Source organism: Heteronotia binoei, chromosome 2 (genome assembly GCF_032191835.1).
Source record: "Heteronotia binoei isolate CCM8104 ecotype False Entrance Well chromosome 2, APGP_CSIRO_Hbin_v1, whole genome shotgun sequence".
In the NCBI taxonomy this organism is placed as follows: Eukaryota; Metazoa; Chordata; class Lepidosauria; order Squamata; family Gekkonidae; genus Heteronotia; species Heteronotia binoei.
The window spans coordinates 187,525,260-187,579,061 of NC_083224.1; the positions used below are offsets into that span (position 1 = coordinate 187,525,260).

At 48.6% G+C, this 53,802-nt stretch overlaps 1 protein-coding gene across 1 annotated transcript; it reads right to left on the reverse strand.

Moving 5' to 3' along the window:
- Nucleotides 1-18,983: 18,983 nt before the first annotated feature.
- On the reverse strand, nucleotides 18,984-32,597 carry USHBP1 (USH1 protein network component harmonin binding protein 1). The gene is made up of 5 exons (XM_060233086.1): nucleotides 32,512-32,597; nucleotides 30,717-30,981; nucleotides 29,991-30,200; nucleotides 26,807-26,928; nucleotides 18,984-19,248 (listed from the first exon to the last, which is right to left on the reverse strand). Exons 1-5 carry the CDS (start codon nucleotides 32,595-32,597, stop codon nucleotides 18,984-18,986), a joined length of 948 nt encoding a protein of 315 aa, XP_060089069.1.
- Between the last annotated feature and the right edge of the window lie 21,205 nt (nucleotides 32,598-53,802).

Sequence of the window (53,802 nt, forward strand, 5' to 3'; positions counted from 1 at the left end):
GAGAGAGCGGCCTGCATCTGCAACCCAGCCGGGGTTGAGGCTGTGGGGCCCGCAGGCCCTCCTCCCATGGCCCCCTTCTCACTCACTCCCAGATGGGATGAATCGTGGAACAGGCCAGGAATTGTACGGTGCAAGAGACAAGAATTGCCTTGCCGGGTTTCTTTCTTTCTTTCTTTCTTTCTTTCTTTCTTTCTTTCTTTCTTTCTTTCTTTCTTTCTTTCTTTCTTTCTTTCTTTCTTTCTTTCTTTCTTTCTTTCCCCCAATTCTGCACTTTATTGGGTTTTTAAAAATACTTCTTCACCAGCTCTGGAAGTCTTATGGCCGTGGAACAATACAATAACCCCTTAAATCATTCAGAAAGAAATATTTTCTGACCAAATCATTATCAAACTGCTTCTTATTATTCAAATGAGAATGGAGACAGGCTTAAGTGTGGCATAGTGATTAAGAGCAGCACACTCTAATCTGGAGAGGCGGGCTTGATCCCCCACTCCTCCTTGCCATGAAGCCTGCTGGGCCACTTTGGGTCAGTCACAGCTCTCTCAGAACTCTCTCAGCCACACCAATCTCACAAGGTGCCCCTTTAGGGGGGAGAAAGGGAAAGGTGATTGTAAGCCACTCTGAGAATCCATTAAAAAAAACCTACTCTTCTTCATGCGTTATAGTGCCAGGGCTTTTTTTTAAATAGAAAAAGCCCAGCAGGAACTCATTTGCATATCAGGCCACACCCCTGACATCACCATTGTTTTGTGCAGGGTTTTTTGTCGAAAAAGTCCAGCAGGAGCTCATTTGTATATTAGACCACACCTCTGACGTCACCATTGTTTTGCGCAGGGCTTTTTTGGTAGAAAAAAGTCCAACAGGAGCTCGTTTGCATATTAGGCCACACCCCTGATGCCAAGTCAACCCGAACTGCGTTCCTGTGCATTCTTGCTCAAAATCAGCCCTGCCCTGCACTTCACCAAGATCACAGGAACAGAGAAGAGGGTAAAGGGAATTCGCTGGCTGATCCGAGTTCTTTTAGGAACAGCTGGCCTGAAGGAGGATTCCCCACTGCTGGGCTCTTTTTTTTCAAAACTGTGCAACCTGACACGCCATGTGCAGTTCCAAAAGAATATGTGTCTAGTTCAAACATTCCAGTGCATGCGGCCATTCAGAGGAAAGTTGTGTTGGAGTTTATAAGGCCTTGAACATGAATGGCACATTCTTCCACAAGAGTGCTGTCAAATGCCTTATTCAGAGACCCTTCTCCGGCTCTTCTAAATGTCAGGGGGTTGCATCCCACGTCTCCGTGCCACCAGCAGCCATGCTTTCCTCTAGAGCAAGGAAGCCAACCTCTGATCCAGAGGCTGTTGCACTTGGGGCAGGGTTGCCAACTCTGGGGCGGGAAGTTCCTGGAGATCAGAGAGGGAGCCCAGAAGGGTTATAATGCCATAGAATCTGTCCTCCAAACAGGCCTCATTTTGGGCAGGAGCTCACAGGGGCAGAGTTCTGGAACCTCTATGTTTGATTGTGCTCTTTCTTTCTTACCACCCTCCCCCCAACACCAAATACTTGCTTCTGGGCTCCCTTGTTCAAATCCACTGTGAGAATTTTGCTGAACTCTAAGATTTGACAAACTTTCTAATATTTTTCCCCACAAAAAAAGGGGAAAGCAGGCAGATGGAAATCTTCCTCATGCCACTGTGGCCACATTAAAAAAAAGGTAAAGGTAGTCCCCTGTGCAAGCATCAGTCATTTTCGACTCTGGGGTGACGTCGCTTCACAACGTTTTCACGGCAGACTTTTTTTGGGGTGGTTTGCCATTGCCTTCCCCGGTCATCTACACTTTCCCCCCAGCAAGCTGGGTACTCATTTTACCAACCTCAGAAGGATGGAAGGCTGAGTCAACCTTGAGCCGGCTACCTGAACCAGCTTCCACTGGGATCAAACTCAGGTCGTGAGCAGAGAGCTTGGACTGCAGTACTGCAGCTTTACCACTCTGCGCCACAGGGCTGCTCCTATGGCCACAAAGGAGAAAATAATTGAAAAAGCATGATGGGAGTAAGGTTTTATGATGACAATTCTAATTCGAATAGCATTTTAAGGTAGATGCTGAGCTGATATAACTTAGTCCACCTTCCAGTGATGTCAGGGGTGCATGGCGTATCCAAACGAGTTGTGCGAATGAGCTCTGGCACCTCTTTGCTACAACATGACCTCTGCCAGCCTTTTTCTCCAGGGAAATCGATCTGGAGCTCTGTCAAAATTCCGAAGATCTTCAGGCTCCATCTCAAGGTTGGCAGGCTAACTGGAGAAAAGCACTGCCTCAGACCAAACAGATCTGTGGGATCCAACCTACTGAATGGGATTCTTAGAACACAGCATGCACGCACACAAAAAAGAAAATGCATAGCTCTGTGCCAGCGGCATGTTCTATGCATGCAAATAGCAAGCACCCGCGGTTCTAAGTTGTCCTTCCAAAATGTTCAGCAACATGAGGGTGGTGTGAGACATACCTTCACCAATCCACCAGGGCTGGCTTTGCCACTAGGCAAACTAGGCGATTGCCTAGGGCGCCATCCTTCTGGGGGCACCAAATTGGGCAATCTGTGTAACTCGGTGACATTATTAGTGCAGGGTGAGGGGCACCCGAAGTTAGCCTTCCCTAGGGTGCCGGACAATCTAGCGTCAGCCCTGCAATCCACGCATCTACTTGGCCAGTCCTGGGGTTACGTCCTTTGGAACTGCAAGAAGTTCCCCCTTGGCTATTTAGATTGTCTTTATTTACAAGGCTCCTTCTGTGTTTCTGGGGGGAACAGTTCCAACCAGGAAGTAGTAAGTAAGAACTGGAAACCGGAACCACATTTGAGGAGTCTTTGATTGGACAGTGAACCAAAACACTTGGGAGCCCCCAGAGGGGTTTGTGGTTGCACTTTCTGGAAATCGTAAAGACAAGGCTGAAAACATTATGGGCAGCTGGCGGGGTAGGGTTGCCAAGTCCAATTCAAGAAATATCTGGGGACTGTGGGGGCGGAACCAGGAGACATTGGGGGTGGAGCCAAGATCAAGGCTGTGACAAGCATCATTGAACTCCAAAGGGATTTCTGGCCATCACATTTAAAGGGACGGCACACCTTTTCAATTCCTTCCTTCCATAGGAAATAATGAAGGATAGGGGCACCTTCTTTTGGGGCTCATAGAATTGGACCCCCTGGTCCAATATTTTTGAAACTTGGGGGGTATTTTGGGGAGAGGCACTAGATGCTATACTGAAAATTTGGTGCCTCTACCCCCAAAAACAGCCCCCCCAGAGCCTCAGATACCCGCAGATCAATTCTCCATGATTTTCTATGGGAAAAAATCTCCATAGGGAATAACAGAGTTCCCAGCAGACATTTCCCTCCCCTCCCCCCGCTTTCTGATGACCCTGAAGCGGGGGGAGGGCCTCCAAACCGGGGGATCCCCTGCCCCCACCTGGGGATTGGCAACCCTGTGACGGGGCTCTGTGGGAAATGGGATGGATCTTTAGTCTGACCTGGTGTTATTGTTACCAACCTTCTGGAGAGATCTCCTACTATTGCAATTGATATTCAGATGGCCAAGAGCAGTTCCCCTGGAGAAAATGGCTGCATTGGAGGGTGGATTGTATAGCATTATACCCTGCTGAGGCCCCTCGCCTACCCAAATCCTTCCACTGCCCCCTCCCCAAATCTCCAGGTATTTCCCCACTCAGAACTGGCAACACTAGCTTAAATTTCCATAAAGCTCTACGAATAATCGAAAGGCCAGTTGATGGGTAGTGTGACAACTAAGTGGAAACCTCCTCAGGGCTTTTTTTTGTAGCAGGAACTCCTTTGCATATTAGGCCACACAACCCTGAGGTAGCCAATCCTCCAAAAGGATTCAGGGCCTACTGTAAGAAGTTAGTTCAGGACCTACTTTAAGCTCCAGGAGGATTGGCTACATCAGGGGGTATGTGGCCTAATATGCAAAGGAGTTCCTGCCATAAAAAAGCCCTGAACCTCCTTGTTCAGAGGCAGTCTACATCTATTCTAGGGACCAACAGAAGAAGAAGGAGAGCTGGATTTATATCCTGTCCTTAATTTATACCCTGTGAGGCAGGTAGAGCTGAGAGAGTTCTGAGAGAACTGTTCTTGGGAGGACGGCTCTGTGAGAACTGTGACGAACCCTAAGTCACCCAGCTGGCTACATGTGAAGGAGTGGGGGAATCAAACCCGGTTTTCCAGATTAGAGTCCCCCGCTCTTAACCACTACAGCTCTCAGGAACGTGAAACAAGAGAGGAACATGAAACAGGAGAGGGCTGACCACCCTTGGAAGCAGGATGCTGAGTGAATTGGGCCTGATCCCACAGGACTGCCTGTTCCTATTTCCTCACAGCGCTAGGCAATGTGGGCCAGTCAAGAAAAATCTGGCGCTTCAGAGGGCAGAAATCGACAAGACGGATGGCTGCTTTGGGAGCCTGAAAAGGGAGAGCTTTTGTCTCTTCTCCGGCGGATGCTCCATCCCAGGCTTGCAAACAGAGCGGAGGAGAGGCTGATAAAAGTGTCCTCCTGCCCCCCAACCTTTTTCTCATTCCGCTCTCGATCAAGCTTGACCTGCCCACACAAAGCCCTTTGGCCCCAATTTGAATCTGAAAAGGGCGCTGGAGGAGAGAGCGCTGACCTTCAACCTGGGGGTCAACTCTTCCATCCTGGCTGTCACCACCAGCCAGGCCACATCCCCTGGGAAACCTCCCATGGGGGGGGGGAAGGGGAGAAGAGGCTGGGGGCAGGATGCAAGCAAGGGGGTTCTGCCCCCCCCCCAAAAAACAGCCAGACGAGAAGGGTTTGGAGGACAATTTGGAAAGTGGCCCACAAGCCAGGAGGAGTGGAATGTCTGTGCAGGAGGAGTCCCAGGGGAGGGGGGTATAGAAGGAGAGATGATCAAGGGATCAATGGAGAGATGAGCAGACAGCAGACAGACAGAGAGCTGGGGGGCAGTGGTGGCGGGGAGAACCCGATCAATCCAGATTCAGGAAGGAAGGAAGATGGTGACAGACGGATAGATAGATAGATAGATAGATAGATAGATAGATAGATAGATAGATAGATAGATAGATAGATAGATAGATAGATAGATAGATAGATAGATAGATAGATAGATAGATAGATAGATAGATAGATAGATGATAAAGGACTGAGGCACAGAAGAGAGGAAGGAAGGATAGTTTGAACACCATCCTGTTATGGTTTTAGATTCTACTGTTTTAAATGTCTGATTTTATAACCAATGCTGTAACTTACCCTGAGCCCATTCCGAGGAAGGGCATAGGGGTTGCCAGCCTCCAGGTGGGGCCCTGGAGATCTTTCTCTTTTACAACTGATCTCCAGCTGGCAGCAATCAGCTCCCCTGGAGAAAATGGCTGATTGGAAGGGTGGACTTTAGGGCAGGGTACCCTGCTGAGGCCCCTCCCCAAACCTCGCCCTCTCCTGGCTCCACCCCTAAAGTCTCCAGGTATTTTCCAACACAGACCTGGCAACCCTAGAAAGGCAGGATAGAAACTGGATAAAATAGAAATTAACTGAATAAATAAATAAATCAATTTAAAAGAGAAGACACACAGAATGCTATTTTGCTGCCGCAGTTCCCGAATGTGTCCATTTTACAGGAAACAAATGCGGCACATGGCCAATGGCATGAAAAGGCAGAAGTAAGACCGAAGGCAGAGGTAGATTCCCTCCTCCCTCCCCTCTCCGCCACATCTTTTCCTAAGCTGTGGCCTGTCCCCTGGAACTCTGGCTGCCTCGTCTGCCACGTTCGCCTTCCCCTCTCAGAAACCATGCCAAGCTTTCCCTCCATTGCCCTTTGACACTTGAACCCTGGCCAGCTGCAAGGGAAAGCTTCAAAGCCTCTTTGGAGCCAGGGAAATTAATAGCGCTTTGAAGCTGGTCAGTTGCCCCTCTAAGAGGGGTTTCTTTAGCCCCCAGTGAAGTCAAGAGAGACCCAAACAAGATTCTGAGCTTCCAGACAGGTCTCTCCCCTAACCTATGGCAGCAGGACTGGGGATGGCCGGTTGTATATTTTTAACCTCGCTTGTATGTTTGTTTGTTTAGCTAACCCTCTACTTAATATCCCCTCCCCACTGCCAACTGCATTCCTTTCCCCAAAGCTGAGATTTGTCCACTTTCCAAAGGGGTCTCGGTTTGCAACTTGCTTATTGGAATTTGGAAATAAGTATCTCTCCTACCGAGTCGGTTCACATTCGGTGCCCCCAGAAGGCTGGCGCCCTAGGCAATTGCCTAGTTTGCCTAGTAGCAGGGAGGGAGGGAGGGAAGTCTGAGACTTGGCTGAGCCAAGTGGTGGGATGCAAGTGGAGTTTTTTTTAGGGGGGGGAGGTGAAAAGGGTTAAATGGAACCCATGTTCCGCGCTTGAAACTGTTGCAGAAGCAAACTCAGGATTCACTGCTGGTTTCTGCGCCGTGCTTACTTGATGTGAGAGTTTTGTTTCCAGAAATCTCAGAAGTAGGGTCAACCCTGGTTAGCACTTGGTTGAGAGACCCCCGAATTGCAGGACTGCTGTGCTGAGGCAGGCTATGGCAAATCACCTCTATTTAGGGCTGCCAGCCTCCAGGTGGGGCCTGGAATCCTCCGCTTTCACAGCTCCCCCGGAGAAAATGGCTGCTTGGAAGGGTGGACTCTATGGCACGGTACCATGCTGAGGCCCCTCCCCAAACCTCACCCTCTCCCAGTTCCACCACCAAAGTCTCCAGATATTTTCCAACACAGACCAAGCAACCCCACCTCTGTATCTTGCCTTGAAAATCTTATGGAGTCTCCGTGAGTTGGCTGATGGCACTTCGTACACACATACATGTGACGGCTGCGGTGCTGTGGTTAGAGCAATAGACTCAAACCTTAGAGCAGGTTTGGCCAAACTGTGGCTCAGGAGCCACATGTGGCTCTTTCGCAGATATTGTGTGGCTCTTGAAGCCCTCACCACCCCATGAGCTGGCTTGGAGAAGGCATTTCTTTCTTTAATAGCTTCTCCAAGTTAAGCCAGCTAGTAGCGTGGAGAATGCATTTAAAGTTAAAGTTGCTTTCTTTCCACTTCCCTCCTCCATCTATTTGCCTGCCTTCCTTCCCTTCCTTCCTTGCGGCTATCAAACATCTGATGCTCATGTCTTGTGGCTCTCAAACATCTGAATGTTTATTCTGTGTGGCTCTTTACATTAAGCAAGTTTGGCCACCCCTGCCTTAGAATCTCAAGTTTGAATCTGCACTATGCCGTGGAAGTTCGCTGCTCAGCCTAACCTACCACCGAGGGTTGCTGTGGGGATAAAATGGAGGAAAAGAGCCCCTCTCTCCTGGATCCACCTCCAAAGTCTCCAGGTATTCCTCAACCCAGACCTAGCAACCCTAGTAGAAGAACGTGGGTACCAGGGCTTTTTCTGTAGCAGGAGCTCCTTTGCATATTAGGCCACACAGCTCTGATGTAGCCAATCCTCGAAGAGCTTACAGGTCTCTTCTTACAGGGCCCACCGTAAGCTCCAGGAGGATTGGCTACCTCAGGGGGCGTGGCCTAATATGCAAAGGCGTTCCTGCTACAAAAAAAGTCCTGGTACCAAAGTCATCATTTCTCTAGGGCACCGAAATACCTTGGGCCAGCTCTGGCTGAGTCACCCCACTGAAAAGGCTGAGAACCGCTGCCCAAGAACAGCGGGAAGCAGAAGAAAAGCAGCTGGAGGGCAAGCTGGCCAGCCCACGTGCTGAGTCCTTCCCGCAGACCACTTCAGGCCACATCTTTGTAATGAGCCTCCCCCATGGGACAGCTGCAGAGACCAACATATTGACTTCGTTAATGAGGAGGTGGCAGAACAAGCCAGTCCAGGGCTGGGCGGCGGGAGACAAGAAATACCAGCGGCTCCCCTGCACAAGCATTATGGAGGCCCCCGGGGCTGGAGAGAACTCAGGAGCAAACCTACCAACACTCCAGAGTGAGAGACAAAACTAAGCAATGTTTTGGAGGGTCGCCGTGTTGGTCTGCAGTGGAACTTTGAGCTCACCTTAAGATTTTGGGGCGATAAGCTTTTGAGAATAAAAGCTCCTGGAGATCAGATGTCATAGCAGGACATCCCCAGGCCCCATCTGGAATCTGGCAAGTGGCAGCCCTGATCAGGAATTGAGCCTATCAGACTTCCTAAAATTGCAGGCAATGTGACAATAGTTGCCTAGTTCTTCAGAGGGATGTCCTTTTTTGTAAACAGATTTTTTTTGAAAAAGTTTGCCAAAATTGGGAACACTTGTCCACATTTTAATGTTCAGCTTGGCTCTAAGGGATGTCATCAATGGCTGTTTCAACTTCCTTTAAGAATATAAAAAGAGCTCTGTTTCACCTCCTTAAAGAATGTAAGAAGAGCCCTGCTGGATCAGACCAGTGGTCCATCTAGTCCAGCATTCTGTCTCACACAGTGGCCAACCTGTTCTTCTGGAGGGCCAACATCAAGGCATAGAGGTTAAGGCCTTCTCTGATTAGGAACATCAGAAGAGTTCTGTTGAGTCAGACCAGTGCTCTATCTAGTCCAGCATCCTGTCTCACACAGTGGCCAACCAATTCCTCTGGAGAGCCAACGACAGGGCAAAGAGGCCGAGGCCTTCATAAAACCATCAGAAGAGCCCTGCTGGATCAGACCAGTGGTCCATCTAGTCCAGCATCATGACTCACACAGTGGCCAACTAGTTACTCTAGAGGGCCAACAGCAGGGCGTAGAGGCCTTCCCCCTGATGTTGCTCCTGGCACTGTTATTCAGGGATTGACTGCCTCTAAATATGGAGGTTCTCTTTAGTTACCATGGCTAGTACCCACCAACAGATCAGTCCTCCAGAAATCTGTCTAATCCCTTTTTAGAGCTGTCTATGCCTTTCAATGAGGCCAACGTTACCTATTCTTCCTCTCCTCTTGCATTCACTTAGCATCTCATTATGTTCAGGCACCCTCAAGCTTTCCTACTTGAACCTAGGGTTGCCAGGTTTATGTTGAAAGATTACCTGGGGCCACAGCAAGGTACAATGCCACAGAACCCACCCTTCAAAGCAGCTGTTTTCTCCAGGGCTGATAAACACAACAGCTGAAATATAGGAGCACAATGAAATATAGAAGAAGAAGATATAGGATTTATTGGATTTATATCCCGCCCTCCACTCCGAAGAGTCTCAGAGCGGCTCACAATCTCCTTTACCTTCCTCCCCCACAACAGTCACCCTGTGAGGTGGGTGGGGCTGGAGAGGGCTCTCACAGCAGCCGCCCTTTCAAGGACAACCTCTGCCAGAGCTATGGCTGACCCAAGGCCATTCCAGCAGGTGCAAGTGGAGGAGTGGGGAATCAAACCCGGTTCTCCCAGATAAGAGTCTGCCCTTTCAAGGACAACTTCTGCCAGAGCTATGGCTGACCCAAGGCCATTCCAGCAGGTGCAAGTGGAGGAGTGGGAATCAAACCCGGTTCTCCCAGATAAGAGTCTGCCCTTTCAAGGACAACTTCTGCCAGAGCTATGGCTGACCCAAGGCCATTCCAGCAGGTGCAAGTGGAGGAGTGGGGAATCAAACCCGGTTCTCCCAGATAAGAGAGCTCTGGCTGACCCAAGGCCATGCCAGCAGGTGCAAGTGGAGGAGTGGGGAATCAAACACGGTTCTCCCAGATAAGAGTCCGCACACTTAACCACTACACCAAAAATATAGGAGCGCTTATTCTTTGTGTTGGAGCTTTTAGCATCCACCCTTTCTTGCTCCCATGGTGAACTTTTTCAGGCCACCAGACAGTCGACAAGAACTTGAAAAAGCTCATCATGGGAGCGAGAAGAAGTGGGTGCTAAAAGCTCCAACTCAATAAGAGAGATGAGATTTCTTCACTCTTTTCACTTTTCTCAAAAAGAGGACGTGAGGATTTCTCCTGGGACTGTGTTCTGTTATTGCATGGATGTGAATAATGGTCAAATATTGTTACTATATATTATAGATTAAAAAAGTGTGTGAAATGTTCATGTAACGTTTAAGGACTCAGCGTGCACCTCTATTTCAGCATGGTTGTGTTTCAGCATGGAGAGCCAGTTTGGTGTAGTGGTTCAGTGTGCGGACTCTTACCTGGGAGAACCGGGTTTGATTCCCCACTCCTCCACCTGCACCTGCTGGAATGGCCTTGGGTCAGCCATAGCTCTGGCAGAGGTTGTCCTTGAAAGGGCAGCTGCTGTGAGAGCCCTCTCCAGCCCCACCCACCTCACAGGGTGACTGTTGTGGGGGAGGAAGGTAAAGGAGATTGTGAGCCGCTCTGAGACTCTTCGGAGTGGAGGGCGGGATATAAATCCAATATCTTCATCTACCTCACAGGGTATCTGTTGTGGGGGAGGAAGGTAAAGGAGATTGTGAGCCGCTCTGAGACTCTTTGGAGTGGAGGGCGGGATATAAATCCAATATCATCATCATCATCATCATCATCATCATCATCATCATCATCTTCTTCTTCTTCTTCTTCTTCTTCTTCTTCTTCTTCTTCTTCTTCTTCTTCTTCTTCTTCTTCTTCTTCTTCTTCTTCTTCTTCTTCTTCTTCTGTCCCAATTGATGCTATTGCTTTTCTCCAGGGGAGCTGATCTCTGCCAGCTGGAGATCAGTTGTCAAAATGGGAGATCTCCAGGCCCCACCTGGAGGCTGGCAACTCTACCTGAACCGTGACATTTTGTGGGGTCTTGTGACCCCTTCAAGGCTTCACCTTTTACTCCGGCCTGGCAGAAGAACCTGTGTTTCACTGTTTCAATCGCCGCAAGGCTCCCGTTCAATTTCGCTGCCGCAGACAAACCCCCACGAACCCCTCTGGAATTTATATTTTGCCCCTCCGCCAGTTTAATTAGCATAAAAGGCATCAAGCCTGAAGTGGAGAAGGCGGAGGGGGAAACCCTCCAGAGCCAGAGGTGGGCGGGGCTTCTGGATTTGGTATGCAGCTGGAGTCTGGTTTTCGAATGGCCCCTTTTTGTGGGGTCACCGGCTCTGTTGTCTGAGGGATATTTATCAAACCTCTGGCTCTCACCTTTGATCTTGCTGACAGTGATGGAAAAAAAGGGGGGCGGGAGAATCATCAGGGCTGGGAGATAAGGGGTGGGGGAGGCGAAGGCAGGTCTCTAGCTCGGAGAGGGAGGGAGAGAGGAAAATGTGGGAGGGAAAGCTTAGGTCATGGGAGCCTGCATTGGCTTGCTCCATGCAGGGCTCACAAAGGGTTAATTCTCTGCCCCCCCCTCCCCAATCTAGAATTCTCACCCTCCCCAGTTCCCACGTGGCCGGAATGACTGTCAGTCTCAACTTCTTGGTGAGATGCAAAGCTAGAAAACAGAACCGTTCAATAGCTTTGCCAACTCCAGGGTTGGAAATACCTGGAGATTTGAAGGTGGAGCCTAGCACAGCGGGGGTTAATAGAGGGGAGGGACCTTGGTGGATTTTAGGGTTGCCAATCCCCAGCTGGGGACAGGGAATCCCCTGGTTGGGTGGCCCTCCCCCCTTTTCAGGGTTATCAGAAAGCAGGGTGGGGATTGAATGTCCGCTGGGCACTCCGTTATACTCGATGGAGATTGGTTCCCATAGATCTAATGGAGAATTGATCTGTGGGTATCTGGAGCTCTGGGGGAGGGCTGTTTTTTGAGGTAGAGGAACCAAATGTTCAGCTTAGCATCTGGGGCCTCTCCTGAAAACACTCCCCAAGTTTCAAAAAGATTGGACCGGGGGTCCAATTCTATGCGCCTCCAAAGACGGCGCCCCTATCCTTCATTATTTCCAAATTGAGGGAAGGCGTTTAAAAGGAGCCGAGTCCCTTTAAATGGGATGGCCAGAACTCCGTCCGGAGTTCAATCATGCTTGTCACAACCTTGCTCCTGGCTCCACCCCCAACGTCTCCTGGCCCCACCCCCAAAGTCCTCAGATATTTCCTGAGTCGGACCTGTCAACGCTATGGGGGTATGCCGCCATGCAATCCACCTTCCAAAGCAGCTGTTTTCCTCAGGAGAAACAGAATAAACATTTTGATTAAACAATTAAAAAAGTGATTTATGTTGTCAGGGGAGCAGTTGTAATCCTGGGAGATTCTCACCTGGAAGTGAGCCTGGCACAGACATTTTGAATCTGACGAAGGGTAACCTCCGGGGCTTTTTTTGGAGCAAGAACGCACAGGAACGCAGTTCCGGCTGGCTTGGTGCCAGAGTGTGCGTTCTAATATGCAAATGAGGTCCTGCTGAGCTTTTTCTACAAAAAAAACCCTCCGACGTGAAACAATGGTGATGTCAGGGGGTGTGGCCTAATATGCAAATGAGTTCCTGCTGGGCTTTTTCATGAACATGAACATATGAAGCTGCCTTATACTGAATCAGACCCTTGGCCCATCAAAGTCAGTCTTGTCTTCTCAGACTGGCAGCGGCTCTCCAGGGTCCCAAGCTGAGGTTTTTCACACCTATTTGCCTGGACCCTTTTTTGGAGATGCCAGGGATTGAACGTGGGACCTTCTGCTTCCCAAGCAGATGCTCTACCACTGAGCCACAGCTCCATTCATGGCTCTCCAGGGTCTCAAGCTGAGGCTTTTCATACCTATTTGCCTGGACCCTTTTTTGGAGATGCCGGGGATTGAACCTGGGACCTTCTGCTTCCCAAGCAGATGCTCTACCACTGAGCCACCGTCCCTCCCCAAAGAAAGCCCTGGTAACCCCTGATGGAAGACTGTTGATCTCTGAGACTCCAACTACAACTGTCTATACAGCAATTGTGAAAGCTGGAGAGTGTCCTTAACATAGATTTGATGGATATTCAGTTATTGAATTCAAGGCTTTACCTAGCGTACTGCAAACTGAAGAAGGCGAATGAAATGAATAGTTGCCTAGGCAATCCATTGCTGCTGTCGCTGTAACATCAACCCTCTACTGCAGGTCTTGAAGTCAGCAGGAGCTCACAGGAGCACACCTCCTGAACCTTTCTGAGGGTTCCTTCTCCTCCCCCCCACCTACCTTGTCCATTGAATAGCAGGTGCAGCTGCATAACAATCCCTGGATTAGGAGAGCGGGCAGCCAGGCAGCCACCAGGGGCTTTGCCACACCCCCAGCAGCCCTCATTAACCTCTGGAGAAGCCCATGCCACCCTTTCTTCACTTCTGATGTGATTTTGGGCATCAGATGACTTGCTGGCCTTTTGACTGGGAGGGGCGGCCCAGGAGAGTCCCAGGTGAGCGAGGCCTGCTTGGGCTGGCTGGATCTGTAGCCAACCCAAGCAGGCCTCACTCGCCCAGGGCCTTGGGTTGCTTTTGGCTGGTGGGGGGGGGGCAGCATATGCTAATGAGTTATGCTAATGAGCTCCACCACCTAATTTTCTACAAAATTACCACTGCTCTATTGTAATTTTGCCAATTGCTAAAATCTGGCATCTTTGTTAATAATCTTGATACTAAATTGTTTGTTTCAAAATACAGAGTAACAAGCCAAGACTTGTATTAATAGTTACTTCTATACAGTTTTTCCTTTTGTTACAACAGCACATCTTTGCTATATAGCCATCTTTTTTTGTATAACTCACCTGGAAGTTGACAACCCAACTTTGAACTCTTGTGTTTTATCCATGCCCACATGTTGGACTTCATAGCACACTTAACCACGACACAAAACTGACTGACTTGAGAAAGTCAGGGTCCCCTGTACAGTGGAAAACTTCAGTTTACAGCTACGTAGTCTGTAACTCAGTCCTGTCCCACTGTTTGTGGGACATTCATGGCACCAAACGTGCATACAAGAACAGGGAAGGCAGACATTTGTCATGCAACTGAACATTTTGACCACTGGCAATTTTCTATGAGCATTGCAAAAGCCATCAATTTCAAGACTTTAAGACTGCAGTTCTGTGCACATCTCCTTAGGAGTAAACCCCGTTTGGCTCAGTGGGACTTCTTTCGAGCAAACATGCAGAAGATTGGATGGCATGCTTCCTGTGCAAAAAACCCTCTCCTGTCTCTGCTTGACTAGCACTGATTGGCTGTGATCACATGCTCTAAATAATGCACTTTCAATCCACTTTCCAACTGGATTTTACTGTGTGAACTGGCAAAATCCAGTTGGAAAGTGCACTGAAAGTAGGCTTCCCAACCCTCCCGCCCTGGCGGGGGACCCCAGGATTTCCAGCCTCTTCCCCCGCTCCCCCCAAAAATGAAAGCGGGGGGAGGGGAGGAAACGGCGACAAGGAGCGTGGCAAGCCGCCCCATCTCGGAGTGGGCGACGCCGCTGCGCGGCTGCTGCCTCTTCTCCGCTTCACCGTAGCTGCTCCTCCGAGATGGACTCAGGCTGAGCCCATCTTGGAGGAGCAGCTAAAATGAAGCGGAGAAGAGGCAGCAGCAGCACAGCGGCATCGCCTGCTCCGCTCCGCCTCTGAGGTAAAATCAGAGAAGGGGAGGGTGGAGGCAGGCCAGGAGCGTGGCGAGCCGCGGATCTGGGTCCTTCTAGGACCCGGACTCTGGCTCGCCACGCTCCTGGCCTGCCTCCACCCTCCCCTTCTCTGACTTCACCTCAGAGGCGGAGCGGGCGACGCCGCTGCGCTGCTGCCTTTTCTCCGCTTCACCGTAGCTGCTCCTCCGAGATGGGCTCAGGCTGAGCCCATCTCAGAGGAGCAGCTACGGTGAAGTGGAGAAGAGGCGGCAGCCGCGCAGCGGCGTCGCCTGCTCCGCCTCTGAGGTGAAGTCAGAGAAGGGGAGGGTGGAGGGAAGGAAGGCATTTAAAAAGTTGTGAGGTCCCTTTAATTGTGATGGACAGAACTCCCTTTGGAGTTCAATTGTGCTTGTCACACCCTTGCTCCTAGCTCCACCCCCAGTGTCTCCTGGCTCCACCCCCAAAGTCTCCTGGCTCCACCCCCAAAATTCCCCAAATATTTCTGGAATTGGACTTGGCAACCCTAACTGAAAGTGGACTGAAAGTGCATTATTTAGTGTGTGTGTGATCACAGCTATTGAATGACAAGATAAAGACTTAAACTACCTGTAAAATCGGGGGTTAGGCCAGGAAGAAGGGGGAGGATTATAACACAATATAACACAAGGTGGGCTACGCTGCTGTATGCATGCCCACAGCCTCCCTGCAGAGCTGGTCTATGTGGTTTAGTAACCCAGTGGAGCCAGGCAGTCTTCATTTTGTGCAGCAGCTCACAGGAGTGGAGCTCCAGAACATCTAAATTGTGTTCTTTCTTTCTCCCCCCCCCCCACCCAAACCCCTCCCCGTTGCTTCTGGGCTCCATTTGTTCAAACCCTCTGTGAGCATTTTGCTGAACTCTTAAGATTTGACAAACTTTCTAATATTTCCCCCCAACAAAAAATGGGAAGATAAGCAAAAGACCTAAAGCAGACAGATGGGAATCTTCATCATGCCACTGTGGCCACGCAGGAGAAAGCGATTTTAAAACTATAATGGGAGTAAGGTTTTAGTATGAACAGTTTTAATTCAAAAAGCATTTTAAGGTAGACACTGAGGGGTACTAATTGAGTACCCCTTCTGGTGACGTCAGGGGTGTGTGGCATATGCAAATGCGTTGTGCAAATGAGTTGTGCTAATGAGCTCCGGCACCTGCTTTTCTACAAAATGACCCCTGGAGCCAGGGCTTTTTTTGAGCAGGAATGCAGTTCTGGCTGGCTTGGGGTCAGGGGATGTGGCCTAATATGCAAATGAGTTCCTGCTGGGCTTTTTTAATTAAAAAAAAAAACCCTGAGTGGAGCAAAATTTGTTTGCTCGGGTGTGTACCTTGTTTTCCTGTTTTAAAATTCCCCTGTTTCAGATTCCATTCCTTTTTTGATTTTACTGCGGGCTGATCTTAGGTGGGGCTTCCCCATCCTCCAGCACTTTTAGTGCCAAGAACTGTTTTATATTTAGGCATTTTTACTACAAAGGTGATAATTTATAATCATTTTAATGCAAGATTGTATGATAAGGCAGCAAATGATTTATGATTCTTTTAATGAGGGGGTAATGCAAGCTACCTTGTGAACTTTTTTTTACCTGGTTGGGGCCTGCACACCTTCAAAACATTCAGTCTTTTATGTACCTTGGAGCTTTGCATACCAAACTCACAGGCTGGAACACTCTTGCATCCCCTCCTTTTGTGTGTGTAGTGTGTAGTGTGTGAGTGTGTGTGCATGTGCCATAGAAAATAACACTGTATGCATTTTGAAAAGCATCCCCAAAAGCTGATGGCACAATCCATCTTACTTAACGTAACAAAGAATAAACATCAGATTTTTGAGAGCCACAAGACATGAACATCAGATGTCTGAGGGAGGGAGGGAGGGAGGGAGGGAGGGAGGGAAGGAAGGAAGGAAGGAAGGAAGGAAGGAAGGAAGGAAGGAAGGAAGGAAGGAAGGAAGGAAGGAAGGAAGGGAGGGAGGGAGGGAGGGAGGGAGGGAGGGAGGGAGGGAGGGAGGGAGGGAGGAAGGAAGGAAGGAAGGAAGGAAGGAAGGAAGGAAGGAAGGAAGGAAGGAAGGAAGGAAGGAAGGAAGGAAGGAAGGAAGGAAGGAAGGACAGGGAGAGGTGGAAAGAAAGCAACTTTAACTTTAAATGCATTTCCAGTGTTCTATGGGAGGGCATTCCACATAATTGACACTGCCACTGAGAAGGCCGTGGCCTTTGTAGAGCTCAGTCTGGCCTCCCTTGGTCTGGGGATAGATAACAGATTTTGTGTTCCTGAATGCAGAGCTCATATGGGGAAGTTCTAACTCTTTTAGTGTTATGCACGACTAGGTGGCAAGCTAGACTTATTTCGGGAGGCTGAGAGAACTGTGACTGATCCTAGGTCATCCAGCTGGATTCAAAAGGAGGAGTACAGAATTGAACCTGGTTCTCCAGATTAGAGTCCACTGCTCTCAGCCACACCATAGGTGGCCAAACTTGCCTAATGTAAGAGCCACACAGAATAAATGTCAGAAGTTTGAGAGCCACAAGACATGAGCATCAGATGTTTGAGAGCTGCCAGGTAGGCAGGCAAATGGATGGGGGAGGGAGGAAGTGGTGGAAAGAAAGCAACTTTAAATGCGTTCTCCAAGCTGCTTGACTTGGTGGAATGATTTAAAGAGACAAATGCCTTCTCCAAGCCAGCTGACAGGGTGGTGGGGGCTTCGAGGGCCACACAATATGTGTGAAAGAGCCACGTGTGGCTCCTGAGCTGCAATTTGGCCACCCCTGCAGTACAGTACGCTGGCTTTCGCAGGTAATAAGGCTGAACAGCACAAAATGGTTTTACGAACTTGCTTGGATAAAGAATTAAAGACTGTGGTCTATGCTGCTGCATATAGCTTATTGTCAGCCAGATCCTATTTATGTAATTTTTGTATGGTCGTGTGAACACTTATGCTACGCTTCAGGGCTTTTTGGTGAGTCCGGCCTTCTAAGATCCTGATGCATTGGTTACTGAATGTCCCATTTTGTTCACTGTACTGATTCACTATGCCTAGTGAGAAAGGCAGATGATAAATAATGTAAATCAATATAAATAAATAAATGCAAAGCTGATCCAAATTTCAATCATGAGTCGTGCATAAAATGCAGAATGCCACACCATTTGTATGTAAAGCAGAAAGTCTTCCATACAGAGCTGGGTGAAGCCTTGAACAAGCCAAAAGAGTCCTATTTGTTCTCCGTGCAAGATTTTCTTCCTTTCCATTGGTAGTTTTTGTCCTCGTTACACGGTGACTCGGTTCTGCATTTTTTTTTTGAGGCAGCTGTCCCTTGGCATTTTTCTCTCTTGATAGTTTTACAAGGTACAGGTGTCTTGGCAGAAACAAACGCAGGTGACGATTGCAAAATGAACTAGGGTTGCCAATCCCCAGGTGGGGGCAGGGGATCACCCAGTTTGGAGGTCCTCCCCCTGCTTCAGGGTCATCAGAAAGCAGGGGCGGGGAATGTCTGCTGGGCACTCCATTATTCCCTATGGAGACCAATTCCCATAGGGTTTAATTGAGAATTGATCTTTGGGTATCTGGGGCCCTGGGGGGCCTGTTTTTTGAGGTAGAACCAACAAATTTTCAGCATAGCATTCGATGCCTCTTTTCAAAACACCCTCAAAGTTTCAAAGAGGTCCAATTCTGTAAGCCCCCCAAAAGGTGCCCCTATCCTTCATTATTTCCAATGGAGGGAAGGCTGTGCAGTCCCTTTAAATGTGACGGCCAGAACTCCCTTTGGAATTCAGTTATGCTTGTCACAACCTTGTTTCTGGCTCCACCCCAATGTCTCTTGGCTCCTCCCCCAAAGTCTCCTGGCTCCACCCCCAAGGTCCCCAGATATTTCTCGAATTGGACTTGGCAACCCTAAATGAACTGGGTAGCAAAAGACGGCCTGGAATTCCATTCTATGGGAGGTGGCCAGCTCTGCGTTGGGAAATACCCGGGGATGATAGGGAAGGGAGGGACCTCAGCATGCTACAATGCCGTACTGTAAAGGGGCCATTCGGTGAGATTCCCGCACATGATCTTCGATGTCTCGCACAAACAGGAGACATGGTTCTCGCACTTGCTTGGCTCAGAGGTGCCCTCTAGTGGGGGCCTGGTTTGTTGCAAGAAAGATTTGGTTTGTTCTGTACAAACGCTGGCAACCTACCTCTGGATATCCCTAAAGTTGTTGACAGGTATGGGAGGGCTGCTGTCTTTCTACCTTGCTAGTGGGTTTCTGGCTGATCACTGCTGGAGATCGGATGCTAGGCTGATTCATCCTTGATTTGATCCGTCAGGGCTCTTCTGCTGTTCTTATTCAGTAGCAATCAAAGAAATTCAGAGGATGGGTCACGCCAAATCAAGCTGCCACATTCAGAGGCAGAGTACCTCTGACTAGCGATTGCTGGGGATAAACCACTGGGGAAACTGGCTCCCAGAGGCAGCCAGATGGCCATTTTTAGAACTCGATGGACCCTTGGCCTGATCCAGCAGAGTCCTCCTTATGCCCTTTCCCAAGCGTGCTAGTCGGTGGGGTTATTTTGCATTGAGGTCAGCATCTGCCACACAACACATTCTGGTATGGTGATCCTCCCCCACAGGGCTGGGTGTCCCTCGCACAGACGCCACCCCTGCATGGGGGGCCCGTCCGTCTCCTCTGCCTTCTGACCTCCGGAAGGTGCGCATGAGCGATTGCAACTGCCCCGCCTGCCGTTGGCTCATCAAGCCAATCTGCATCTCCAGCTGGCGCACCTGGGCTTCCTGTTTCCTCCGGGCATTCTGGTAAGCTTGGACCATGGCACTGCGGAGAGAAAGGAACAGGCTGGGTTAGGATGGAAACGAAGCGGGAGGCGGGACTTCAGGGGTTCTCCCAGCAGTTTAGGAAACAGTAAGCCCGTGGCAATCTATGGGGCTTTTTTTTTTTTGTAGCAGGAACTCCTTTGTATATTAGAGCTTCCTGCTGCCGCCATCTTGTCCTCACTGCTGCAGGTAGGGTTGCCAAGTCCAACCCCAGAAATATCTGGAGACTTTGGGGGTGGAGCCAGGAGACACTGGGGTGGAGCTAGGGGGGAGGGGGGGAAACGGCGCCGGGGAGCGTGGCCAGCCGCTCCGTCTCGGAGCGGGCGACGCTGCTGCGCAGCTGCCGCCTCTTCTCCGCTCGCCGTAGCTGCTCCTCCGAGATGGGCTCAACCTGAGCCCATCTCGGAGGAGCAGCCATGGCGAGCGGAGAAGAGGCGGCAGCGGCACGGCAGCCTCGCCTGCTCCGCCTCTGGGGTGGAATCGGAGGGGGGGGTGGAGGCGGGCCAGGGACGTGGTGAGCCGCGAGTCCGGGTCCTAGAAGGGCCCGGATTCACAGCTCACCATGCTCCTGGCCTACCTTCGCCCTCCCCTGGTTTTGCCTGCGCTGCTGCCGCCTCTTGGCTGCTCCTCCGAGATGGGCTCAGCCTGGGCCCATCTCAGAGGAGCAGCTGCAGTGGGCGGGGAGGTGGCGGCGGCGGCGTGGTGGCCTCGCCCGCTTCGTGATGGGGCAGCTCGCCATGCTCCTCGGTGTCGTTTCCCCCCCTTCCCCCGCTTCCGTTTTTTGGGGGAGCGGGGGAAGAGGGTGGAAATCTTGGGGTCCCCCGCCAGGGCGGGAGGGTTGGGAAGCCTAGCCGCAGGCACAGGGATGGGGGAGAGTGGGGGCCTAGGGCATCAGAAACCCTGGCGCCAGCCCTGGCTCTCGGTCCCCATTAGACAGATTCAGTTGGTATCTACAGCAATTCTCAGTGTAGAGGAGTAGTTGAAAAATTTCCCTCGACTCAGATCCCCTTCGCTGGGATACCAGAGCTCTTAGGGGTTTGAGGAGGCCAAATTTTCCTTTCTCTCATTCTCTTCCTAAGAGTTCTAGTATCCCAGAGAAGGGGATCTGAGTCAGGGGAAATTTTCCAACAACTTCTGCACACTAGAGAGCCAGTTTGGTGTAGTGGTTAAGTGCGCGGACTCTTATCTGGGAGAATTGGGTTTGATTCCCTCTCCTCCGCTTGCACCTGCTGGAATGGCCTTGGGTTAGCCATAGCTCTCGCAAGAGTTATCCTTGAAAGGACAGCTTCTGGGAGAGCTCTCTCAGCCCCACCCACCTCACAGGGTGTCTGTTTGTGGGGGAGGAAGGGAAAGGAGATTGTTAGCCGCTCTGAAACTCTGAGTGGAGGGAGGAATATAAATCCAATGTCTTCTTCTTCTACACTGAGAGATCCTTGAAGGGTACTAACTGCCTCTTTTTAATGGGGACCCAGAGACTTGGCTGGCACAGCATTTCTGGCCCCCAAGGGCCCCCATTCATTTTGCATATGGAGCTTACCATAGGCCCTGTACTAAGAGCCCTGTAAGCTCTTAGAGGATTGGGCTACATCAAGGAGGTGTGGCCTAACATGCAAAGGAGTTCCTGCTACAAAGAAAAAGCCCTGGCAATCTCTACTGAAAAGGGGATGGCCTTTGTACAGGGCGCTAAAATGGGGATACCCACATACAAGGTGTTCTGCATACTGCGTGGGCTAGTTAAGGTCCTCCATCTATACAGAAATAAATTACGGAGGAGGGGGGGGGAGGCGGAGATTATTGGATTTATACCCTTCGAGTCTCAAAGTGGTTTACAATCGCCTTCTGTTCCTCTCCCCATATGAGGTAGGTTGGGACTGGGAGAGCTCTGAGAGAATAGATCTTGGAGAACTGTGACTGACCCAGAGGTTACCTGAGCTGCATGTGGAGGGAGGAGTGGGGATTGGGGGAATCCAATCCGATTCTCCAGATGAGAGTCTGCTACTTCTCTCTGCCGTTAAGAGCACCAAACTGGCTCTCAGATCCCACCTCCCCAATACTATGATGAGGAGAGCACGCTCATGACCCTCTTAGAAATCACAGAATGTTGAGGGCAGCTCTGTGTCTATAATAGAAAGTAAGGAGAGAAAAGAAAATTTGACCTCCTCAAGCCCCTAAGAGCTATAGTATCCCAGAGAAGGGGATCTGAGTCAGGGGGGAAAATTTCCCAACTACTTCTCCGCACTGAGAGTCCTTGTAGGTACCAACTGGCTCTTTCTAATGGGGGCCCGGAAGCCAGGGCTGGCATCAGGATTTCTGGCACCCTAGCCCTCACCATCCCAGTGCCTCCGGCAACAAGGGCAAGCATGGCAGAGTCAGGCAGCACAGCACCGCTTCCGAGCGCACCCGCCGCTGTGCTGCCCTGCCACCCCTTCTCTGTTGCCCACCTGCTGGTAGGCGGCAAAGCAGAGGAGGGCGATGGAGAGGGAGTGTGGAAAGGGCAATTGTGTGCAAGCAGCAGGGAAGGGACAGCAGGGCACATGTGGGGAGGAGCACCCATTGGCTGCCCCCTGAGGCCAAGTAGCACCCTAGCAGCAGCCTACTCTCGGCCTACTGGACATGCCAGCCCTGCCCAGAGCCAAAACCTCCTGTGGAATGTTGAGGGCCACAGAATGTTAAGGGCCACAGAATGTTGAGGGCCGCAGAATGTTGAGGGCAGCTGACCATCAGATAATGGGGAAAGAAAGGAGCCAACAGGGCAATCCTCTGAAGAGCCGCTTCAGTCTAAGCCCACTGCTTTTAATAAGATTAGACTAGAATAAATAACTTTGCAGACGACAGCACTGTAGACACGGAAGGAAAGCTGAGCTACCCAGATTCTTAAGTGGTTATAATATTCCAGAGGACAGATCTGAGCTGGCAGAAATGTATCAGTCATTTATCTCCCCTCCCCACCCCCCCCATCCCTCAAGCAATCCTCTTGAACCTCCAGCATACTAAGTTTAAATACAAACATGACCTTGAGTGCATAAAGCAGATCCATCCAGTTTCACTCTTGGGAAGCTTTTGCTTCGCTCGGAACATGGGCCTGCCGTATAAATATCCCTTTTGACCTCCGATCGGCTTACTGTTGGGTGTGTGCCATGGAAGATACATCTCGGGCAACGTGCCCAGATTCCAAGTTGATGTCTCAAAGTGGTTTCAACTCTAGGGGTGTTGCCTCTTTCAGAGGGTACGGAGGGCAATGGTTCAAGGAGCAGAGGTCCATCAAGGGTTGTTAGCTACAATGGCTACGTGGAACCCCCCATGTTCAGAGGGGGTCCACTCTAAAGGACAATTGCTGTGGGGGAACAAGAACCGAGGGAGGATTTGGCCTCTGTGCCCTGCTTGTAAATCTCTGAGGGACACATGAAGGCAAACGGGATGCAGGACAAGATGGTCTGAGCCAGAAGGGCTCTTCTGATGTTCGTAGGTGAGACCAGGGCTTTTTTTGTAGCAGGAACTTCTTTGCATATCAGGCCACACCCCTGATGTAGCCAATCCTGGAGCTTACAGTAGTGCCCTGTACTAAGAGCCCTGTAAGTTCTTGGAGGATTGCTACATCGGGGTAATGTGGCCTAATATGCAAAGGAGTTCCTTCTACAAAACAAGCCCCAGTGAGACTTCCGGCACTAACTGTGTGCTTTGAAAAAATCCCTCGTGAGTTCCGTCAGTTGTATCTCTTGGGCCCGGCAGTCTTCACGTTTTCTCCTCCAGCTCTCCAAGAAGTGACTGGATCTGACCGTTCAGTTCCCTGTTCCTGTCATCCACAAGGGAAATGAAATGGGATTGTGCTTTTTGCATTTATGGTCTCAATGTGACTCAGTGTAGAACCAATCCAAGCTCCTCCCTATGGGATTTCCCCCTTTCCTTTCCTTTCCTTTCCCTTTCCTGTTCCTTTCCTTTCCTTTCCTTTCCTTTCTTCCTTCTTCCTTTCCTTTCCTTCCTTTCCTTTCCTTTCCTTTCCTTTCCTTTTCCTTTCCTTTCCTTTCCTTCCTTCTCTCCTCTCCTCTCCTCTCCTCTCCCTCTCCTCTCCTCTCCTCTCCCTCTCCTCTCCTCTCCTCTCCCTCTCCTCTCCTCTCCTCTCCTCCTCCTTAGAACAGGGGTGGCCAAAGTGTGGCTCAGGAGTTACATGTGGCTCTTTATGTGGTTCTCGAAGTCCCTACTGCCCTGTTGGTCAGCTTGGAGAAGACAACTGTTTCTTTAAATCGCTTTGCCAAGCAGAGCTAGCTGGCAGCTTGGAGAATGCATTTAAAATTAAAGTTGCTTTCTTTCCACCTCTCTCTCCCTCATATATTTTTCCTCCTTCCTTCCTTCCTTCCTTCCTTCCTTCTCCTTCCTTCCTTCCTTCTTCCTTCCTTCCTTCCTTCCTTCCTTCCTTCCTTCCTTCCTTCGCGGCTCTCAAACATCTGACATTTATTCTATCTGGCTCTTATGTTAAGCAAGTTTGGCCACCCTACAATAATGGGAGGTAGAACTGTGGAGGCTGGGCACCAAGGAGATGCTTTAAGGAAATACTGTAAGAGTGTTCAGGTGCTTTTGTAGCAGGAGCTCCTTTGCATATTAGGCTCCACCCTCCTGATGTAGCCAATCCTCCAAGAGCTTTCAGGGCTCCCAGTAGAGGGCCTAGTGTAAGCTCCTGGAGGATTGGTTACATCAGGTGGGTGGAGCCTAATACGCCAAGAAATTCTTGCTACAAAAAAAGCCCTGAGAGTGTTAATGTTTTAAGCATGTTTGTATTTAGATAAATCGTAATTGGAGCTGTCTTATTTATAAAGCTCATCTCTCCAGATACCTGGCATTATATTTTAGGATACCCGTGACCTGATCTGACAGAGTGACATTTATGTCAGAATCCAGCCCTCGTAACGAATGAGTGTCACACCGTGAGGCCCCCTCCCCTCCCTCAGCCTCACTCTCCCAGGCTCAACCCGCAAATTTCCAGTAATTTCCAAGCCTGGAGTTGACAGTGCTGCTTTACCACAGCAGAGGATAGTTTAGAATGCGGGGGTGAGCTCGGTTTTATGGCACAGGGTCATAGAACGGGTGGAAGGGACAGATTATAACCTGTACTCCTGCAATCAAATGTTTTGAAACAACGAGAGTCTCGAAAACACAGTCTGTCAATGTGCTGTGTCACTGTCATGACGACCTTTTTTACGTGCCTGAGATTTCAAGGCGGCGCAGCCAAATACACAACCAATACCCAGGGCTTTGGCTGTAGAAAAAGCCCAGCAGGAACTCATCTGCATATCGGGCCACACCCCTGACACCAAGCCAGCCGGATCTGTGTTCCTGCGCGTTCCTGCTCAAAGAAAGCCCTGCCAGTGTCTATCCCCATGGCCGTGTACACATAATAATGTCTCTCTCTCTCTGTCTGTCTCTGCAGTGAAAACAGCCAAGCATCTTTGAGAACTACAGAAATCTCCCTGCCTTGTATTATGCTACAGTAAATCTGTTAGGTACTAAGGTGCCACATGACTGGTTAAGTGTGCGGACTCTTATCTGGGAGAACCGGGTTTGATTCCCCACTCCTCCACTTGCACCTGCTAGCATGGCCTTGGGTCAGCCATAGCTCTGGCAGAGGTTGTCCTTGACAGGGCAGCTGCTGTGAGAGCCCTCTCCAGCCCCACCCACCTCACAGGGTGTCTGTTGTGGGGGAGGAAGGTAAAGGAGATTGTGAGCCGCTCTGAGACTCTTCGGAGTGGAGGGCGGGATATAAATCCAATATCTTTATCTACCTCACAGGGTGTCTGTTGTGGGGGAGGAAGGGAAAGGAGATTGTGAGCTGCTCTGAGACTCTTCGGAGTGGAGGGCGGGATATAAATCCAATATCTTCATCTACCTCACAGGGTGTCTGTTATGGGGGAGGAAGGTAAAGGAGATTGTGAGCCGCTCTGAGACTCTTTGGAGTGGAGGGCGGGATATAAATCCAATATCTTCATCTACCTCACAGGGTTTCTGTTGTGGGGGAGGAAGGAAAAGGAGATTGTGAGCTGCTCTGAGACTCTTCGGAGTGGAGAGCAGGATATAAATCCAATATCATCATCATCATCATCATCATCATCTCCAGTTTCCTGATCCGGATGGCCCAGGCAAGCCTGATCTTGTCAGATCCTGGATGCTAAGCAGGGCCAACACTTTGGATGGGGGACCTCCAAGGAATCTCAGCGCCGGGACACAGAGGTAGGACACAGGGCTGGGAGTCTGGGACACAGAGGTAGGTGCCTGGAGCCTAGGACAGGGGTGTCAAACTCATTTGTTATGAGGGCTGGATCTGACATAAATGAGACCTTGCGGGACTGGGCTATGTGTGTCATAAGATGTAATGCCAGACATAAACTTTATAAAGGACACAGACAAACACAAAGAATTTTTTTAGAGCTTTAAATAAAACATACTTAAAAGATTAGCACTCTTGCAATATTTTAACAATCTCCGATAACTGAAGGAAGCAAGAGAGAAGGAGAAGGAAGCAGACTTGCTCATGGGCCTGATAGGAGCCTTCCAGGGGCCCGATTTGGCCCCCAGGTCGCACATTTGACAGCCCTGCCCTAGGAAATCTGTCACAATGAGTCTGGACAGTTGTCATGTCAGGGTGGTTGGACAGTGATGGGTACGAAACGGCTCACCAAGGCTTTTCTTGTGGCAAGAACCCTTTGCATATTAGGCCACACCCCCTGATGTAGCCAATCCCCCAAGAGCTTACAGGGCTCTTAGTACAGGGCCTACTGTAAACTCCAGAAGGATTGGCTACATCAGAGGGTGTGGCCTAATATGTAAAGGAGTTCCTGCTATTAAAAAAAGCCTTGTGGCTCACAAACTAAAGTTCTGTAGAAACTTTCAGCCTGTTCATGGTTCGCAAAGCGATGTTTGTGAAAGGACACCTGGCACAAACATTCCATGAATTTTGGTGCTCTTTGTGGCAGTTCGTGAAAGAATACACTTCCAGACAGTCTGCTTCTGCTCAATTAAACTCTTTACAAAACTCCAAGGCAATGGGAAATTCCCCAGCCTTGGAAACACAAATGTCACAAAGTCATCATGTCAAATTGACAGATGTGGGGGCTGGGAGTTTCATGCTCAGAACTTAATTCCCATGCACATGCAAGTCTGATTTGGATCAGGACTCCAGCATGCAGGAAGAGAGAACTTAACGCATTCTCCCCCTGTGCCATTTTCCTGAGCTGAAACTCTGGACTTTTTTTGTAGCAGAAACTCCTTTGCATATTAGGCTCCACACACACACACACACACACGACGTAGCCAATCCTCCTACAGGGCTCTTCTTACAGGGCCTACTGTAAGTTCTTGAAGGATGGGTTACATCTGGAGGGGTGAAGCCTAATATGCAAAGGAGTTCCTGATACAAAAAATACCCTTGGTTATGATACATAATTTAAAGGAATCCAAGATACTATTTGATCCAGTTTGGAAGTGGGTGGATGAATCTGGCTGGGCAGCTGGCACAGCCAATTGGGGAGGGCACAGCGCCTGCTTCAGGTCAGGGAAGGAATTGCACTTACCGAGCCGAAGTCTCACGAAGTTCAGTCATCTGAGCCTCAGGGTCTGTAGCAGGTTGCCTTCTTCCAGCATCCTGAGCTAAACGGAAATGGGTCCCTTTGGAGGTATGCATGGGAATGTAGTCCTAAGCATCATGGAAGAGGAAAATGCAAAACGAAGCTCACTAGCTAAGAAATGGCAGTAATGAATTCATTCCCTGATGGGGGAGGGGGCTTTCCTGGGCATAAATGGGAAGAGGATCCAGTGCTAAATGACCTTTGGCCTGATCAGGGATGGAATTCTAGCAGGAGCTCTTTTGCATATTAGGCCACACACCCCTTGGCTACATCACAGGCGTGCGGCCTAATATGCAAAGGAGCTCCTGCTAGAATTCCACCCCTGGGCCTGATGCAGCAGGGCTCTCCTTAGTTTTTTAAAAGCTATGTTTGAAATAGCAAGGAAGCTTCAGTTCTCTGGACTGTGGCGAATACAGGGCTATTTTTGTACCAGGAACTCCTTTGCATATTAGGCCACACCCCCTGATGTAGCCAATCCTCCTGGAGCTTACAGTAGGCCTTGTACTAAGAGCCCTGTAAGGTCTTGGAGGATTGGCTACCTCAGGGGGTGTGGCCTAATATGCAAAGGAGTTCCTGCTACAAAAAAAAAAGCCCTGGGCGAATACAACACTTCTTTGTTATGGAGGCCTTAGGAATCCTCTGTCTGGTTTGGTCCTTTTAATTTCCAGGTTATGTACACCACAGCTTTCCATTTGTCCTGTTGGTTTGCACCTTATTTGCTCCTGACATTTGCAAGGAGCATGCATATATACCAGGGGTGGCCAAACTGTGGCTCGGGAGCCACATGCGGCTTTTTCATGTGTATTATGTGGCTCCCAGCAGCTGAGGAGGAACTCAATGCAGGCTTACTTTCAAGTAAGCGTGCTTCGCATCAGGACCTCAGTCAGCATCTGAGTGCTGACCCAAAGGTAGGTGACTATTCCTGCTGTGTGTGAAGTGGGGAAGGAGGGGAAAATAGGCAGGTTTGCACCAAATAAATGCACTCATAAGTATGATAGCACTGAGTGTCCTTTGCTGCAATGTTTTTCTCAATGTGCATGGAGAATGCAGGCAGGGAAGAGATGCAACGGAATTGAGAAGACCACCTCTCCTTGCATCAGGTCAGTTCCTCTTTTCTGTCCCATGCCACAGAGAGGTTAGGATACTAGTAGCCTATTTCCAGGGCTCTTTCAGTGGTGGCTCCAATCCAATTCTGGATCTCTAAAAAAAATGAGCAGGAAGCTGAGAGGGAAATTGGAGCTCCCTCCAATTTCCCTCTCAGCTTCCTGTTCATCAAAATGTGCCCACACAGCAACTGGTGTGGAATTGATCACCTGACCTAGGGAAAACAGAAGCCCAGGGAGAAACTGCTAGAGAGGAATCGGTATCTGTCTGGAAATGTATCCATTCACAAACTACAAGGAACCCCCTGAAAGATCATGGAAAGTCTGCGCCAGTTGATCTGCCATGAACTTCAGTTTGTGAGCCACAAACCAGCCAAAATTCATCACAAAGTTCATGAGCCAGTTTGTGCCTGTTCCCAATGAGCAGGGGTACTTTGCTATTGCCTTCCTCTGCATACCAGCCCAGCCTTCCTTGGTGGTCTCCCATCCAGGTACCAACCCTGCTTAACTTCCAAGCTGTGAAGAGAAGGGACTAGTGTGGGCTATCAGGGCTCCCAACCATTTGCACCTACTATAAAATTATCCTGAGGAACACGGAGAACCTCCTTTGAGAAACAATGAATATTTTGGAAATGCAAACATTTAATTTCATTCATTTCACAGAGTTGGTCCTTTCTCATGTTCTTGAAAGAAATGACCTTCAGCAGCCCCATTGCCATGGGGCTACATTTGGTCACAATGCACCTCCACAGATTGTGCTGGGTCTGCTCCAGTAGGAGAAAAAAAACCCTGTTGTAGGTAAAAGCTGTTTTCATTTCCAGGCTAGCTGACAGCTTATAGTTGATGATGTGAACTGACCATGTCACCATCTCTGGCCAGAGAGATGATTAGCAGTTCTAAAATGTTGCTGCAGAGTATTCTATGTTTTTTTCAAAAAATGAAGGTGACAGTTTTGAACAATCCAAACTTCCAAAGCAGTAAGTAGAACACATTTCTCCACAAGTAAAGTTAATATGATGTTCCCCAGGGCTTTTTTTTTGAGCAGGAATGCACAGGGACACAGTTCCGGCTGGCTCGGTGTCAGGGGGTGTGGCCTAATATGCAAATGAGTTCCTGCTGGGCTTTTTCTAAAAAACAAAAGCAACCTGATGCTCCCTATAAACGTTTGTTTGTAAACCCTGACCTGGAATTAGGGTTCCCATTTCCCCACCCCCAGCCTCCAACCTGCCGGCATGGAGATGGCCTGTGGGGGAAGCCCTGCCCCTGAAGAGCTCCATCATTGCCCGATGTGCCTGGCATGATGATGTCACCTGGAAGTGACATGATGTCACCTGGAAGTGACATCATTGAGCCAGGCACGTTGTGTGGGGGATGCTCTAGCATTTGGGTTAAAAATTCTATGATTCCATACAGTTTTTACGCAAATAATAATAATAAATTTTATTTATACCCCGCCCTCCCCGCCGAGGCAGGCTCAGGGCGGCTTACAGGACATGGCAAAAGCCATATTAAAACAATAAAACAAGATTATGCAGTTCAATACAGTTAACAATTAAATATTTAAATAATCTCAAAAAAAGTCTAAAAAATATAATCTAATAGTGCCACTATCTCAGTTATGTTAATGTTAATGATGGCGTGATGTTTATTCCAAGCGCCATCTTAGAAGGCTAGCCGGGAGAGGGCGGTTTTGCAGGCCCTACGGAATTGGCCAAGATCCCGCAAATGCTAGAGCGTCCCCCGTGGGACATGCCTGGCATGATGATGTCACTTCTGGGTGACATCATTGTGCCGGGCACATCATGGCACTTGAGGAAGATCCCCTCCCAGCAGCCAGGTATGAGCCGGCAACCCTACTTGGAATAGATTCGCGTCGGCTGCTCAGTCGAAATAAGAGCAGCTTCTCCCCTCTTTTGAGAAGCTCACTCCTCTTAGCAGGTTTTCTTGGAAGGGAGCTCCACCACACTAAACTGCCCCCCCCCCAAAAATCCTGGGTACAGGCCTGACGGCCAGTTCCTGGATCTTACCCTTAGGTCACTGTCTTCACTGCTGCTGCTGCTGCTGCTACTGGAAGATCCAGACTGCTGTCCCCGGCTCTTCTCACAGTCCCCCTGTAGGATCCGGATGATCAACAAGCAAGCGGCCTCTTGAGCCTTCAGGGTGTACGTCTGGAGTTCCAGGCCTTGCTTCTCCTTCCCCGTTAAATGCAGCTGGATATTTAAGTCAGCCAAAGCTTCCTGATATGCAATTGCCAGCAAAAATGGATGAGCGAGACAGACGTTTCAGTCACTCGGCCTCAAAGTCAATTAGTTAATGAATTCATCGCTCAGGCTGTGTGAACTCGTGCATGACTAAAACCAGTTTTGAAAGAAGATACAGGGAAAGAGATTCCCCTAGGACTTATTTGTGTGCTACAAAATCACTACGTCCCTTTGGACCCTGTCAACAGATGTGTTCTGGCAGTTCTGTGCTCAGAACTTAATTTGCAGCCCACATTGGAAATTAAGTTCCAGGCGCAGAATTCACTGAGCGCGTCTGTCAATAGGACCAGGAGGACTTTGTAATGTATGACGACCCCCTAGTGAAACCAGAATGTAGGAGAAGTGGAATGGAACATTACAGAATGAAAAGAACGGAAAGGGGGGGGGGGTATCTATTTCTCCCTACTTCAAAAGGAAGCAAGCACCTTTGAGATTTCCTGTCCCTCGGTGATTTGGGGAGCTGTGCCCTACCCGCGTCCCGTTCTTGCTTACCCTGGCCGTCTGCAGTTCTTGCACCAGATGCAACTTCTCCATCTTGGGACTTGCCGCCTCCGGGGTGAGAACATCACTCAAAGCTCTCTGCACCTCTGCTACTTTGGCTACAATCCCCGCGTTGATTCTGGCTGCTGCAAAGTCAATCCTGGGCGATGTCCCTGAGGCGGGGAGCTTCAGAGAGGCCTGTTCTGCCCTCAGGCGCCTGATGTACTCTTGCAAAACCTCCTTTCTGTCCTTCTCCAAACCGCTTGGCTCTGGGGGGCTGCAACAAGAACCGGCTCTTTCCAAGTTGTGGCCTTTCAATAACTAGGGTTGCCAATCCCCAGTAGGGGGGCAAGGGATCCCCCAGTTTGGAGGTCCTCCCCCTGCTTTGGAGTCATCAGAAAGTGGGAAAGGGGGAAATGTCTACTGGGCACTTCATTATTCCCTATGGAGACTGATTCCCATAGGGTATAATGGCGAATTGATCTGTGAGTATCTGGAGCTCTGGGGAGGCTGTTTTTTGAGGGAGAGGCACCAAATTTTCAGCATAGCATCTGGGGCCTCTCTTCAAAACACCCTCCAATTTCCAAAAGGACTGGACCAGGGGATCCAATTCTATGAGCAACAAAATGAAGGTGCCCCTATCCTTCATTATTTCCAATGGAGAAAAGGCATTTAAAAGGTGTGCAGTCCCATTAAATGTGAAGACCAGAAGTCCCTTTTGAGTTCAGTTATGCTTGTCCCAACCTTGCTCCTGGCTCCACCCCCAATGTCTCCTGGCTCCACTCCCAAAGTCTCCAGATATTTCTTGAATTGGCCCTGGAAACCCTACTGCTGGATGACCTCATAGACCTCCCAGCTCAGAACGCTTGGGACTCTTTAGCTTGGAGAAATGTCGACTGCAGGGTGACATGATAGAGGTTTACAAGATAATGCATGGTATGGAGAAAGTAGAGAAAGAAGTACTTTTCTCCCTTTCTCACAATACAAGAACTCGTGGGCATTCGATGAAATTGCTGAGCAGACAGGTTAAAACGGATAAAAGGAAGTACTTCTTCACCCAAAGGGTGATTAACATGTGGAATTCACTGCCACAGGAGGTGGTGGTGGCCACAAGCATAGCCAACTTCAAGAGGGGTTTAGATAAAAATATGGAGCAGAGGTCCATCAGTGGCTATTAGCCACAGTGTGTGTGTATATATAAAAAAATTTTGCCACTGTGTGACACAGAGTGTTGGACTGGATGGGCCATTGGCCTGATCTAGCATGGTTTCTCTTATGTTCTTAACCCAGCCAGCAGAATGCTCAGACTCTTCTATGGGTCTCCCCCCACCCAGTTCCTGTCCCATTCCTGCTGGGTTTGGACCTTGCTCCTGGCTCCACCCCCAATGTCTCCTGGCTCCACCCCCAAAGTTTCTAGATATTTCTTGAATTGGCCCTGGAAACCCTACTGCTGGATGACCTCGTAGACCTCCCAGCTCAGAACCCAGCCAGCAGAAGGCTCAGACCCTTCTATGGGTCTCCCCCTACCCAGTTCCTGTCCCATTCCTGCTGGGTTTGGAAATTTTATCTCCCTAGCTACTCAACCATGGACAGAGCTGGCCCTAGACTGTACTGCACCCCACGCAAGACTTTCTGGCACTTCCCACCCCCCACCCCATATACACTGATAATGTCATTGAGTCACATGGGGGCACCCAATTTGGTACCCCCAGAAGGCTGGCGCTTCAGGCAATCACCTCGTTTGCCTAGTGGTAGGGCCAGCCCTGACCACAGACAGCCCACTCTTGACATCTCCTCCCTTGAGTACCTCTGCTTGAAGTCGGCACATCCAGATCCCTCGTTGTTCACATTACATCTTTCCCAGGACCTTAGAGCTTCATTCATCACTGCCATCTTCATCTCATGACAGACACTGCCAAGGTCACCTGGGGCTGGAGAAAGGGGGCCATGACAGGTCAGTCACTGCGGCAGTGCAGACTTCAAAGAGATGCTGCCTTCTATGTGCAGAGTCGGTGGAGGAGGAGTCATAGTCAGTGGAGGAGGAGTCTCCTATGCATTGCATAGGAGATGGTCTTTTGCATTCCTTTTAGCACCCCGGGGAACAACGGAGCTTTATACCCCACGATCCTCTGACCAAGAAGTTCCAGCACCATTTATAAATCAGGACTACACAGTTTAGACTATTAATTGATCAAAAAAGTTTTTTGCTTTGGGAAAAAGTGTGGGATAAACTAGTTTTATTAGGAAGAGGGGGGAAACAGGAAAAATGAGACAGCCATGGAATGTTTACAAAGTTGTCTGAACACAAGAGAAAAACACACGTTAACATTGAGTAATGCAAGTGAATTTTTAAGCAGGGCAGGACCTAAATGTCACTAGCAGTACCTGTTTATCACTTTGGTTTCTCTGTTTTTACCACCTACAGACTAGGGGGTAGGTGCCAAGCAAGGATGTGATCAATTTGGCATGTTATGTCCGGTGATGTCAATCCCAGGTCAAAGCTCAAGTGATGTCACTTCCTAGGCTCCACCCCTTCTGATGATGTCATATCCAGCACCAAAAGCCCTCCCCTTGCTGTGATGTCACTTTCAGGCCACTCCCCAAAACCCGCCTCTCACATTGCAGTTCTCGAGCATCTGGCATTTATTCTATGTGGCTTTTGCATGAAGCAAGTTTGGCCACCCCTGACCTAGACTGTTCAGCACCCTAGGCAAGGCTAACTACTTGTGCCCCCCCCCCCACCGGACTCTTTCACACACACACACACACAAGCCCATAGGATAGAATGGAGAGATCGGGCTACCGCTGGCATGACTCCAGAGAAGGGTTTAAAGATTAAAACAGCAGCCCAATCTCTCCGTTCTATCCTATGAGGCCATCATCCTGTACTGGAGGAAGATGTTGCCATTAATGAAACAAAGGGATAGGAGAAAACCCGTCTGAAGCTAGAATGCACACAGGAGGCTGATACTGTGTCCCTTCAACCTCGCAGGCTGACCTGTTACAGGGACATCTCCACCCTCAGATGATTCCTTCCTGGGACGCTGCTGTGCTGCCATCAATGACCAGAGTACCTCGTAGGCCTCCAAGCACCGTTCGCTGACAGACCCCAGAGAGAGGGAGAGGACGGAAGACAGAGAAACATTATTTATTTTATTTTTATTAATTAGATTTCCTTCCCACCCCTCCCCTGCACTGAACGGCTCGGGGCAGACAAAAGACAACAATTAGAACAGTTAAAACACAATTCTACAATTCTAAATTTAGACAACAATTTACCACAACTCAGAAGATGGCGATCAGGCCTAGGCAGTAAGGACTCACAGAACTACAATTGAACGTGTGCCCAAGATTAACGAAATGCTGGGCAGAACCACTACTAACAGCATAACATAAGATAGTGTCAGCAAGGAGGAGCAAGGGAGGCTGATGTTGTTGGACACCTGCCACCTTTACAAAGGCCTGGAGCAGGGGTGGCCAAACTGCAGCTCAGGAGCCGAAAGTGACTCTTTCACACATATTGTGTGGCTCTCGAAGCCCCCACCACACAATCGGCCAGCTTGGAGAAGGCATTTCTCTCTTTAAATCTCTTCTCCAAGTCAAGCCAGCTGGGTGCTTGGAGAATGTATTTTAAGTTGCTCTCTTTCCACCACTCCCTCCCTCCTCCCTCACCATATCTATTTTCCTTCCTTCCTTCTCTCAGACATTTGACATTTATTCTGTGTAGCTCTTACATTAAGCAAGTTTGGCCACCCCTGTTCTATATCATCTTGTATATAGTTTCTGTATATTGCTTTTACTACTGTATCATGATCCATTATGTACAGACATTGTTTTGCAATTGAAGAAGGTCGATTTGGGCTGAAACATGTCGTGTTGCCATAGTTCCCTTCTGTATGCATTGTATTTTTATGCTGTAATGAGGCCAAAGTTAGGCCCATAAATGTTTTTAGTCATTTGATAATAAATACATGTATCTCTGATAATGTTTCATTTTTAATTATTTTTTATTTTTTTAATTCATTTTTTATTTAGTCCTACATTAGGTTTAAATTATACATATAGTTTTTTTAATTATTGGCCCTACATATACAGTATGTCACCTGTACACCCCCTCACATTTTGTAAATATTTAAGTATATCTTTTCATGTGACAACACTGAAGAAATGACACTTGGCTACAATGTAAAGTAGTGAGTCTACAGCTTGTATAACAGTGTAATTGTGCTGACCCCTCAAAATTTCCCAACGCACAGCCATTAATGCCTAAACTGCTGGCAACAAAAGTGAGTACACCCCTAAGTGATAATGTCCAAATGGGGCCCAAGTAGCCATTTTCCCTCCCTGGTGTCATGTGACTCGCTAGTGGTACAACGTATCAGGTGTGAAGGGGGAGCAGGTTATCGCTCTCACTCCCTCATACTGGTCACTGGAAGTTCCACATGGCACCTCATGGCAATGAACTCTCTGAGGATCTGAATAAATGAATTGTTGCTCTACATAAAGATGGACTAGGCTATAAGAAGATTGCCAAGACCCTGAAACTGAGCTGCAGAACGGTGGCCAAGACCATACAGCGGTTTAACAGGACAGGTTCTACTCAGAACAGGCCTTGCCATGTTTGACCAAAGAGTACCCGTACTCAGCGTCATATCCAGAGATTGGCTTTGAGAAATAGATGTATGAGTGCTGCCAGCATTGCTACAGAGGTTGAAGGGGTAGGGGGCCAGCCCGTCAATGTTCAGACCACACGCTGCATCAAATTGGTCTGCAGGGCTGTTGTCCTAGAAGGAAGCATCTTCTAAAGATGATGCACAAGAAAGCCCGCAAATGGTTTGCTGCAGACAAGCAGACTAAGGACATGGATTTCTGGAACCATGTCCTGTGGTCCGATGAGACCAAGATAAACTTATTTGGTTCAGATGGTGTCAAGCGTGTGTGGCGGCAACCAGGTGAGGAATACAAAGACAAGTGTGTCTTGCCTACAGTCAAGCACGGTGGTGGGAATGTCATGGTCTAGGGCTGCATGAGTGCTGCCGGCACTGGAGAGCTACAGTTCATTGAGGGAACCGTGAATGCCAACATGTACTGTGGCATACTGAAGCAGAGCATGATCTCCTCCCTTCGGAGACTGGGCCACAGGGCAGTATTCCAACATAATGACCCCAAACACACCTCCAAAACGACCACTGCCTTGCTAAAGAAGTTGAGGGTAAAGGTGATGGACTGGCCAAGCATGTCTCCAGACCTAAACCCTATTGAGCATCTGTGGGGCATCCTGAAATGGAAGGTCTCTAACATCCACCAGCTACGTGACGTGATCATGGAGGAGTGGAAGAAGATTCCAGTGGCAACCTGTGAAGCTCTGGTGAACTCTATGCCCAAGAGGGTTAAGGCAGTGCTGGAAAATAATGGTGGCCACACAAAATATTGACACTTTGGGCCCCATTTGGACATTATCACTTAGGGATGCACTCACGTTTGTTGCCAGCAGTTTAGACATTAATGGCTGTGTGTTGCATAATTTTGAGGGAACAGCACATTTACACTGTTATACAAGCTGTAGACTCACTACTTTACATTGTAGCCAAGTGTCATTTCTTCAGTGTTGTCACATGAAAAGATATACTTAAATATTTACAAAATGTGAGGGAGTGTACTCACTTCTGCGACATACTGTAGTTTTTAATTATCGGTCCTGCCTTGGGTTGCAGCTCACACCAACTCGGACCAGCTAACACTGAACCCAGGAGCAGGTTAACACCAGCTTGACCCTCACCTGTACTGCACAGCCAAGCGGAGGGCGGTGGTATCAGATTCTCGGCGACCCAGGAGCATGCTGAGGCCTTCCGAGTCGCTCTTGCATTCCTGCAGCGTGGCCGAAAGAAGCTGGTTGAGGCATTTCAGCTTCTCAACAAACCTGAAGGTGGGAGGGCAGACATGTAATGTGTAGTGGCTGTGCAACGAGGCAAACGAGGCAATTATCAAGGGCAGGGGTCCTCAAACTTTTAAATTAGGGAGCCAGTTCACTGTCCCTCAGACTGTTGGAGGGCTGGACTGTTGTGGTGGCTGCCATTACTGTACAAGGCCGCGGGCCGTCAGTTCTCCGTCTTCTGCATCTCTCTCCCTTCCCCACACCACACACCCCAGCCTGGGAACTCACCTCACCTCGGTATCGCCTCACACTCTGTCTCTGCCACCTCAGCCCAGTGCCGGAAGTGTGCATTGCTAACGCGAGTTTAGGTCAAACGTCACTTCCGGTCTGATTTTGCCATAACCCGGCGGGCCACATAAACGTCCTCAGCGGGCCGCATCTGGCCCACGGGCTGTAGTTTGAGGACCCCTGGTCTAGGGCAACGGTCTTCTGGGGGTGCCAAATTGGGCACCCCCATGTGACTTGGTGATGTTATCAGTGCAGGGGAGGGCAGAAGTTAGCCTTGCCTAGGGTGCTGGACAGTCTAGGGCAGACCCTGTGTATTGGAAAAGATTCCATTAAAACTGGAGGTGCCCCCGAAAGAAGAAGAAATTAGATTTATAACCCGCTCTTTACTTGGAGTCCCAGAGTTGCTTACAATCTCCTTTTCTTCCTCTCCCCACATCCTGTGATGCAGGTGGGGCTGAGAGAGCTATGAGACAACTAGTCTGAGAGAACAGCTCAGCGAGAACTGTGACTGACCCACAGTTACCCAGCTGGCTGCATGAGGAGGAAGAGGAGTGGGAAATTAAACCCGGTTCTCCAGGTTAGAATCCGCCGCTCTTAACCACTACACCAAGCTGGTTCTGTTTGTCTACTGTTTCTGCAGGCAAAGAAGTGTTCACCCATTAAACTGATGGCTTCCTTAAAGCAATGTCCATTTTGGCTAAAAGATTATCAGTAGCTGTGGGTTTTTTGCTTGTGAACATGCAAAGGGAAGTTGTCATATACTAAACCAGCGTTTAATCCCCTCAAGAACAGAGTATTGTCCAGTGTGACAGTCCTTCTGACTGGAGACAATGTGGATTGAACCTGGGACCTTCTGAGTGCAAAGCATTCAGGGTATCAGTCACTGAGCTACACTACTAAGTGTGAATCCTACCCCACCCCCAACAGGAACATAAGAGAAGCCATGTTGGATCAGTCCAGTGGCCCATCTAGTCCAACACTCTTGTCACACAGTGGCAAAAAAAAAATCAGGTCCTATCTAGTGTCCACCAGTGGGCCAGGACACTAGAAGCCTTCCTACTATTGCCCTCCCAAGCACCAAGTATACAGAGCCTCACTGCTGCAGACAGAGAGTTCCATCAATACTCTGTGCTAATAGCCACTGAAGGACCTCCGCTCCAGATGTTTATCCAATCCCCTCTTGAAGCTGTCTATGCTTGTAGCTGCCACCACCTCCTGTGGCAGTGAATTCAATGTGTTCGGTTTTCAAACAATTTTATTAGTAACATATGGCAATATATTCAATTTCTTATAACTACTTTTTTTTCCTCTATCCCATATATTACTTTCTAACTACCTCTCCCCCCATTACTTGACCCCCGCCGGTGTACTAAATTCAAAACATTATTATAAAAGGTACCCCTAATTAATAAGAACCAAAGTTCATATCCTCTTCCCATTTATACTTAATCATTATCAAAAATTGTCCAATGTCCTTTTATCTTCCATTCTTTTTCTACATATCTTCTGAACTTCTTCCACTCCATCTTAGATACTTCTAAATCATAGTCTCTTAAAGTTCTTGTTAACTTATCCATTTCACTCCATGTCATAACTTGAACAATCCAATCCCATTTCTCTGGTATTTTTTCTTGCTTCCACAACTGCGCATACAATGTCCTAGCAGCTGAGAGCAAGTACCAGATTAAAGTTCTATCTTCTTTTGGAAATTTTTCCATTTGTAATCCCAACAGAAAAGTCTCTGCAACTTTATTAAATTCATATCCCAAGATCTTAGAAATCTCTTGCTGAATCATCTGCCAAAACATTTTAGCTCTTTCACAAGTCCACCACATATGGTAGAAAGAACCTTCATGCTTTTTACATTTCCAACGTCTGTCTGGCATCTTATTATTCATCTTTGCCAATTTTTTAGGAGTCATATACCATCTATACATCATCTTAAAACAAGGAAATACAAATGGATACATGGGAGTATCTTTGGAAGAACTCGATGAAAATATCAACATGTCAGAGTATTAAAAAGAACTGTTTCAAGATGATGTACAGGTGGTATATGACTCCGAAAAAACTGGCAAAGATGAGTAAAAAGATGTCGGATAGATGTTGGAAATGTAAAAATCATGAAGGTTCTTTTTTTCATATGTGGTGGACTTGTGAAAAAGCGAAAAAGAAATATCTAAAATTTTGGGATATGATTTTAAGAAAGTTGCAGAGACTTTTCTGTTGGGATTACAAATGGAAAAATTTCCAAAAGAGGATAGAACTCTAATTTGGTCTCAGCTGCTAGGACATTGTATGCGCAGTTGTGGAAGCAAGATTCTTACTCTGCTGCCACCCACTATCAATGTCTTTTCAAAGTTTTTATTCATGATCCTTCCCACCATTTCCTTTGTCATATATCTTATGACAACATCTCTTGTCAGTTATTTTGGTAAGTTATTTTTCTTGGTAAGTTATTTTTCTTGGCATAAAGTGAGTTCACTCTATACATACAGTCATACATGTTTTTAGTCTCTTCAGGATCTTCTTCTAAAAATTCTGCAATTATTTTTATTATATATTCTTTTAAATCACCATCTTCCTTTTCAGGTACTCCTCTCAGACGTATCTGAGTCTCCATCAATTTGCAGTCACGGATTGTCACTTTTTCTTGCATTTTCAACAAGGTGGAATCATATACTTTTATTCTCCCTTCTACCTCCTGCACTTTCTTAGATGTTTCCTCTGTTTCCTTTCTGAGATCTTCCATATCTTTTTTAATCTCTTCAATAATTTCTTTTTTTGATTCAGTAATCATCTCTCTCATGCCTTTCATCATTTTGGCCTCCATTGCCTCTAATTGGTCCTGCATTTTTTCCAATGAAGTAGCCCTTGTACGGGGTTGCTTGTGTTCTGACATTTAAAAACAGCGAAAATTTGGACCTCACCAATTTCAAATTCAACTGTCAGATTCAAAAGAGTGGGACTTGCCTTTTATGACAAGCCTAATATGCACTTTTTGTAAACAAATTATGTTACAGTTTTGTTTCTTAATCCAATGAAACGTTGCCCTTCCTTTTTGTGGTGAATTTAGTCCATTTACATTCCAAGACAATAATTTGTAATCCATCATGGTGCAAATTCTTTATTTTCTTCATAAAATCTACGCATTTCCTGTGCATTTGTAATTGTGATTCTTTTTCCCCTGAAGTTCAAAGCTCAAACCTTCAGGTATTATCCATCTAAACCTCATTCCATTGTCTCTTAGTTTTTCTGTCAATTTTTATATGTTCTTCTGTCATTTATCACTTGCCTTGGCAACTCCTTCATGATTCTTACTCTGCTGCCACCCACTATCAATGTCTTTTCAAAGTGTTCCAACCCTTTAATCATTCTAGTTGCCCTTTTCTGCACTTTTCCAGTGCTATAGGATCTTTTTTAGGTGTGGTGACCAGAATTGTACACAGTACTCCAAATGAGGCTGCACCATCGATTTATGCAGGGGCATTATGATACTGGCTGATTTGTTTTCAGTACTTCTCCTAATAATCCCCAGCATAGCGTGGGCCTTTTAAAAATTTCAGTCACACACTGTTTCCTTTCCCCTATTTTTGAAATGAAACGAGTTTGTATCGAAGCAAGGAGAGAGCACGAATTGTGAGTGGTGACTACGAAGGTACTGGCATACCCTTACCCATTGAGCTGCTGGATTTGGGCTTCCATGTCTATTGTGTGGGTCTCCATGGGCTGTGGGTCCTGCTGGGGGAAGAGGTGGCAAATAGGGTGGGTGCTAGAAGCGCCCTGAAAGCAGCGGATCAAGTTCTGGGCTGCAGCCACTGGGTCCTGCAGAGAAATTAGACATAACTCTGTTACATGTATTGCCCTTCCTTATTTTTAGGGATTAATCCACTTGCGAGATTTAGGAATAACTTTCTATTTGGTTCAGAATGATTTTGAGTCAGACATCTAAGGCTAAAACTAGAAGCTGCATCTTACACAGGTTGGAACAAGGGTTCCGTCAGGGCTGGCCCTGCCACTAGGCAAACTAGGTGATCACCTAGGGTGCTGGCCTTCCGGGGGGATGTCTGAATTGGGCACCCCCCATGTGACTTGGTGACATTATCACTGCGGCGAAGGGGGTGCCAGAAGTGAGCCTTGCCTAGGATGTGAGACAGTCTGGGGCCAGCCCTGGGTACCGTTCCTGTCTTGCTGTCACACAGGAGAATAGGGTATTTTACCTTGCTTTTTCAGAAGAATAGGGTATTTTACCTGGCCTTTTCAAGGACAAGAGCAGGCAGAAAGATGCAAACACTAGCAAAATTAGTGGGGGAGGGAAGCTGGAAGCCCCTCCTCTCCCCTTGCAGCATTCCAGAGCCAAATGGAACGAGGGAACCCTGTCCTTTGGTGCGATAGCAAGTGGGGTGTTATATGTTGCATCTCACTGGGTTCCTGTTGCCTGAACTTGAGACCGGCACTCCTTGCAAACCAGGATCCTGAAGCCTGGACAAACTGGCCAATCAGGACACTAGGCATGTAACAACTTGTAACAAAGAGATGCAAATGAAGGATTCTGGAATGAGCCAATAGGAGTAACTGTTAATTGCTAGGGGGCGTGGCGAGCCAAGGCCAGATTGTATATAGTTGCAGTGTTTCTTCTTGCAATAAAGTGTTCTTGGTTGATTCAGAGCCGGCTGAACTCACTTTATTTCATGGGGATAGGCCCCTGTGGCCTGACCCATGGCAGATGTAATGTCTAGTTTGAGCCTTATGCTGAAAACAAGCTACTGGAGCATGCCAAACCGGGGAAAAGCGAAGAGAGAAAGGAATTATGCAGTATAGGCAAGGAGCGCTAGATAGGGCTGTACCATCCTGCTATACTATTTTGCTATACCATCTTGCTGGACCATCCTGTTGTACTTTTACTTAATACTGTAACTGGTTTTTCTTGTGATGTTACTGAGATTTTATTGTGATTTCATTTTTACTATGATGTACTCCGCTCTGAGCCCCCATGGAGGAATGGGCGAAATATTAATAATAATAATAATAGACCAGCTCAGTTGCAACATCTTCCTGCTTCCTTCTTCGGGGACCTTTCATGACACACATACCCACCCTGACCTGGATAGCCCAGGTTTGCCGAATCTCATCAGATCATGGAAACTAAGAAGATATTGAGAAGAAGAAGAGATTGGATTTATATCCCGCCCTCCACTCCAAAGAGTCTCAGAGCAGCTCACAATCTCCTTTACCTTCCTCCCCCACAACAGACACCCTGTGAGGTGGGTGGGGCTGGAGAGGGCTCTCACAGCAGCTGCCCTTTCAAGGACAACCTCCGCCAGAGCTATGGCTGACCCAAGGCCATGCTAGCAGGTGCAAGTGGAGGAGTGGGGAATCAAACCCGGTTCTCCCAGATAAGAGTCCGCACACTTAACCACACTACACCAAACTTGCAGAGTCAGCCGTGGGTAGTTTTTGGATGGTCAGCCTCTAAGGAATGTAGTGGTGGGACACAGAGGCAGGTAGTGGGAAACGGCCTCCAGAACATCTCTTGCCTGAAAAACAAATCTAGTTCACCACCTAGTGGCACGTAACGCTAAAAGAGCTAGAAAGTTTGGCTGCAAGACAATCTCAGGATCTCCTGGCTATACTACGCACACTGTCTACAATCAGGGGGGGGAAGTCTAGCAAGAGCTGCTTTGCATATTTGGCCACACACTCCTGATGTAGCCAGTCCTCCAAGAGCTTACAAAAAAAAGAGCGCTCACCTGAAACCCCCATGGCCTTCCTTCTTGCACAGGGCAGGCAAATCCATCCGTCAGGTTCTTGATCTTACAGAGATCATCCTGCAACTCTTTGACCTGCAACGACGCACGAGCACACATCATGACAGTGCTGCTCCTAATCCCTGCCCTATCAAGTGGATTCAGGAGAGGCCAAAGAAGGCCCTGCGTCACTCAGTGCAAAATTAGCAGAACCCACTCCCACAAGAGGCAGCCAGCCACTGGCTTAGCTGGCTTTGAGAACAGGCTAGACACATTTATAGAAGAGAAAGAGCATACCAATGGCTGTTGGCCACGATAGCCGAGTGAAACCTCCATCTTCACTAAGTATTGAAAGTTCATGAATTCATCGATGGAAATGTGTACCTCTAATTGAATGAGATGGCAGCAGGGGTCCTTTTGTCATAAAAGAGGTGCTGGAGCTCATTGGCACAACTCATTTGCATACACCACACACCCCTGACATCACCGGAAGGTGGACTAAATTATATCAGCTCAGCATCTACCTTAAAATGCTTCTTGCATTATCGTTGTCATCATAAAACTTTACTCCCATCATACTTTTTAAATTACTTTTTCCAATGTGGCCACAATGGCACGACGAAGATTTCCATCTGTCTGCTTCATATGTTTTGGTTCTGTTCCCGTTTTTGTAGAGAAAAATATTAAAAAGTTTGTCGAATCTTGGAGTTCAGCGAAATTTTTGCAGAGGGTTTGAACAATGGAACCCAGAGGCAAGTATTTGGGACACGGCTTTTTTTGTAGCAGGAACTCCTTTGCATATACTAACATATCCCTGTACTAACAGCCCTGTAAGCTCTTGGAGGATTGGCTACATCAGGAGTGTGTGGCCTAATATGCAAAGGAGTTCCTGCTACAAAAAAAGTCCTGATTTGTGGGAGGGGGAAGAAAGAAAGAGCACAATAAAATCTAGAGGTTCCAAAGCTCCGCTCCTGTGAGCTCCTGCCCAAAATGAGGTCTGAAGCAAGTGTGCACATAAGCCAGTATGGTCTAGTATGGCACAAAAGTTGCCAAATCAATATCTCTCGACTTCTGTTCCTAGCCCCCTGGAGCTTACAGTAGGCCCTGTACTAAGAGCCCTGTAAGCTCCAGGAGAATTGGCTACATCAGGGGGTGTGGCCTAATATGCAAAGGAGTTCCTGCTACAGAAAAAGCCCTGCCAAGAAGTATGATTGTCGAGGTTTCTCTGCAGTCACCTTTCTCTGAAGCTTATCCCGCTCGTCTTGGTATGCACAGAGGGTGGTCTTTGACCGGCGGAGGCTCTCGTCCTTCCCTTCCAGGGCTACCCTTAGGGCCGCATTCCTCTGCTCATAGAGGGCCATTTCTCTCTTGTACTTGCTCATCTCTTCTGGCAGAAGTCTAGCCGCCGAGCTCTCCTCTTCACTGCGCAGCTGGGGCTGCGGCCCTTTGTCATCTCCTTGGAACTTCTGTTGGCTCTGTTCCAGGCTCTGGCAAACATACGGAGACACTGGATGGGCCCAGCAAAGCCTACGGAAGAACATCAGAAGAGCGCCACAGATCTGCCAAGCCCAGCATCCTGCTGGAGACAACCGGAGATGCCCGGGAAGTCCGCAATCAGGAGAGGAAGGGAAGGGACAGACAGACAGACAGACAGACAGACAGTGGCAACGAATTGACTCATAAACAGACTCCCCGGTCATAATCAGGGTAAAAATCAGAGCAGGGTCACCAATCCCCAGTTGGAGGCAGGGGTTCCCCAGTTTGGAGACCCTCCCCCCACTTCAGGGTCATCCAAAAGTGGGAAGAGGGGGAGGGAAATCTCTGCTGGGCACTCCATTATTCCCAATCGAGACCGATTCCCATACAATACAATGGGAATTGATCCACGGGTATCTGGGGCTCTGTGGGGGTTGTTTTTTTTTGAGGTATAGGTGCCAAATTTTCAGCATAGCATCCAGTGCCTCTCCTCAAAACACCCCCAAGTTTCAAAAAGTTTGGACCAGAGGGGTCCAATTCTATGAGTCTCAAAAGAAGACTTTATTCCAAATGGAGGGAAGGCATTTAAAAGGCATGCAGAGAGGAAGTAAGACCTGGCAACTCTAGAGATGACATTTTGGAGCATGTTAATTCATAGGGTCGCCATTAATACTCCCTCTAAGCTGTGGACTCTTGTGAGCCAAAATTCTGCTTCATGATCTACTGGCATTAAAGCTGTCAGTCAGTTAGGGGTGGCCAATGGTAGCTCTCCAGATGTTTCTGCCTACAACTCCCATCATCCCCAGCCATTGGCCATGCGGGCTGGGCCTGATGGGAGTTGTAGGCAAAAAACATCTGGAGAGCTACCGTTGGCCAGCTTCCTCTGGGGCCATCCTTCCTGAGCTAAGACACAAATGTCTAAAGAACTGTGAGCTAGCTAACTCAGCTTAGAGGGAAGACTGGACCATAAGTCAGAAGCGACTTGACACCCATCCAAGAAGAGAATGGAGTGAAAGGACTATTGGAGGGCCTACCTTTAAAGCCCTGTATGGCCCTGCCTACCTTAGGGACCGTCTCTCCCCACACGTTTCTAGGGTTGCCAAGTCCAATTCAAGAACTATCTGGGGACTTTGGGGGTGGAGCCAGGAGACATTGGGGGAGGAGACAGGAGCACGGGTGTGACAAGCAGAATTGAACTCCAAGGGAGTTCTGGCCATCACATTTAAAGGGACAGCACACCTTTTAAAATGCCTTCCTTCCATAGAAAATAATGGATAGGGGCACCTTCTTTTGGGGCTCTTAGAATTGGACCCCCTGGTCCAATACTTTTGAAACTTGGGGGGGCATTTTGGGAAGAGGCGCTGGATGCTATACTGAAAATTTGGCACCTCTACCTCAAAAAACAGCTCCCCCCAGAGCCACCGATACCCGCGGATCAATTCCCCATCATTCCTTATGGGAATTGTTCATGGAGGTGCATAATGGCTGTGGGGGTGGGGCTTCCCTCGCCGGCCAGCTGGCTGGGGGAGGGGGGAAGCCTGTAAAACCGGGGATCCCCCGCTGGGACCTGGGGATTGGGAAGCCTACACGTTCCCCAGAGGGTACTTAGATTTGGATCTCAAAATCTACTAACAATCCCTGGGCCAAAGGAGGCCAAATTAAAGACCACTAGAGAGAGGGCCTTCTCAATTGCAGCCCTCCACTGATGGAATCAACTACCAGAGGAAGTGAGGGCCTTGAGGGACCTCGTCCAGTTCCGCAAGCCCTGTAAGACCCGCTCTCTTCTGGCTGGCTTTCAACTGACGCTGAGCCTGTATCGTAGGGAAATTGAAGAAATACTGTTGCCGTTGAAATTGAAATTATATGACATCAAAGAGACCAGCACCAAATTATTTTGACTTTTAATTATTGAATGTATAATTTTATAATATGTATCGTTTTAATTGTTTGTTTGTGGTTTTATAACGTGAGCCACCCTGAGCCTGCTTCGGCGGGGAGGGTGGGATATAAATAAAATAAATAAATACCTCAGCCACCCGGGTAGATCCCTCCAGCTCGGCTTCTGTGCTTGAGATACGGCTCCGGTGGGATAAAATGGTGTTTTCGAGAGATGTCATGGCTTTGTGGACATCAAGGAAGAGGTCAGCGTGGCCTGAAAGATGGGAAGGGGGGAATTTTTAAAAATCTTCACGATGACTAATGAGGGAGGAGCTGATGGGTCTGTAGTTACCCGGATGTCTTTTTTCCCCTTCTTGAAGATGGGGACAACATTTGCCCGCCTCCAATCTTCCGGCACCTCTCCTGTTCTCCAAGAAGTCTCAAAAATAATAGTCAGAGGCTCAGAAATTACATCCGCAAGCTCTTTTAGAACCCTTGGATGCAATTCATCTGGCCCTGAGGACTTAGTTTCATTTAAAGAAACTAGGTGTTTATGTACTACCCCTAACCTTTCTGATAGCCCCCCTCCTCCTCCCCACCTATCTTGTCCATTGAATTGTAGGTGCAGCTGCATAACAATCCCTGGATTAGGAGAGCGGGCAGCCAGCCAGCCACCACGGGCTTTGCCACACCCCCAGCAGCCCTCATTAACCCCTGGAGAAGCCCAAGCCACCCTTTCTCCACTTCTTATGTGATTTTGGGCAGCGGGTGGCTTGCTGGCCTTTTCATTGGGGAGGCAGCCAAGGAGAGCCCCAGGTGAACAAGGCCTGTTTGGTCTGACTGGATCTCTAGCTAGCCCAAGCTGGCCTTGCTCACCTGGGGCTCTCCTTTCTTGAGTCAGGTTGTTTTTGGCTGATGGGGGGGGTGGGGGTGGCATACGCTAATGAATTATGCTAATGAGCTCCATCATCTATTTTTCTACAAAACTACCCCTGGGGACTTCATCAGTTTCAGCTCTGTTTGCAATTATTGTCTACCACCTGAAATGGAGTAATTTTATTGTTTTAACTGTTTTATTGTTTTAATCGCTTATTTACTTCTATTATATTGTTTATTGCTAGTGTTTGTCTGTTGCGGTCCATCCTGAGCCCGCTTGCAGGACAAAGCAGACTAGAAATTAACAAAAATAAATTAAAAAATAAAAATAAAAATAAAAATTGCAACAAACGGCATGACGGGAGACTAAATCTGAACTGGGCCCATAAGTGCCTAAATTAAGTTCTGAGCACAGAACGCCAAACGGACATCGTACTGCCAAGAGCCCCTGGAGGCCAGTTGGAAGGGGCCATACAGGTCATCTAGTCCAGGGGTGTCAAACGTGCGGCCCTAGAGCTGGATCAGGCCCCCAGAGGGCTCCTATCAGGCCTGCAAGCAACTCACTGTCATCTGCTCCCTTCTCTCTCTCTTGCTTCCTTCTGCATCACCGCTTGCTCTGCCAGGCTTGCTCAGTCACACAGCAGATACAGAGCAAAGCCTCTATTTTCTCCATTGGCTGACCAGCACATGAAGCACCTTATATATAAAAGCTCGCAATGTCCAGCCATTTCATGTTTTCCCCTGGGTCTTAGGCTCAAAGCATTGACCATGAGATTTCTGTAATGTCAATAAATCAAAACTATTAGGGTTTGTAGAATCTTTCGGGCTCAAGTGCCGTGTTCTACTGGAGAAAGTACATTTGCAACTTGCAGACACACACAAATTGTGTTTGTCTGTGTCCTGCGTTTTACAACACACATGGCCTGTCCCAACAAGGTCTCATTTATGTCAGATCTGGCCCTCATAACAAATGAGTTTGACACCCCTGATCTAGTCCAACCCCCTGTTCAATGCAGGATCAGCCTCAAGAGCAGGGATGGCCAAACTTGCTTAACTTAAGAGCCACATAGAATAAATGTAAGATGTCTGAGAGCCGCAAGACATGAACATCAGAGACTGAGAGCTGGAAAAAGGAAGGAAGGAAAATAGATAAGAGGGAGGGAGAAAGAAAACAACTTTAACTTTAAATGCATTCTCCAAGCTGCTGGTCAGCTTGACTTGTAGAAGTGATTTAAAGAAACAAATGCCTTCTTTGGATCCCTTTAAAGAAGTGATTTAAAGAAACAAGCCAGCCAGCAGGGTCGTGGGGGCTTCAAGAGCCACACAATATGTGCGAAAGAGCCACATGTGGCTTCCGAGCCACAGTTTGGCCACCACTGCTCTAGAGCATCCCTGACAAGTGTTTGTCAAGCTGCTGCAGACCACCAATGAGGGGGAGCTCACCACAGCCCTCGGTAGCCAATTCCGCTGTTGAACAACTCTTACAGTTTTAAAAAATCCAAATATCCAGCCGATACCTTCCCACCCTTAATGGAAACCCATTCTCACGAGTCCTCTCCTCTGCTGCCAAGAGGAACAGCTCCCTGCCCTCCGCTAAGTGACAGCCCTTCAAATATTTCAGAGACATGAAGTGTATGTAACATGTGAACCACCCCTGAGAGAGGGATGCCCAACGCACCCAAATGCACCCGAAAGTGTTCAGTTTAGTACATATTGGAGTTGCATTCTGGGTTTTCTTCTTCTCAGAACTGCAGGAAAGGCAAAGATGTGGGCGAGGAGCAGCCATTCCCAAATGTGTATAAATGGGAAAGGGATGATTATAAATGTCCTCTTGATAGATCACGTATGACCAAAAACGCAAGTTACGTTAAGAAGCATTGTCTGAACATTGAGCAGGGGATACAGGGGGAGTGGGGGGAGGCCGCTGCGAATTTCCTGCCTTGTATCTAGGGTTGCCAGCCTCCAGGTGGGACCCGGAGATTCCCTGGAATTACAGCTTATCTCCATGCTACAGAGATCTGTTCCCCTGGAGAAAATTGATGCTTTGGAGGGAGGATTCTATGGCATTGTTCCCATGGCTTCTCTCTCTCTCTCTTTTTGGTAGAAAAAGCCCAGCAGGAACTCATTTGCATAATAAGCCACACCCCTGATGTCACCATTGTTTCACACAGGGCGGTCTTTGTAGGAAAAAGCCCAGCTGGGACTCATTTGCATATTAGGTCACACCCCCCGATGCCAAGCCAGTCTGAACTGTATTCCTGTGCGTTCCTGCTCAAAAAAAAGCCCTGATTGTGCCCCATTGAAGTCCCTCTCCTTCCCAGGCCCCATTCCCAAATCTCCAGGAGCTCCCCGACATGGATCTGGCCACCCTACCCCACCCCACCCCAGTCCACCCCGTTCCTCACTGGTGACCAGAGGGAGAAACTGGCAACCCGACGTTGGACTGGTTGACCCTTGGATCCCTTTCAGCTCTTTGTTTCTATGTTTCATTTGTCCAGCCTTTTCTCTGCCACTGATCGACTTTAAAAGCCTGTTCCGAGCCCGTCCTCCCCACTTTTGGCACACCCAGAGGAACAAGTGTTTTCAGTGTCCCACACGCAAAATGAACTGAAGATCCTCCGCAAGCCCTTCTTACCTTCCTCTCTCCGAGCCGGAGGCGGCAGGGCCAGGACCACGTTTGGGAAAGGCTGAGGGCACCGGGGCAGGCTCGCCGTGTATTCCGAGCCCAGGTCAGAAAAATCCTCATCGTCTCTGTGAACAAGGAGAATTGTTTAGTCCTGACCTGGATAACACAGGCAAGCCTGATCTTCTCAGATCTCGGAAGCTAAGCAGGGCTGACCCCGGCAAGTACTGGGATGGGAGCCTCCAAGGAATACCAGGGCTGGGAGGCAGAGGCAGGCAGTATCAAAGCTACCTCTCGGAAATGCCCTAGCTCCACTAGAGGTCTCCAGAAGTCACCATGACTTCTAGACACACAAGCGCGCACACACGTGTGCACACACACACGCCTGTGCGCGCACACACACACAGGAAAGTTATTTGAACTAAGCAGGTCTTGATCTCTGGGATTGCCGCCTCTCTAAATCTCGGTCTCTCGGTGAAGGGCCCCTTCCAAGGGACAGGAGACTTTCATAGAATCATCATGTTGAAAGGGACCTCCAGGGCCATCTACCCCACCCCCTGCACAATACAGGAAATTCACAAATACCTCACCGGCTTCCACACACACACACATCCCCAGTGACTCCTGCTCCATGCCCAGGAGATGGCAAAAAACCTCCAGGATCCCTGGCCAAACTGACTTGGAATAAAATTGCTGGCTGACCCAAAGCGGCAAGCAGCATTTCCCCGGGCATGTACAAAAGGGCCATGAGAACTAAGCACTGACTTTGATCTCCTGCAACCTACAAGAATCACCATGGCCAGGGGGTGTGGCCTAATATGCAAAGAGGCTCCTATTAGAATTCCACCCCGACCGTGGCTCATTGATGTCTTTCAGACTGCAATACTCAAAAATTCTGAGTTAAGGAATGACTAATCCAAAATCTGCTCATGAAAACAAGATTAATTGATTGATTTCACGTTATACTATTTATAGTCTGCCTTTTCTCACAGGGAGGCAAATGGAGGCCAATTTGGTGGTTTTCCAGACCAGATTAGTACATCCCTGTTTTAATCAGGGTAAACAAGGAGGCAACATCTGAATGATCAGCTGCTCACAAGTAAATCTACCCTCATGCTATAATGCTGAGATTTTTAGGACTGCCAACCTTCAGGTGGAGCCTGGAGTTCCCCTGGAATTACAAATGATCTTCAGACTACAGAGATCAGTTCCCCTGGAGAAAATACATGGTTTGGAAGGTAGGCTCTATACTATAGCATTATACCAGGAGTGGCCAGACTTGCTTAAAGTAAGAGCCACACAGAATAAACATCAGATGTTTGAGAGCCACGAGACATGAACGTCAGATGTAGGTAGGTAGGTAGGAAGGAAGGAAGGAAGGAAGGAAGGAAGGAAGGAAGGAAGGAAGGAAGGAAGGAAGGAAGGAAGGAAAATAGATGGGGAGGGAGAGGTGAAATGAAAGCAACTTTAACTTTGAACACATTCTGCAAGCCGCTGGCTGGCTTGGCTTGGAGAAGTGATTTAAAGAGACAAATGCCTTCTCCAAGCCAGCTGACGGGACATTGGGGGCTTTGAGAAGGACACAACATGTGTGAAAGAACCACATGTGACTCCCAAGCCACAGTTTGGCCACCCCTGCTATGGCAGTATACCCTGCCAAGGTCCCGCTGCTCCCCAGGCTCCACCCCCAAATCTTCAAGAATTTCCCAAACTGGAGTTGTCAAGCTGTATTAAAATGGTTGCTCTCTTTTCCCAGCTCTTGTGAGTAGGTTAGACTAGGAGGCAATTGGAAGAGACGATCCTAAGGAGGCATGGTGAGGTGTCAGTCTCAAGGGACATCTTGCTTATATTGTTCTGCCTTGGTTGCCAGCTCTGCGTTAGAAAATTCCTGGAAACTTTGGGGGGGATAAAGCCTGGGAAGGGTAGGGTTCAGGGAGGGGAGGGTCCTAGAGTCCACCTTCCAAAGCAGCCATTTTCTCCAGGGGAACTGATCTTGGTCACCTGGAGATCCACTGTAATAGCAAGAGATCTCCAGGTGCCACCTGAAGGTTGGCACCTCTAGCCAAGTGCATAGGCTGACTCTGGGGAGGGCAACTGCAGGCCCAAGTGATCCCAGGAGAACAGGTGATCCCAGGGAGAAACAAGGGGTGCCGCGGTCCTACCTGGCCTTCTGGTGCTGCAGGTGTTCAATTTTGCCGTGGAGGCCGGCAATGGTGAGCAGCAGCTCCGTGATGTCCTGCTCATACTGCAGGATCTCTTCCTCCTCGGAGGCCTTTTCCTTGCCTCTCTCATCTGCAGGCTCTGCGTCCGTCTGGTGACCAAAAAGGAAGACGAGAATGACAGAATACCTCAGGGCTTTGGTGCAGGTTGATACAGAACCAGCCCTGCCACTAGGTAAACTAGGCGATTGCCTAGGGTGCCGGCCTTCTGGGGGCACTGAATTGGGTGCCCCCCTGTGACTTGCTGATGTTATCAGTGCGGGGTGGGGGGAGTGCCAGAAGTTAGCCTTGCCTAGGGTGCCAGAGAGTCTAGGACTGGCCCTGGTTGACAAAGAACCAGAGATGTACCTGAGTGGTTAGGGCTGCCAAGCTCCCATCTGGGGCCGGAGATCCCCCGGCCTGGAGGAGCCCAACCCACCGGCAGAGAGCCAACTGCAGGGGGAATCCCCATCCCTGAAGAGCCCTGTCACCGCACACTGTCCCCAGTGCGATGATGTCACCGGAAGTTCCAGGGACACTCTAGGACTCACAGTAAAAACTCTATGGTATCATAGAGTTTTACCATGAATCCTAGAGCATTTCTGGTGTGGTGCTCTAGGACACATGATAAAACTCCATGGTATCATAGAGTCTTATCGTGTGCCCTAGAGTGTCCCCGGTGTGATGTCCCCGGAGTGATGACGTCACTTCCGTGTGATGCCACTGTGCCACGAGAGCTTCACAAGGACAAGAAACAAGTCCCGTCCCCCTGGAGCAGTGGAGAGACTGGGCAACCCTATGTGCGATCCAGAGCAATATTCCCTGTAATCTGAGTTAGTTTTTTAGCCTCCAGCTCGCACATTTTCATCAGGAAGAATGGCTTCAGAGCAAATTTATTCAGTAGCTCACAACTCTAATGCCAGTAGCTCATGAAGTAGAATTTTTCCTCACAGCTTAGAGGGAGTATTGGTCCTGACCAACGTCTCCTCTAAGCTGCAGAATCTTGTGAGCAAAAATTCTACTTTGTAAGCTACTGGCATTAAAGTGGTGAGCTACTGCATAAATTAGTGTGCTCTGGGGTCAGCCTTTCTGAGTTAAGACAAAAATGTGTGAGCTGGAGGCTAAAAATCTGTGAGCTGGCTCACGCTAACTCAGCTTAGAGGGAACCTTGGTCCTCCTGACTGATCACAGTGAGCCGTACATGTCTGGCACAAACACAGTTTGACTCCTGCTTGACCCCCTCCTGCATTTGGGGGTTCTGGAGTAATCACACAGGAAGGTTACAAAGTTTCTTCAGTGGGAAATAAGGAGTTAGGGTGGGGCTAGCTGGGCAACTAGGAGTAGGGTTGCCAATCCCCAGGTGGGGGCAGGGGACCCCGGTTTGGTGGCCCTCCCCCCGCTTCAGGGTCATCAGAAAGCGGTGTGGGGGGGAGGGAAGTGTCTGCTGGGAACTCTATTATTCCCTATGGAGATTTATTCCAATAGAAAATAATGGAAAATTGATCTGCTGGTATCTGGGGAAGCAGTTTTTTGAGGTAGAGGCACCAAATTTTCAGTACAGCATCTAGTGCCTCTCCCCAAAATATCCGCCAAGTTTCAAAACGATTGGACCAGGGGGTCCAATTCTATGAGCCCCAAAAGAAGGTGCCCCTATCCTTCATGATTTCCTATGGAAGGAAGGCATTGAAAAGGTGTGTTGCCCCTTTAAATGTGATGGCCAGAACTCCCTTTGGCGTTCAATTATGCTTGTCACAGCCTTGATCTTGGCTCCACCCCTAACGTCTCCTGGCTCCACCCCCAAAGTCCCCAGATATTTCTTAAATTGGACTTGGCAACCCTAACTAGGAAGTTTATTCTAAAGAGCACAACTAATGGTTAAGAAGCAGAGTTGGATTTATACCCTGCCCTTCACTCAGAGTGGCTTACTATCTCCTTCCCTTCCTCTCCCCACAACAGACACCCTGTGAGGTAGGTGGGGCTGAGAGAGTTCTGAGAGAACTGCTCTTGAGAGAACAGCCCCGAGAGAACAGACTGAGCCAAGGTCCTCCCAGCTGGCTGCACGTGGAGGAGTGGGGGAATCAAAGCTGGTTCTCCAGATTGTCCATTGCTCTTCGGCACCACACCAAGTTGGGCAACT

Excerpts from the sequence above, each read along its gene's own strand:
- USHBP1 (XM_060233086.1), bottom strand. The coding sequence starts at position 32,597 with ATGGCAGTGATGAATGAAGCTCTAAGGTCCTGGGAAAGATGTAATGTG. Across the intron at positions 30,982-32,511 it reads TGTGCCGACTTCAAGCAGAG|CCCCCCAGAGCCAAGCGGTT; the intron begins GTACTCAAGGGA and ends TTCTTGTTGCAG. Across the intron at positions 19,249-26,806 it reads CTTCGTGAGACTTCGGCTCG|TGCCATGGTCCAAGCTTACC; the intron begins GTAAGTGCAATT and ends TTCTCTCCGCAG.